General features: G+C 35.7%; 2 protein-coding genes across 2 annotated transcripts in view; both read right to left on the bottom strand.

The window, feature by feature from the left end:
* Positions 1 to 319: 319 nt before the first annotated feature.
* On the bottom strand, positions 320 to 35,400 carry LOC120634087. The gene is made up of 4 exons (XM_039904480.1): positions 35,335 to 35,400; positions 14,230 to 14,390; positions 10,275 to 10,474; positions 320 to 546 (listed from the first exon to the last, which is right to left on the bottom strand). The coding sequence occupies exons 1-4, from the start codon at positions 35,398 to 35,400 to the stop codon at positions 320 to 322; spliced, it is 654 nt and encodes a 217-aa protein (XP_039760414.1).
* Positions 35,401 to 55,196: 19,796 nt separating this feature from the next.
* LOC120634368 overlaps positions 55,197 to 60,948 on the bottom strand; it is a 12,170-nt gene continuing 6,418 nt past the window's right edge. The window contains exons 2-3 of the mRNA XM_039904884.1: positions 57,784 to 57,959; positions 55,197 to 55,626 (exon numbers count right to left, since the gene is read on the bottom strand). Coding sequence (XP_039760818.1) covers positions 55,426 to 55,626; positions 57,784 to 57,959 — 377 coding nt within the window. The 3' untranslated portion in view covers positions 55,197 to 55,425. The remainder of the gene's footprint in view (positions 55,627 to 57,783; positions 57,960 to 60,948) is intronic.

The following is a 60,948-nucleotide window of genomic DNA, read 5'->3' as shown; positions in this document are numbered from 1 at the left end:
TTCGGTTCGACTAACTCATATATAACTCATCATTATGTCTATATGGTCTATACTAATTTGAATGGGACCTATTCGAAATTTAACTTTTTCGAAAAAAAAATAAAGAAGACCTTTACGGTTTTATACCTCTAACATATGGGAAAGAATAAAGAAACACTGAATTGTCAACATCCTCCGGAAATTCGGAAACGAAATGTTACTAAAAAGTTAGTATATAAAACGCTTCGAACAAATTGGCACAAGCTCTTAATCTATACGTACATGCAAAGAGAACTCACACATTAGCATGCGGATCCATGCAATAAAGTCCATGCATGCATTAGTCGGTCACCTGAGGAGAGAACAGTTTCTTCAATCCAATGATAGTTGCCAAGAGCAGTGCGATCTTCGACACCAGGAGGGCCTTTCCAACCATTAGGTAGAGGCCTTTGAAGGTCAATGCACCAAGGAGTCCCATCTTCATGGCAGCGGCTGCGAGGAATGGGCCGAAGTTCTTGTTCCTTGCTCTACCGCTTTCGATGGCTTTATGTGCTTTCATTGATACGCCTGAAATAGAAAATAAAGTCAGAATCAAATATCTAAAGATTTTAAACAAAGATTTTCGTGGTTTATCAACATTTCTTAAATATAGTACAACGGGTACATACCACGATAATATTTTTGGATTTGTCGATATTTCGATCCGGATCGTGGTCACGACTGGACTGTGTAGGTACGAAATGACAAGTCGGATGTCACGGGAAGAATCATGACTATTCGTTTCAATCAGACAGACGTGAACACGAAGGCGGGTAGTCCGATTTTGCCCGAGAAAATATTACCGTGGTATGTACCCGTTGAACTATATTTAACAAAGTCATTTGAATTTGAATTTGAATTTATAAAATCAAGAAAATCTCCAGTACGAATTATAAAAAAAAACTTAAGGATAGGCATTGTAAGCGTTATAAAAAGCCTACCCACAAGTATTAATAACGAATTGGCTTCTTAACCTAACTTATGATGAGACTGAAAACCTTATTCAATAATACATTCAATCACACCCTCACCCTCACCCACACTCACATACACATACACATAAACACACGCGCACGCACACACTCATATTTAGTTTTTTAAGTACAATTAATTATATTAAAAAAAAATATATATAAAAAAAAAGGAAAAAATCTTATGGATGTATTTATGTAAAAGTAGAGAAAAAAAAAATTGAGTTTATCAATGCTTTCAATTGAATTCAAAAAGTTTTTCGGTTTTTATTTTTATTAATCTCACTAGATTTAATTTAAGTGTATGGTTCTCGCTCCAGAGACGGGCGATAATAACTGCGACTCAGTCTTGCACTATAGCAGTATTATCGAATTTGGGTTTCATGATACACATTACCTTATGTTTGCCTTATTTTGTACTATTTTTAATTTGCTGTGTAACCGTTAATTGAAATAAACTTATTATTATTATTATTATTTATAACTCGTACTGGAGTTTTTCGGACGTATTTTCTTCATATTATATTATCTGCATACCCTGTGCATACCCTATATGCACGCCAATGCCCATAGATGGCACTTTTGATGCGTACGTTATATTAAAATGTGTACATGGTAGTGAGATTAAATTCACGCCACGAGGGTTCCGAACACGCCCTGGTATAAGATGGCCACGAAAACTAAACCGGGTGTTCTCTTCATCGTCATTTAAAACTATTTGAAAAGCAACCTGGTTAGAGCAATCATTCATACCCGAGATCTTTTATCATTTAAAAGTTATATTTAAAAATAATTATGTATCATCATATCAACGTTCCACCATGCTGGCTCAGTGCGAATTGGTGGACTCCAAACACCTTTGAGAATATTATGGAGAACTGTCAGACATGTACGTTACCTCACGATGTTTTCCTTCACCGTTAAAACAAGTGATATTTTAGTTGGTTACACCGCACATAACTTAGGAAAATTTGATGTGCGTGCTGGGATTCGAACTCGGCCCCCCGAAAGTGAAGTCGAAGTCCTACTGGGCTATCACCACTTCCGAAAATATGGATGTTACATAGTAATTTAAAATATTTTCTCGATCAGTGTGTCTAGCACAGGAAGGCGCCAAATATTTTATACCCTGTTCATATTCACTCAATGTCCACCTGTCAAAGCACGGCACGGGTAAAGAGGAGGTCAACAACCGTTTGACATCATAAAAATATTATTTGGCTATTGTTTCCATCCGTGCGACCATGGTAAATGGTACATTTTGTTCATTCCCTTTGAAGAAAATCTCTTCTACCCATGCTGGAAATAGAACTTAAGACCTTTTGATTGTAGTAGTGCATAAACTAACCACAAGAGCAACGAGGTAATCGCAATAAAACATCAAGAATAAATTAAAAAGCAGAAAGCTTTATTTATGTAACCAAGCAGTTTTCTTTCTAATCACGTACTCTTTTAATTAGGGCATTTATAACAAGCTATATGCAAAGCAGCCTCAGAATAATGTTTCGGCCATATTTATTTTATTCAAAAAGGGTCTGTAAAAACGATTTTTTTTGTCTTCCTTATGTTTCACTCATATCAGACTCACATTTACGAGCTTGTCAGAATAAACATTTTTTTAATTAGATAATTTGTTTTGTATGTTAGTTTTTTTATTTTGTTCAATCCATAATTGTTGAACGAGTGGCTTATCTTCCGGCATGTTCTTTGTTACTTTATAATATTGTAAAAAAACGCCTTTTTTTTAATACTACAAGTTAACACCGAGTTGGATCACGGGCGCGCTATAAATTTTTCGAGCTATGTGCATTTTAAGAAATTAAACATCACTTGCTTTACGGTAAAACAAAATATCGTGAGAAATCTCGTTTTTTGTTCTGAGAGTTCTTGCTGACGTGTACCAATCCGCACGTGGTGGACAACGGCCTAAACCTTTCTTATTCCAAGAGGAGACCTCATTCTAGGAGGATAATCACTGCTGCCAAACGTCAATTTGGTTTATTTATTGTATGGAAAAGTGACGTTTGACAGCAGTGATTGCAAGATTTACGCATGTCGCATTGCTGTCGCGAGATACGTAATCATCCTGTCGTGTCCGTATATAGGGTTGTTAACTAAGGTAACTTTGAAGAACTTATAAGAGTTATATGTACTGAATGGATAACTGATAAACTCAAGCACTTTCCTATTATTCAATGTTTAATTCCATCACAAGTTAGCTCTTAAATGCTAAATTCCCTATGCTACGTAGAGCCTACTTTTTATCCCGGAAATAATGATTAAAATTTCTCGTCAAGTTTGACGCATTTCTAATTGTAGTCTGGATTAGTATTGATATTTGTTATATGGTTTTTATGTTTATAAAAGCAATCAATTTATAAAATCAGTAAGAAAGGAAAATACTCGTACAGTTCATGTAAACAGTACAAATGCGCGAGTGAAGCTGCGGGCCGAGATTGTTAATAACAGACAGACACCATTTCCCATTTATATGAGTATTGATTTTGCTTACAATAATGTAAGCTAACTCGTCTCAGCTCCGCAGGAAACTGAAATTTGCATTTTTAAGTGGCAACTTGAATAAAATCTGTTCAGCACTTTTTGAAAGAAGAGTTTTCAAATACACAGACGTGGCAAGCCCACTTCTATCAATTTTTATTTAACTTAAAGTTATCTTGTAACTGCAATTTCAACTGGGACGTTGACGTTGAAGCAAGTGATATTTTAATTTCTTAAAACGCAAATTACTTAGAAAAGGTGTGTGCTGGGATTCGAACTTGGTTCCCCGAAAGTGAAGCGAGCTGCTACCCACTGGGCTATCCCCGCTTAAAGTGTAAATTAATGGCGAAATAATAACGAAAAGATGAAGTGAGGAACGAAGGCTGCCTCTTATTTATATTCATATAAATAACTGTCCATTCCAACCGGTTAGAAAAAGAAAAAAGAAAATATTTAATATAGTTATTTATAGTTGATTGGAAAATCTATCCGGCAGTAGTATTGTTGCCTTAATTTGCAAGCTTCTTATTATTATTCTATAGAATTGGAATATTAAGTATTTTGCACGGTAAATAATATAATAATTTAACTAGGACAATCCACACATCGCTATCTAGCCCCAAAGTAAGCGTAGCTTGTGTTATGGGTACTAAGATGACTGATGAATATTTTTATGAATAATATACATAAATACTTATAATATACAAATAAACAGCCAGACACTGAGAAAGCTTCATGTTAATACAAAAACATTTTCCAGTTGTGGGAATCGAACCCACGGCCTTTGAATCAGAAATTCACAATTCACAGTCACTGCCCACTGCGCCAGTCGGCCATCACGTCAGTTCCAGTCCAGTTTATCTTTTGTAGGTATGCGATGTAAAATCTATTTTTTTAGTAAAGGAACTTGTAATTTACGAATGGTGTCAGTTGTTAGACGAAGACAGACTGACTGACTATAGCTTGTACTCTCCAGAGTAGGTACGAAGAAAATATATAAATAAAAAATTAAAACCCCCTGACTTTAAATGTAGTGTACATTATTCTACTCATCCAGCCTTTTCATTTGATACACATATTATGGGAGCTGGAAAAAAAAATTGCTTTACTCTGATGGCGGCCATCTCAGATTTAAATTATCATAGTACATCATAGCATACTCATATTAAGGGAGATGTAGCAAAAATGTAATCCGCCATTTTTGCCAGCGGCAATCTGGGACCGATTGTCGTCAAACATAGCTAAAAACACTTCCCACTTATACACATTCGTACGATAAAACAAAATCAAGATATACTACGAGAATACAATAAATTATTCCAGGAAATATAATGCCCCAGACAGACAGAGACAGAGATACGTCCAACTTATAGAACCCCGTCGTTTCTGCGTCGGGGGTTAAAAAGTTAAAGACAAAATCGAACCTTACTGTATCCTAATGACACTCGTATGATATAGTTGAGTTATATGTAGTTCTAAAGTCAGCCCTCACTAATGGTCAAAGTAAATAGCTAAAGCTTATCTCAGCATTGGCTGAGATAACACCAAGTTTACGACCCCTCATCCCGGACCACTTCGATAGTAAACTTTGGATATACTTCTAAATTACCAAGATTAATGTTAGCGATTTGCATACGCTTTGCTTAACTGATAGATATTAAGGTACGTAACGACCGGTTTAGTATGTACGATTTCGTCCTGCCAAAAAATATTTAAATCACAAATAATTTAGCGCCATCTCTGGAACTACTATGGACAACGAATAAATTAAGTCTTATTTTGTAATAAATTATCTTATTTATGTGATTAAACAGTGTAATTACATATACATTAGAATACCTTCACCTACTCTAGTTGATGGACACAGCCTTACCTTGCATGCCCTGCGAAGTTTTGCTCTGTTTATGGGTTTCCACTTACCATCATGTAGAACATCTTGGTCCGCTAATTGTTACTATAAATAAAGGTTACCAATATATTGTTGACAGGACTTGCAGCAATGAGTAAATAAATAAATATACAACGACAAAAAACACATCGCCATCTAGCCCCAAAGTATGCGTAGCTTGTGTTATGGGTATTCAGATTACTGATGAATAACATACATGAATACTTATAATATACATATAAACACCCAGACACTGAAAAATATTCATGCGGCCTTGGGCTCAGAAAGCAGGTCGCTGCAAACTGCGCTAATCGGCCGTCAATGTAGATAGTGTCAAGAGCGTATACAAAACGTAGGTACGTCTGTTTTATACGATTGGTTTGATCTCGGAATAGAACCCGGAACCTAGCCATTCGTGTTATTCCATGCAAACAGACCAGCGAGGCAGTTAATGAACAGCGAGAGCTCAAACATTAATTATTAATAAATGTTAATTAACACTGACTACAGTGAGTTTTGTTTTATTATAACGAAATTTTCGCAAGCACTGATTGCCTGTTAAATTAAAAACGTGCGCTTGCAGCCATAGCGACTCGTGTAGCCGCTAATTTTAAAGTAATGAAATATTAACATAATTAGTTTGGACTTTTAACATATTTTTGTAACTTTTATAAGTTACTAGCTGTTGCCCTGCCTTGTCTGCGTTTGATGTGGCATTCAATTTAGTTGTAGTTCAAAGATCTACACAAAGTTTGAGGAAAATTAAACACATATTATAACCCCTACAGTGCAAAAATAATTATTTAAATCGGTTATAATATGTCGGAGTTATGGTGTAAAATCGTCAAATACTTTTATCCCCTCTCCCAAAGGAACCGATATGTCGGGATAAAAAGTATCCTATATTATTTCTAACACTTCCAAGAATATGCTGCAGAGTTTTATGAGGATCGGTTAAGTAGTTTTTGCGTGATAGCGTAACAAACAAACTTACATTCACATTTATAATATTAAAGAAGGGATAGGGATGTGCGTTTTAAGTAATTAAAATATAACTTGCTACAACAATTAAGGGAAATCGACATGCCTGAGAGTTCCCCATAATGTTCTGAAAGGTGTGTGGAGTCCACGAATCCGCACTGGGTCAGCGGGGTGGAATACGGCATAAATGGGGCACGGGCCCTGCCCTGTAGTGGGCCGGTAATGTTGATATGATGAATGTCCGTAGCACATTAGATGTTATGTGATACTGGGGCAAACCAAAAAGTTCTATATAGTTTGTAATAAAAAACATAAAAATTCGCTTGTGTCCGCAATTGGCAAAAGCCGGTATAAAGACTTATCATATATCGATAAGTACAATCGGTACCGACTACCACATCACTACTTCCTCGACGACTGAGTGAATGCTTTGTACGTAACTGTTGCATAGTTCCGAGTGCTACCCTCGTTCAATTTAAAAATATGGGATTAATATCTTTAACAGTTAAATGCATTTAATTTTCATATAAACGTACGTCTGTACTAAGTTCTACGTAAAACAAGTTATTATCATCTGTTATGTGGCTCAATAAGTTGTTAAAAATGTTTAGTTTATATGCTGTAAAGTTTTAAAAAGGTGTTGTAACCTGCTAAACTGTAAGTAGTATATTATTGATTTGTTCAACCTAGGCTAGTCACCAGGATATGAACTGTAATACAATTATTTAATTAATAAAGATATTTTAAAAACAAACAAACAAACATTAGATGTCGCCCGCGTCCGTGCATGTCTCTATTTTATTCAATCATTCAATAACGGGGGGACCCGTAATCATTTCCGGGCTGAACAGTATTGTATATCCGTCTCCAGCACACAAGCCATTACAAATGGCTGTTTTTGAATTCCACTGGGATGTCACCTCTGCGTGTATCGAAATAAAAAGTATTCTATTTCCATCTCATGCTAAATATTTCTGTGCGTACAACCTTCTGGTTGGTTGAGAGAAGACGACAAGATAATATACGATATACCTGAACGCGAAATTTCGTCATATGTACAATGGAGATAAATTATAATAAAAAGATAGTTTGTAAAATTTTTAAACTGTGTTAGAAACTGACTTACTTAGACTTTAATAATAGGCATATATATGCATACCTATTTATATATAGATATGTATATTTTTTGTTCTTCGCTAGTATTTATAGTTTTTACATAATATATATATATTAGTTTATTATTTTTATCTTTGTTTCATATTTTTTTAAATTTGTTTAATTTTGGGTTTATGTATTCGGATGTAGTTATTTGAATGTAAGTAGGTTTATAATAATTTTATGTGTTTAAAATAATTTACACCACCAATTTGTTCTCGCTCTTGTTGTCCTAATCCCAAGGTTGCTTGGCAGAGATCGCTTTAAGCGATAAAGCCGTCTTTTGTATTCTACTCCAGTCTTTGTGTTTCTCCCTATTCGCTCTTTATTTTCTTAACTGGGTAGTGGTGTACAAATAAAGAGTTTAAATAAATTAATTAAAATAACTGCTTCTTAGTATTCTGTATAGTCCACCATTCCACAATATCTCAAAGAACAATAAATATATTTGTTATATTTTATAAAAAGATATTTGATTATAAGGTTGAAATAAAATAAAATAATAAAAGAAGATGCTTTACATTTAATAAATTCAATTTCGGTAAAAGGAAAATAAAAAGTTATATACCAAATATAATTTACAAGTCATTTATCTCAGAACTGTTTTTTCTAAATGAATTTCGTTTTTTAGGAAAGAAAAATTCTCAAGAAATATTGTTTACATTATTCATTTGATTAGAGTATTTCATGTATATTAATATTGAAGGACCTTGCAGACGTTTTTCTTCTCTGCAAATTAAAATAAATTCTGAAATCTGATCGCAGCGCCACCTAGTTGGTGCAATAGTCAAACTTAAACCGTCTCGAAAACCTCCCCATCCCATACCTAGTAGGTAATATCTTAGCCGATCCATACGTTTGGGAGGAGTTCAAAGGTAAACATACCTACAGCAGAAATATCGTAGATCAATAGGGAAATATCATTTGACATAATATAAATACAGGAATTATATATAATAAAGTAGAACAATAGGGAAATATCGATTTCATTCGTCGAAATATAGTAATTGCAAAATCGCAAAGACTCGATTTGTCTAATTATCCCACTAAATAATATGAATAAAATATATTAAGAGTTTTTTTATTCCACTTCAAGTTAGCTTTTGACTGCAACCTCACCTGGTGGTGAAGGCTGTAGCTGGAGCATCCTCAGTCAACATCTGTTGACTTAACAATGAGAAATTGCTAAGCTGTTAAAACATTGAAGGAATTATTAATTACACCGTGCCGATTTGCCTGGTCTTAGCGGATTAAAGTAAACTAAGCTATGTTCACATGGTAGGTTTATTATAACGTATGTTTATATTATATATGTATTTTAATATTTATAGGGATAAAATTTTTGTGATTTAAAAAAAATATTGTGTATATTTATTTATTTAGGTTTTTTGATATGTGCATTATCCACTGTCCGTTTTACTGATAGCTTCTTACGTTTAGGTTGCCTGTAAAGGTTCTGTGATAAGGCCGCCTTTGCACCTTTGTCTTTGTTTCTCTTTGTATCGTTTCTTTGTGTTTTGTTGCAATAAAGTAATTCTATCTATCTAGCATGGAATTCTTCAAAGAAACGCCTGTTCCTATACAATATGTCCCTGCATTGTGTAGATATAAAACTAAACCATACAGTAGCATCACACAGATAGCATCTTGTATTTTTGATCATACTGTTGCTGCCGAGATCAATTGATACTAAAATACTAATACTAAAATAATAGGTATTGTCTTTACATTTCATACAAAATGCTTGTAACAAATACAATTTCAGTAGAAGCAACTTAGAATTTATTATAATAACGTAATTTGTAAGCCATTAATTTCGGACCTGTATTTCTAAATGAGTTTCCTTTTCTAAGATAATTTGTCATTGTGAAATATTGGGGCTTGGGAACACTGTTATTAATAATTAGATTTGGTCGGTTTATTATAGTGGCCTTAATATTTCGTTGTCTCTTATTATGGGAAGGATAAATAATTATTATAAATCCCAATTGGTGTATTAATTAATCGGCTATTCTACCGACCGGGAAATGATATTATAAGCTTTAAATATTGGTAATATGGTGGTAACATTAAAAATAAATAAAAATAAACAGATCTCTTCTTGGAACACGATTAAGTCTGGGATAGGTCTGGATAGAATAAAGTAGTCTCGGCCCTATGCACTAGCAGCTGTTGAAGGACTCAAAGAAGAAGAAGACAGCGAATGCATCAAATAAGTGATTTCAAACGCAGCGACAGTCGAATACCCGAAGGTTAAGGACCTCGAAGTTTATGACCATCGTCTGAATAAACAATGAGAAATGACAAAATACATCCAATCTGTCGTTTTCTGTCTTTCAAGAGATGAATCAGCGTTGTCCAACATCTTGCGACCTCTAAATCTATGAACATCGGTTGATATACTACGACAATTCACACATCGCCATCTAACCCCAAAGTAATGAATATTTTTATGAATGACTAGCTGTACCCTGCCACGCTTCATAGAAAAATAGATAAAAACAATCCTTGACGCGTATTATATCATGCTAAAATTTCAGCTCGATCGGTGCAGAACTTTTGAATTTTTGTAGCGTACACAAACCAACATAACATTTTTATATATAGATATACATAAATACTTAGAATACACATTTAAACACGCAGACACTGAAAAACATTCATGCTCATCACACAAACATTTTCCAGTTGTGGGAATCTGCAAACTGCGCCATCGGCCGTCAAATCAACAAAATCGGTTGAATCAAAGAAGAAATACATACCGACACCCAAAGAGCCGTCATTTTCTGTCTTCCCAGCGATGACCACATCAGCGTTGTCCAGTAGTCTGTACCTAAACGACCGGGTGGTCGCGAAGTTCCATAGCTTATCCACGATCAGCTGTTGTGCTTGGTCCTCTAAAGATGTTCCCGCTCTTGCGAGGGATTCTGACTTGATTGGTATTTCAGCTGCGGCACCATTGCTGAAATTGTTATATGGATAAATTAATGTTTGAATGCATTTATGGATTTACTAGGATCTCTTCGTTAGGCTTTCGGGTTGACCGAGTTGGATCCCTGGCACGCACCTCCAACTTTTCAAAGATATGCGTTTTAAGCAGCGTTCGCTTTTATGGTAAAGTAAAACGTAGCAAGGAAACCAGCAATTTAAATACCTGAGAGTTAAATAAATAAATAAATATACTACGACAATGCACACATCGCCATCTAGCCCCAAAGTAAGCATAGCTTGTGATATGGGTAGCTGATGAATATTTTTACGAATATAATACACATAAATACTTATAATATACAAGATAAACACCCAGACACTGAAAAACTTTCATGTTCATCACAGAAACATTTTCCAGTTGTGGGGAACCCACGGCCTTGGACTCAGAAAGCAGGGTCGCTGCCCACTGCTCCAGCTGCCGTGAAATTTTAGTTCTCCATAATGTTCTCAAAAGTATGTGAAGTCTATAATCCCTTTTAATTCTGAGAGGAGACCCAAAGTTGTAAGACGGTAATCAGTTGATAACGATTATTACCCGTTATTACGATTACGCTACCCGTGGATTTTGTCAATCACTTCGGGATGTCCTTTTCTAAAAGTTATTCTCACATTCAGTGCTTTTGGTAATAAAAGACAGCCTATTTCTTTGCCTGTATTCCTTGTGTTCCTGTTGGTGAAAATACATGTGCCACCTGTGGGTCAGAAACAGACTGTACAAACAAAAAAACAAACATACAAACGGACCCACTTTCGCATTTATTTTGATATTTCATACCATTCATAAAAAATAAACATCGTATCTGATAATCAAATTTAACACGAAAACATTGAAGCTTCAGTACTTCGATTAAAACTTTTGTGGCTTTTATTAAAATCCCTTTGAGGTTTGCATCAGATTGATTTAAATTGTACTGACGACGTAAATTTTCAAATTAACTCCCTCTAAATTAAATAATTCAGATCAAACGGCGGAGATTAAAGTATCTGTTCGGTTAGCCAAGAGATAGAAACCGAAAACAGAATATCCATTTTAATGTAGGAATGCAAGAGGAAACCGATTTCATTTATTTGATACTGTTAAGTCAAAGATAAGACAATACTAGAAGCTTTACTTGGTAGAAGTTAAAATAAGCAGTAGTAAGTTTGAATTTACCATAATAGTCCAAGAAGCAGCATTCCGCGATTCAGGGACATTCCCAAAATTATCTAATTGTAGTACAACGAAAAGGCATGTTTAACTGAATGTTAATGTATTCTTTACATTGTAATGTAATTTATATTTTATTTTCTAAAACATTTGAACATTGTCTGTGACAGTGGATTGTGAAGGGTCTGTTTAATGAAATGTTTACTTGTTATGTACCCACAATTTGGCAAATAAAAAAATATTATTATTCTTAAAATAAAGCCTCCAATTCACGACTAAATTCCTACAACGCATAAAAAAATTTAAAAGTCTCACTACAGAACATGATTTGTTTTGAATAATTTAAAAATTACATAAAGATTTTCCAACGATAACAGTCTTAACTTAAAAAAAATAGAAATTTTAATATCAAGATATAAATTTTATTATTTTTGATTTTATTTGCTTTTTTGGTGGATAATTCAGAAGATAATAAAAACTAAAATTAAGATACTTACGGGAGGGGAGCTTATGATTATGAGTAAGGTACCCACGCGGTTTGTATTATGCTCAATAACGTTGCGTACGACCCTTAGTTAATGTGGATGAAACCGCGGGGGGTAATAAAATTAAAACGAATATGGATTTTCAAAGAATCAATATTATAAGTCAAGTCAAGTCTTTACATTTTAGAATTGCTTTGACGTTTATACTAATCTCACGCATTAGGCAAGCGACCAAAAAAGTCGGTCGCTTTATACAGAAATCATGGCAGCAAATTGGGTAATTTAGGTAATTCAGGTGAAATTTGCTAGTTATCTTACAAATGCGCGTGTACTAAAAATGGAACTTAGGTACCCTTCCAAGATTATCTCCCCGGGGCTCATTATACTATACGGAGCCACTAGTACTGTAATAAAACTGAAATTCTACCTTTACTGAGGATGGTAAATTCCGAGTAGTCCATGGAGGTTTGGTAAGTAACGGACATTTTTCTTCTTTTGAACAATGAAGTTGTACAACATTCGTAACCTAGCTAAAACCAACTTTTGCTGTAGCTAAACTTTTTTTCAATTCAATTCTACTATATGATTCTAGAAACTCTACGTTTTAAATTCAAGTCAATCTATCTATAACTTTTAGACATTTAACATTCCCCAACAGCAAGATTCTCTTGATATATAGATTACGAGACGGCGTTAAATAGAAGATTTTGCACGCCTCATAAGCGAAGCGAAGCGAAAAAAGCAGTTTTCTCGAAACTGAAATTGATTTTTTGTTATTTATATTGCACTTACAAGTTAATTTGAGTACACTAAAATCAAGTCAAATAATTTGTCAGGCACATAAAATACATTTCAATAACAATTTTTTTGTTTAACATAGTAAATAATAACATTATTAAACATAATCTTTTCTGGACGTCCGTGTATGGATATGAACATACACTTGGTATGTGGCATCAAAATTGGTCGAAAAAATGATCGATGATGATAATTTTTTTTTAATTATCTAAAGTAACACACGACATAATTTCTTAGTTAATATGAGCGTTCAATTCACTGTCGTTAAATTTCCATGTAATTATTCTAGCTAATATTAATTGTAACTTTCAATGTGCAATCATTATGAGATTCCCGTGTCTTGTTTACAAAAAATGAATAATAATTTAATATTGTGTTATTTGTAATGAGCATTGAAAGTTTCAGTTAAAAAAAATTCAATTTTATTGTGAAAAAAATGAGATTATGAGGCGTGCACTTTTGGATTTTCCAAATTTTTAGATTTTTTTTATATTATTTTTTTTTCAGAAATACATTGTCAAGTACCCAGCGTGGTGATCTTGGGGCCCTCCAGTAGGCAGAGGCCTCAAGTCCGGCAGTGGAATGTTATAATAAATATAAAATATATTACGACAATACACACATCGCCATCTAGCCCCAAAGTAAACGTAGCTTATGTTATGGGTACTATGATAACTGATGAATAATTTATAAATAATATACATGCTGATCATCAATCATCATCAATTCTTCATCGTCTTTTATAGGTTACCTCCAGGAGCCCCCAGCTCGTTGATATATACATCCTCATCATCATCACATCAACCCGTTACCGTCCCACTACAGAGCATTGGTCTCCTCCCTTAAGGGGTTAAGGCCGGCCACCACGCTAGCCTAGTGCGTATAGGTAGACTACACACACCTTTGAGAACATTATGTGTATCTCCCAGGCAGGTTTCCTCACGAATTCTTCCTTCACCGTTGAAGCAAGTGATATTTTAATTACTTAAAACGCACATAACTCGGAAAAGTTAAAGGTCCGTGCCGGGATTCAAACTGCGAAAGTGAAGCTACCCAATGCGTTATCACCGCTTTATATATATGACATATACATAAATACGTATAATATACAGATAAGCACCCAGACACTGATAAAACATTCATTTTCATCACACAAACATTCAAGTTGTGGGAATCGAAACCACGGCGTTCGACATAGAAAGCAGGGTCACTGTCCACTGCGCCAATGGGCCGTCAAACAAGCTGTAATCTGTTGATGATGATGTAGAATTACGTATCATCAGGTAAGTATCTCACCTCTCATCCACAATCATCAGGTCGTCTGAAAGCTGGAAGGCAGCGGTTCTCAGCATTCTGTCTACATATCCGACTAGTTCGATGGCGATACAGGAGGACGTCTCGCGTGACACACATTTGTTTGTGAGGCCACGTTTTAGTGAGTCTTCTGGTGTTGACATCTGGAATAAAGGAAATGTATTGGTTTAAAAAATATATAAATTAAAAAAGCCACGAGGTCGAGCTTAACTCGACTAGTAAGTCGAGCCCTTTCACTTGATACCCATATTAAGGGAGTTGCGAAAAGACAATGCATTTCGCCATTTTGTGGTGGCGGCCATCTTGGATTAGAAATATGTTAATGTCACAGACACAGACACATACACACACTCACACACACGCGCGCACACAGAACATGAGAATACAATTATGACGCTTCGTCCTGTGCGTGGGATACGTGCCGACGTAGCAGCGTCCTCTTTGCTACTCAACAGAAATGTGTCCTCTCCAAATATCACTTTTAATTTGAAAATTACTAAAATGAGGCTATTACTACTTTTTTAAGAGAACGTGTGGTAGCAAATTGTATGTGTTTGATGGCTGATAAAGAAGGTACTACATCCATCTATCTTTACAACTATCTTTAATTCGTAGTGTACAATTATGTTGAAATAAATATTGTTTAAGACGAAAGAAAATTACCTCGTCGACCCGCAACTGCTAAACTATAAACGATAACTCTTTATAAGTTTGATTCGATAGAACAAATTCGGAACTAATTATCTGACCTATCTATCCTAATAAAATTATTATAAAATAATAAAAGAAAATATAAATGAAAAAAAATAATGAAAAATATAATAAAGATTAAAAAATAAATAATAAATATACTACGACAATACACACATCGCCACCTAGCCCCAAAGTAAGCGTAGCTTGTGTTATGGGTACTAAGATGACTGATGAATATTTTTATGAATTATATATACATAAATACTTAGAAAATACATATAAACGCCCAGACACTGAAAAACACTTATGCTCATCACACAAACATTTTCCAGTTGTGGGAATCGAACCCACGGCCTTGGACTCAGAAAGCAGGGTCGCTGCCCACTGCGCCAGTCGGCCGTCAAAATATAAAAGATGCTTAAATTTTGCACGCCATGTATGCAATACACTGTAACCGAAAACCGTTATAAATATGTAACAGCTTTAAAACGTGTATTTTGCAAACAAAAATATTCTATCCTAAACGATTAAGAAAAGTGCATTAAAAGATTATACTACTTTACTAGATAGATACTTGTTTATCAGGGACATGTATTTTTAATTATAATTTAAAGCATAATCTGCCCACTGATAAATATAAAAGTGCTTCAGTATATTGGCTGTACAATGGTAGCATAATCGTTTTTTTAATCGATTACTTGTTTGATACATTAAATCTTATATATTTAAACGAGCAATTATTGTATATATATAATTGGAATCTCGGAATCGGCTCCAACGATTTTCATGAAATTTAGTATACAGGAGGTTTCGGGGGCGATAAATCGATCTAGCTAGGATTCATTTTTAGGAATTGTCATTTTATTCGTGTTTTCCGGTAATAACCGATTTTGTGCAGACGAAATTGCACGGGTCAGCTAGTGAAATATAAAGTGTATAAATTGTTACAACGTTTTTGGGTTCGCTGAGTATAGGAACATTGCTTCACACCTAAAAACCAATAAAAACCATTTTGGTGGAATTACATTACAATAGAGACTTGCATTTTGTGTGTGTTTCAGTTGTGCGCGCGATTTTAAATTAATGATTCTTCTTTTCTTACGCATGACTGGGGTTTGCAACATCCTTCAGAGTTCTGTGTTTCCTAATTCTTACAAGCAAGGGTATCTTTAAATCAAGAGTTAGAAGGCAAATTTTAGGCAAGCGTGTCCCAACTTAGTCACCATCTAAACTTTCCATCAGGTGAGATTGTGGTCAAGCGCTAGTCTATTACAGTAAAAAAAAAGGTGTGTAAGCAGTGGCGTGCACTCCATAGATGCACAAAAGCACTGCATACCCTAAAATTGATATATAACTCGTATAAAAGGAGGATTTTTGCCGTTTTATGCCATTTTCCTGCTGTATGAATACCCTGGTAAGAAACCCTGTGCACGCCACTGTGTGTAAGCTACAATATAAAATAACTGTAGATCTTTGGAATGCTTTAACACGATTTTAAATCCTAAAGAAAGCTTTGAATTTCAACCCTTTGCGACATCGTCTTCAATAGGTACACACTCGAACTAAAAGGTAACTGGAAACTGTTAAGAGGATTTTATATATTGCGAGTGCTTTAGACAGAGTTTCAAACATTTTTGCCGTTAAACTAGTAAATACGAATCGAATAAAAGATTCCGTTTGTATTGCTTATTCAGTTCTATTAACGTATCCATATATTGGAACATAGTTCACGAGGACCCTTGTTCATTAATTTTGAATAAAATATAAATTATTAATCAGTTTCATTAATTCGAAATTCAAAACCAAAATTCATTTAACCAACCAACTTTATATAAACTTTTGAAACGTCAAGTCTGTCAGTTCGTAGTGACTCTACTAACCCTTCGGGAGGTATATTCTACCGAGACGAAGTCCTTTATTAAACTGACTGTTTTTAATATATAATATCTGGCACATATCAAGTAATAGTTATCAAAACTTTATTTATTACGAAATATTATAACAGTAGACAGGAAGATTCGAAATGAGTTTGTTCTAACTTCTACTCTAGCTTACAATGTTTGCTTTTTGTTGTACAGCAACTTAGACAATATGTTCCCCACAAAGAAGACTAATTAAGGTCAATGCACAACGAACGACATCGAAGCCCGCTTGCATGCTTTCCAGGTTTCCCTATGTATAATTGAACGCCACCCTTATTATTTTCGAGATAGAGTTGCAATTGGCACGACACATCAGATGGGTTTTATCTTACGTTTGGTTCTATCACGCAATTAATCTGTATCATACAGATTAAGTTATAGACGGCTGATTGAGGTTATGACCTAAAATAGTCTTGATACTTACGTAAACAAGACTTAAAGTTATCTGCAATTAGAAAAGGATTTGTTCCAACCGATAATTCAACGGTTTGAATTTGATAGGAGGTAAATTTTTGGAATAGAACTTTTCAAAAATTCACCTTCTAGCTGGAAACAAGAAGAAAAAAAATCATGAAAGTCTGACATTATTCAATGTATAAGAGCATGATAGCCTAGTGGGTAAGGCTTTCGGAGTTATGCGCGTTTTTAATGTAACCAATTTAAATATCACTTGCTTTAAACGGTGAAGGAAACCATCGTAAGGAAACCTGCATGCCTGAGAGTTCTCCATAATGTTCTCAACTGCGTGTGAAGTCTACCCACCGCACTTGGCCAGCGTGTTAGCCTACGGCCTAAACCCTTCTGAGAGGAGACTCGTGCCCTGTAGTGGGTCGGTAATGAGGTTATGATGATGATGATGATGATTCAATTCATATCTAAGAAAATGTGTTCAAAGTTTCAAAAATTTTGGAAACAAAACCCCCTAATGCGTGCAATAAATAGGGCAAGAAAGTTCTTTATTTAAAAATATTACATTTCAAGCTATATTTAAGATTGGCGCAGTGGGCAGCGACCCTGCTTTCTGAGTCTAAGGACGTGGTTTCGATTCCCACAACTGGAAAATATTTGTGTGAAAAAACATAAATGTTTTTCTGTGTCTGGGTGTTTATATGTATATTATAAGTATTTATGTATATTATGCATAAAAATATTCTTCAGTTATCTTAGTTCCCATAACACAAGCTACGCTTAATTTGGGACTAGATGGTGTATGTATTGTCGTAGTATATTTTATTTTAATACGTTGGGTAAGTAAGCGTCGGGTGGAATGACACGAGATCACCAAACAAGGGGGATAAAAGTGTTCAGAAAAAAACCACAGTCCACCACACATCACTACAGTAACAGACGGAGAAGCTTTTGAATCCAATAGTAATTACCTGTAATACAATGTAGAATATTATATCGCTATGTTGGGTTAAGATATTGTTGATACCTCAATACATATTATAATTATAACCCAATACTGGAATCCAGAGTGCAGGTTAGATTGTGTAAATTATACCTACACATATTACTTGAGTAACTTCAAAACTCTTTCTCAAAATTCAGAAAGACGATTTTCTATATTCACATCATTTTAATAACTTCCACAATGTGAGGTGTATGAAAGACATTGAAAAAACATTTACTAGTTCCATTCGACTTTGCTCGGCTTATTTCGCTATACAGATTCTCATCCGATGTGATCAGCGAGAGTTTTCCCGTGTGACACTTCGGGAAACAATATAACACTTTCGCATCTTTCCATTTAAACAACAATAGAGCTTGCAAATGTAGGTACTAATTAACTAATCGGTAGCCTGAGCATTGAGTCAAGATTGGAGGTTTTTGCTATCAGTTTTAAACAACGACGTGAAGTGGTGATTACCAAGAGGAGGGCGAACAATTCAGATCCCCGGCACGCACCTGTGACTTTCGGAGTTACGTGCGTTTTTAGTTAAGGCAATTAAAGTATCATACCCTTTAACAGTGAAGAAAAACATTTTGAGAAGTCAGAAAACGTGAATGCCTGTGCCACAATGGCTTGTGAAATATCATGAAAGTTAAGCTTAATTTGCTATAGGTACTCCGCGAAAAGCAGGAATATGTGTATGGTGTAATTTATAATTTATTTAATCCTTATACTCCACACCAAACAGATCTTCGGTAATGTAACCTCTACGCACGTTTCGCTCTGAAACCAGAACATCCCCAGGAGATGTTGGCTTTACAATGAGTAAACACCATACAGAAATTATAAATTACACCATACAGATTCTCCTGCTTTTTGCGGATATTAAGCTTAATTTTCATAATATTTCATAATATATCATGGTTTTCCGCAAAGTAACGCCTGCTTCCATCCAAGGGCTTGTGAAGTCTACTAATCTGTACTTGGCCGTCTAGCGTGGTGGGCTACGGCCTAAACTCTTCGAATTCCGACAGAAGACCCGTGTCTTGCCATGGGCCGATGACGGTTTTGTTAATGTAGATATATACGCAACTACTAAAGCGATACAACTCATCAGCACCTATAATTATAATAGATAGATATTTTTTATCTGAATTCCGAAATAGAATGTCGATCAAAATTTTTAATCAAACTGTCTGAAATAGATATTTTTGAATTAAAAATACCTACTGCTATCGAAATAGTTATACGAATACTTGAATAAATATTATACGAATACTTGAATAAATAAAAGAGAAGAGCCTATTTTGTTTTAATTTATTAGCCAAATTAATTATTATCCAATTTCGCTACTAAAATACTGAACATTATATATTATTACCTGTAATCATAGACATATACGTCTAGATACGGCGTTCCAAACATATCGCTATAGCAATCAATGTAATAGTTGACGGCTAAGTGGCGTAGTGGGTAGCGACCCTACTTTCCGAGTCCAAGGCTGTGAGCTCGATTCCCACAATTGGAAATTGTTTTTAAAATGAACATGACAATTTTTCAGTGTCTTTGTGATTATTTGTATATTATAAGTGTTTATGTATATTATTAATAAAAATATTCGTCAGTCATCTTAGTATACATAACACAAGCTACGCTTACTTCGGGGCTAGATGGCGATGAGTGTATTGTTGTTGTATATTATATATTACATATATTAAAGTACAAACATAACTATTCGAAATATGAAATACCAACGTCTTGTTATAATTTTGCCACGTCTCCTACCTAAACCTATTCTATGCCTCGTTTTTCATATTTACAAATTAGTTAATCACGATCACTTCTATTATCAATCAACATACAAGTACGAGTGTTTTTTTCTCGAACAAGTGTTGAAAACCCTCGTACACTTGAGGTTGTAAAGATAGCACACTTATATCATTATTTACTATAACTTAAATGCTGTCTTAATTTACCTACATCTGCTTCTGTAGGGAGTAACAACATTAATTGATACCGTCAAAGTACGAACGACTTAACTGGAGTGTTGACAACCCAATTTGTTACGGTTGAAATGTAATAACACGCTTTCACTGGCCCGATTCACATTCTACCTGGCGCCTGTAATTAAAACCGTGCCCCAGTGATCGCTACGAAGTCATAGGCCAAGACCTACCGTTAGAAAATTGTTTTGTATTACTAAAACTGTATTTTTCTATCGATTGACATTGAATTGAATACACTTTTATTGTACACCAAAGAAAAAAAGTAGTTGCAGACATATACACATAGAGCAATAGAGCAATAGAGTGCATTTTGGTGGCCTTATCGCTACATGGCGATTTCTTATCATCATCATCATTTATTTCAAATCGATTCAACATCTTCATAATTTTTAATTCCACTACAAGTTAGCTTTGGTCTCCAATCTCACCTGGTGGGAGTGATGATCCCATCTAAGATGGTAATGGGCTAACTAGTTAGGGGGTATCGCAGTTATGTTAAGCCCATACGCTTAAACGGTTTCTACGCGATAAAGTAACGGTAGATCGATTTGCGGCACGTCTTTGTCGGTAGGGTGGTAACTAGCCACGGCCGAAGCTCCCACCAGACCCAAAACTATAAATTTCCGTATTGCCCAAGCCAGGAATCGAGCTTGGGATCTCCCACTTAAAATCCCAGCGTTCACCGTTGCACCAGGGAGGTCGTCAAAACTCGGACCGCATCAACTATAAACCGTATTTAGTGTCTATATTTAATTATTAAAACTTGCTTCAATAATTCACCAATGTTCCAGGTATACCGATATAAGTTTATCATCTCGTTTTAAATGTTTAGTGATTTATGTTTCCCGAATAAAAAGATTTTCTAATAAATAAGGCATTAAGAAACAAGGTATCAGGTAGGCCGAGTAAGCTACAGATAGTAGATACAAGTAAAAATCGTACTTATCATGAAAGTAATAAGCCTCACATGCCACGGTCAAAGTAAATTTGCTAAATTACTCTCAAGTGCACTACATCCTACTGCTGGAAAAATTACTGACTATAATTATAAAGTGTAAGTTAAGAAAACCGGGACTTTCTGTCTGTATGCTGACAGGTAGATACATTAAACAAGGATTGATGTAGGCTACTTTGATTCGTCTTTGCTAAGCTCTGAGATTATTTTTTATTATTTAACGTTTTATTTGTACACCAATATAAACAAATTAGTCCGTAAGCATCATTATAGTGTACTTATATAAGTAATGTGGAGAAATAAATAAATCATTCATTCATTCAATATGAAGCTAGGGATATAAAAAATAATAGATAAACAAAGACGGAAGTTGAATACAAAAGGCGCTCTTATCGCTTCGTAACCATCTCTGCCAGGCAACCATTAAAAAAAATCATTGATCTAATAATGACATAATATTTTGATCCCATTAAAATTTTTCGTTTAAACCTTGGGTTTAAAAAATATATAGCAAAAACAGACTCGCAAAAAAGATACAGACAAACAGATACACAGACTATGACAGATAGAAAATGTATAAACTTGTAACTTATTTACACGGCTTTAAAAAGAAAAGAATCCACCTCATAAAGAACCTAGAATTATAATTTTTTTCCTTTATCTGGTTAATGGCTTTGAGTACCTACACTTTTATTAAAACACAAAGTTTTTTGACGCGATTTTAGGCCTATAGTATTAAGTAGTAGTATAAGATACCTAGGAAGCGGTTCAATTTCGAATCCCAGCACGCACCTCTAATTTTTAAGTTAAGTTGTAAGTAATTAAATTATCACTTCTTTCTAATGTGAAGGAAACCTGCATGCCTGAGAGTTCTATATAATGTTCTCAAAGGTATGTGGAGTCCACAAATCCGCACTGGGCCAGCGTGGTGGACTCCGGCCTTAACCCCTTCTCATTGTCGGACACGTGTCCTGTAGTGGGCCGGTAATGGGTTGAAGATACCCCTCAAGTAGGCACTTGAAATGATGCGCTTTCTGGAATTTTCTAATACCGACACGTACGTCGATCATCATAACATTACGCCTTTGCTGACATTCGCATTATACCCGGCGGTTTGTAATTAAAATTCTGCCCTAGTGAGTTCAGTTACGGTACATATTAAGACACAAGCGATAGCGATATTTTAAATAAATAAAACTTTTTATTTGTGGTAATATTGTATGGAACTAAGCTTATTTAACAACACCATCATCATTATCAACCCAGTTAACAGCCTACAGGGCACGCTCGTCCACACAGAATGTACGAGATACCCTCGTATATCTCGGGCTCTCGAGGGCTGATTTCTCAGTCTCTCGCCCTACCCTATATGTGGTGTTACGCTGCATTACTTAATCAATATCCATAATAAAATAATTATATACAATTATAACTGTACAATATTGCCTTAACAAAAGTATTTTCTTTCTTTCTTTCGAAAACTTTGGCATAAATTCACATGGCATGGCGAATAAATTTTCTGAGAATGGCCTTGCCACAGCTAAATTTTTTAATAACGCCTTTAACGCAGAAGCTAGAATTAAGTTTCTAAAGCGGCTATTGTTAGACAATTTAAGGAGAGGCTCTATGGATGATACGCCACAATCTAATAACAGCATGAACCAATTCATAAGAATACTACAGAGCGTGTCAATTAATATAGTTAATAGAAGTTATTTTCCTCGCTGCGGTGTTATTTTAGGTTTTATTTATACTTAAAAAATTGCCCATGAATTATAATAAAATTTAAATGAAATTATAATAAAATAAAAATAAAATGAAATTAAAGTTAAAATAAAATTTTCTAAAAATTAACTTTAATTTTATTTTAAATAAGAAACACGGGAATGAAGACTGTGACTTCAAAATACGTGTACAAACACAATAATTAATAGGGTAGCTGGAAGAGATCTCTTATAGAGATAAGCTTTCCTTCGTACACTTCATGTATCTTATGCCCAAAATCACAATTTACGGTGCATAAATAATAAATAAATAAATAATTTGTTACCGTACTTCAGTGGATAGTGACATATTAAGTCAATGCTTTACTTTGTAGCGGAATAAGCGGCTAAGTTTGTTGTGGACTCTTCTTAGACCAGGGCGCGTTTGGAAACCTCGTTAGGTTTAAGTTGGAGAACGAAGCTATCACCATCCCCTTACAATTATGTAAACATATATATATATGAACGCTTCATAATTGCTGTGATAGGCCTACATGAATAAAAAAAATTTGAAATTTAAATTTGAATTTGAATTTAAATAAAAATTTTTTTTTTTGAAATTTTAGATACACAATTCAAGTTGAGCTGAGTATAGGTATCAAACTAAGATATAAATGAACAGAAACAATTTCAAATTCATAATATTAGTTTGGATTTTATGTTTCCGCTTGAGCTTATAGTCTAAGCTAGTCTCCTCGTGTCGTCGTACCAATTATGAGTTCGAAATGTGGGAATGTGGTGTAAATCGATGAATCTTGGTGCGATTCAGATATCACGTGCTTCAAACTGCATTTCGCTTCGAAACACTCAACAAATGTAAGTAAAGCTAATTGGATTTCATGCACAAGTCGTATTAATTACTACAATTAACTATAATTTCGAAAAACAATTTAAATTTATAACTATTATTTAAAAGTAAGGCTTCGTTCCGGTTATATTCCATCAAATATCTCTCCCTAGCGCTGTGAGAGCTGTGCTTTTAAGTCAGAGTTCCCGGGTATGATTCCCAGCTGAAGAAAAGAATACTTAGAAATTTATATATTTTTCATATTTATATATTTGGTGGGAGGTCGTAGCTAGTTAGACCGCATCGTTACTTGCCAACAGGCGAGATTGCAGCCTAGGGCTTACTTGCAGTAGTATAAAAAAAAACAAAATAAGTTTACATTCAGGATGAAAAGATCAAAATCACAAAATTACACAGATTTTGGTGACACACACAAATAATTAAACGATGAATTTAACATATAATTCAACGATTAAATATATTTCAATTTATTAAACGAAAAGCGGTGAACTCTTAGTGGTTATAATTTTTGGCTTTCCTTTCGACAGACCGAGTTTCGCCTCAGGAACGCAGATCTTATTTCTTTTCCGAGGTATACCTACGTATTTAAAGAAATTCAATAACTTGTTTGCTTAAATGGTGGAGGAAAACATCGTGAGGAAACCTGCAAGTCTGTAAGTTCTCCATAATATTCTCAAAGGCATGTGTAGTCTACCAATCCCCTGGATGACTTAGTCGGTGTAGGTTTATCAATCTGACGGCTAAAGCCCGTCGCATTCTAAGAGGAGAGTCGAGCTCTGTCGTTTACCGGTAAGGAGTTGATATGATGGTGACGATGACGATGGATGAAATTAATTTATCTGTTTGGCCCAGGGTGAATACGTATCTCGCGACAGGCTTGCGACAGGCGTAAATCTTACAATCACTGATGTCGAACGTCACTTTCCCATGCAATAAATAAACAAAAGTGACGTTTGACATTCCGAGCATGTCGTCAGATACGTAATATACCTGCGGATCTTTAGAACTGCTGAACTAATTTGGGCGGGGAATCGACAAACTTAGGATTATAAGCAGCTTTATAGGCTTTTTTATTTCGTAAAGAACCCCTAAGAGAGAGTATTGAAAGTGAAGGATAGTATAAGAGCCCATAGTTAAAAGTAGCCTAGAGTAATAACTCACATAAGCTACTTTTTATCACAGTAACTATCTATCCAAACTATCAAACACCCACGATTTTAGTGTAACTTTCTAATACCAGCACCATAAAATGACCTACTAAGCTTTATTTCTCTAACTGAGAAAAACTTTGGACTCTCATTCCATTCCTTTTTCTTTTAACTAAGGAACACATAATTCCAAAATTAAGTGAATTAGTTAGTTAGGGCGTAACGGAAGTAAAAACAAACAAACTCACTTCCACATTTTTAATAATAGTAAGGATGAATTAGCCAGCAACCGCTAGTTAGCAAACAACTTAAACTAGCTTGGTCAATTAATAGTTTTTCGTTGTTATTCGGTTGAGTTCCTAACTGTGTTTAACAACTGAAAATCTGAACTCATGGGATGTAAGCTGGCCTGGAAAGTTGTTGAATAATTTCAAAGTCAAAGTCAAAATATCTTTATTCAAGTAGGCCTATAGGTGGAGGTTTTGATTCGTACATTACATGAGAAGTACACGGTAGTGAGATGATGGCGATAAAAATATTCGTAAACTTAAAACTAAAGCTACGAGGGATCCAAACGCGTCCTGGTCTAAAAAGAAGCCCACAACAAACTTAGGCGGGTGTTTTCTTTTGTTATCACCATATCACATTGCCATTTAAAATTATTAGAAGAGGAACCTGGTTAGAACACTCATTCACATCCAAGTTTTATTATTATATTTAGAAGCGTCGTCTAATTAGTTTTGCACTAAAAATTTAGTAATGAAAATTTGTTTCAATTTTACTAAAACTGTATCCAAATAAAGGTCCTTTCCCTTAAACATTTACATACCCTCTCGTCCCTTGATATCCCCTCTCATCTCTGAACTCTGTAGAAAAAACGTAATAAAGACGGCAAATGAAAAATGATTCAACAATCATTATTCATGCATGCATTCAAATAAAAGACGGCACTTCGTGATAATGGTGGCCATACATGAGGTATGTCATTACGAGCAATATACGTAAGTTGTGATCCAGTGTTAACTGTGTGATGTTCATTCATTAGAAATTATTATTATTTTTTAAAACAGGTGGTGACGTGGATTTTGAACGGAATGAGTGAAACATAGGTGACAAACAAACAAGCAAACGATACATATACAAAATACACATAATCGCATTCATAGTATTATGAATATGGAGCAATTTGTCTTCACTGATTTTTCTAAACGTTACAATTGTTCATTTTTATTTGTATCTATAACATTAGTACACCCAACAATCTATAAAGAAGCCGGCCTAATAAAATCAAGAACGCCCCTAGACGCTTGCTATAATCATTTATAGCAGTACCAAAATCATTTATAGAAGTACTACTAGTGATGGTAGTAGAAGGATATGAAAAGCTTAACTAGGATTGCTAGCTCATAATATTACCTACGATGACCAACAGTGCGAAAACGCAAAACTACAAACCGTGGAAGTTTTGCGTTATAAATTCGATCGCTGTGACTGTATTTGCTTGAACATTGTGAACAGTTTAGAACAACCTTTACAATAATTCACTCTCATCAAACGTAAATTATTTAACATAAATTTATGAGCTGTATATTATTTAAATTAATAACACAGGCTACTTACATTTCAAACTTTTGTACATTTGCGAAATCTTTGTTGAAGCAGACCCGTCGTTTAAGTTGAATTTTAATAAGGGTGTGTTGATCGCAGACTCCTACAAAGCCGCAAGAGCAAAAGTGCGAGAAGCAACTCTGTAGGAATATAATATAAAATAATGAAATACTCCTGACTTTCAATATACTATCATCATCATCATCATCTCAACCAATTGACGTCCACTGCTGGACATAGGTCTTTTGTAGGGAGTTCCACAATGCACGGTCCTGGGCCGCTTGCCTCCAACGGCTCCCAGCTACTCGCCTGATGTCATCTGTCCACCTCGTTTGGGGCCGACCTACGCTGCGTTTACCGGTGCGGGGTCGCCATTCCAGCACCTTAAGACCCCAACGTCCATCGGTTCTCCGAGCTATGTGCCCCGCCCATTGCCACTTCAGCTTCGCAACTCGCTGAGCTATGTCGGTAACTCTAGTTCTTCTACGGATCTCCTCATTTCTGATTTGATCACGTAGAGATACTCCTAACATAGCTCTCTCCATCGCCCGCTGAGTGACTCTGAGCCTTCTTATGAGGCCCATAGTTAGCGACCATGTCTCTGATCCGTAAGTCATCACTGGCAACACGCACTGTTCGAAGACTTTAGTCTTCAGGCACTGGGGGATTTTGGACGAGAAGATGTCACGAAGTTTCCCGAACGCTGCCCATCCGAGTTGGATTCGGCGGTTTACCTCTTTCTCGAAATTGGACCTACCTAACTGGATCGTGTGTCCTAGGTATATATACTCGTCTACAATTTCGAGTGCAGAGTTCCCAACAATTATTGGGTGGAGCGCAACATGAGCGTTAGACATAATTTTCGTCTTGCTCATGTTCATACGAAGGCCCACCTGTTGAGAAACTCTGCTGAGGTCATTGAGCATCGCATTAAGGTCTTCCAGAGTCTCTGCCATTATGACTACATCGTCGGCAAACCGAAGTTGAGTGATGTACTCGCCGTTAATGTTGATGCCAAGCCCGTTCCAATCCAGAAGCTTAAAAACGTCCTCCAACGCAGCGGTAAACAGCTTCGGGGAGATAACATCTCCCTGTCGCACTCCTCGCTGCAGTTGGATCGGTTTCGTAGTCTGGTCCTGTATACGGACTGACATAGTGGCGTTTTTGTACAAACACTTCAAAACTTCGATGTACCGGTAGTCAATTCGGCATCTCTGCAGTGACCTTAACACAGCCCAGGTTTCCACCGAATCAAAGGCTTTCTCATAGTCCACAAACGCTAAGCAAAGTGGCCGGTTATACTCTTGAGTCTTCTGTATAACCTGCCGCAGCGTATGTATGTGGTCTATGGTACTGAAGCCCTTTCGGAAACCGGCTTGTTCAGGAGGCTGGAAGTCGTCGAACCTATTCGCGAGACGATTCGTAATGACTCTTGAGAACAACTTGTAGACATGGCTCAACAGCGAGATAGGTCTGTAGTTCTTCAGCAAGGTATTATCACCTTTTTTGAAGAACAGAACAACCACGCTCCTGTGCCATGCCTCTGGCGTTGTGCCTTGATGAATGACGGAATTGAACAACCGCTGAAGGACTTTAAGTATCGGTTTTCCACCCGCTTTCAGGAGTTCTGCTGTGATTCCGTCATCACCCGGTGCCTTGTTGTTCTTAAGTTGTTTGAGAGCCATACTAATCTCGTAATGGCTGACGTCCGGGATATCTTCAGTGAAGTGTCGGGTCAATTTGGCTCTAGGGTCTTTAGCCAAACTTTCAACAGGCTTTTGTGTTGAGGTGTATAACTGTCCATAGAATTTCTCAACCTCACTCAGGATCTCTGGTTTAGAAGATATGAGACTACCATTGTCAGTCTTCAGGCGAGTCAACAGGCTCTGTCCGATAGACAGATCTCTTGCGAACACTTTCGAGCCTTTGTTGCGCTCAATGGCGACTTTAATTTTCTCAGTGTTAAAGTGTCGCAAGTCTTTCGTCTGCAACTTCGAGATCTGTCTATTAATACGCCGATATTCAGACGCATCTTTTGAAGACTGTAGTCTCATTTCTTGTCTCTTCTCCATAAGCCCGAGTGTATGGGCTGAGAACTTTTTGGTTCTATGTTTACGGTGGGTCTTAAAGAACTTGGACCCAACCGTATGGACAGTTTCCACAAGCCTGTTGTTAAGATCGTCCACAGAATCGCAGTCCAGGCAATCAAACCGGTTTTGCAGCTCCAGTTGAAAGCTCTCGGGGTTTTGGATATGAGCACGAGTAGGCCGGAGCGTAGACTTTACCAGTCTGACCCTTTCCAGCTTTACATTTATATTCAATGTGCCTCTTACCATACGGTGATCGCTCCCGGTTTTCACCCTGTTGATCACAGAGACATCATTGAATATATGCCGTTTGGTCGACATGATAAAGTCGATCTCATTTCTCGTCGAACCATCGGGGCTCAGCCAGGTCCATTTCCTGTGCGGCCGCTTTTCGAAAAAGGAGTTCATCATAAAGAGGCCCTCCTTCTCCATAAAGTCGGCCAGCATTTGGCCCCGTTCGTTCCGTTGCCCATATCCAAATTGCCCCACTCTCAGCTCTGCACCGCTTCGCTTGCCCAGCCTCGCGTTGAAATCCCCCATCACAACACTGTAGTAGGTTTTCGAGGCATGTATGGCTTTCGAAATATCCTCATACAATGCCTCTACTTCCTCGTCGGAGTGCGCAGTTGTGGGTGCGTAGACCTGTATAACCTTCAGGGAATACCGTTTGGTTATTCTGAGTACAAGGTACGCTACCCTGCTCGACACGCTTTCGACTCGAACAATGTTGTTGACAAGGGATTTGTGGACGATGAATCCGACACCACCTTGTGACTGTTGTTCGCCCTCCCGGTAGTAGAACAAGTTGCCGGATTTTAGGATTATCGTATCCTCCCCCTCTCTACGGATTTCAGATAAACCCATGATACTCCAGCGCAACTTGCTCACTGCTTCTTCCAGCTCGACTAACTTCTCATCGGTCCTCAACGTGCGTGCGTTATACGTTGCCAGGTCCAGTCGTCGAGTTTGGCAGCGGAATCTCTTCCGGAGATTCTTGACACCCCTTGCCCCGCCGTTACCATAACCGCTGCCAGAGCCAGGAATAGCGGGGCTGCCGGGGACTAGGGGCTGTGGCTTTCTTTTCTCCATTCATACAAAGATTTGCCCGGTAATGACCACGCTGGGCAGGCGGGTTGGTCATCGCAGGGCTAGACTGATCGCACCGGCGTCGCTGCTGCCCGACACCGGTCTGTGCCATTTATTCAGTCTAGCCAATTTGAAGTAGTTATACCGCCACTTGTCGGTCGCCAGAGCCTCGTCGGTTAGACGGCAGGGTGCACCACGTGCAGGTGAGGTTGGCATTTTGGGAGGCTGACTGGTACTAGCCTCCCCCTTACACCCCAATACACCCCAATATACTATACAGTATTCTAATATTGAGGGAGTTGTGAAAAACAATGTAAATAACCATTTTGTGGTGGCGGCCATCTTGGACCTTTTCTCATCAAACATAGCTAAGAATAGTCCCGACTAATTCACCTCTCAAACAAAAAAACTAAATTAAAATCAGTTCATCTGTTCGGGAAATACGATGTAACAGAAACACATACACACACACACACACACACACACACACACACACACACACACACACACACACACACACACACACACACACGTCGAACTTATAACACCCCGTTGTTTATTCGTCGGGGTTAGTAACAGGAGCGCACTTAAAAAAGCATTGCTTTCTCACTTCTACAGCGAAGCGCAGAGAAAAAGTTTTACAGTATATGATGTATAATATTTTCTTTTGATTTAAAGTTCACTTCAACACTGTATTGTTTTAGACGAATGACTGGTATATTCGATATGGTGGTCCAGGAGCTCATACTCTTACATAAGCACAACTGCTGCACTTGCATCTTTGCGGTTTTTGAGGCAGTGTGCAAGCAACTAAATAAATAAACTTGCTCGTCTGCTGCTTCGAGTTTGTGTGACCTTTAACCATTGTTGCGAGAACATCTTAAGTATTTTAATAATTATAGTACTTTATGAGATTCTTTGAGACCTCATGGAATAGTCTGCATAGTTGTATAACTGTTTTCTTAGAGTATTCTTAGGTGCGTATCTAAGGCACTCAAGGATAAAAGCTGTTATTTTTAAGTAAGTTTTTAAGACGTAGTATTTTTTAAGTTATTAAAATATCACTTACAAACTCGAAAACATCGTGAGAGAACCTGCATGCCTGAGAGTTCTCCATAATGTTCTCAAAGGTGTGAGGAGTCCACCAATCCACACTGGGCCAGCATGGTGGACTACGGCCCTAACGCCTTCTCATTGTGGAAGGCACGTGCCCTGTAGTGGGCCGGTAATAGGTTGGGATAGTAATATAGGATAAAAAAACGTGTGTTTACTTATGTACACTCGATAGAAGTTATACTTCTTTAGCCTAACAAGATAAAGATCTTTTCAAAAATTCTATATTTCGCCTTATTCTACGTTTGTAGAAAAAACGACAGTAACAACAGAAAAAAGGTATTTAATATATAGAAAGTTTTATTATTACTTATCGGACAACCAAGTTTCACTCAACATTAGAATTTTAGATTTTTGTACAATTGAAACAATTAAATCACCGCAATGAGCCCGCAGACTTTGACAATTGAAAGTGGACACTGTCAAACCTTTTTTTGAAAAACTAAAATTTTTGACTATAGCTTACTTTAGGGTGTCGATATTTCGCGCATCGTAAAACTGTACTCTCTTCACTCATTTTTCCCTAACGCGCCAAAAGAAGTATAACTTCAAAAATTTCATTATATGGATACATCGATGTTTTTCCTGTCAGTCTACCTTATTTGTCCACATTTACCATTCTAGGTTACATTTATCATTCTAGGTTCCATATTGCATGGTTAGTCGCGTCAAACTCAAAACATATATATGGCTCGATATGAAAATCAGTGCTCAGGTTCACATACTATGTTTTTTTACTATCGTAACGTACTTACGTTACGTGGACTAATATATTATTTCTAATGCCTATTTCTTGCCACAGGTATTATAAGGATAAAGACATGGTGGTGGACCTATATCTACAAAGCTGTTGTATATACAATTTTTGAGCTGAGGTATTGACCTGCAATTATTTCGTATTGGTCGCTGTAGACACAAGCCTTTGCGAACACTATCAAAACTTTCAGGTATGCAGGTTTCTTCACGCTGGTTTTTTACACCGTAAAAGCCATTGCTGTTTAGTTCATCAAAACGCACATAACTTTGGAATGTTAGAGGTGAGTGCCGGGTATTGATTATTACACTACAAGTTAGCCTTTGACTGCAATCTCACCAACTGGTAAGAGAAGATGCAGTCTTATTATTTATTTATTTATTTAGGAAACCAACAGCAAATACATTTTTACATGTTCCAGTTTCTACGTTGTGAGCTAAGTGAATGTTAAGCTTATTACTGGTTTTCACAAAGTTAACAAATAATTTCAACATTAATTACATTTTAAATATTGTAACTGCATTACAAAATAAATATCTAAAAATACTACTAATTAATAAGGTTATAATATTAAAAAATTTAATAGAATTAAAACAAAATGAAATTAAAATAAAACTAATTATGAAACTCCGCTAAAGCAGGAGAATCTGTATAGTGTAATTTATAATTTCTTCAATCCTTGTACTCCACACCAAACAGATCTTCGGCAATGTACCCTCTCGTTTCGCTCCGAAACCGGAGCATCCTCAGGAGATGTTGACTTTACAATGAATAATTGTTAGGTCAACATCTCCGGAGTGTTTGCTCAATTTTCATAATATATCATGGACTTCCACAAAGTTAGGCCTGCTTCTATCCGATGCAGTTTAATATGATACCTGTCAGGGGTATTGCAGTTATATTAGACACATACCCCTTGTAAAAAATGCATTTCTTTATCACTTTGACAGCGAAAAGCAGAATAATAACTTATCTATATAAATAAAAGAGATAGTGTGTGGGTATGTTCCGCATAGGCTCCGAATCGGCTGGACCGATTTCAATGAAACTTTCAGGGAATCTCCGGATTGACCTGGCGAGTAATCCTGTAATGTTTGGTGTCGATCGGAGCACTCCTATTTTTGAACTGTCAAACTGTCAAATACAGCTTTTATTTACTATGATGATATTCTATTGTTTGGTGTACATGGGTGTAGATGATCTTCACCCACTCGAGAAGAGAATGAATACGGAGAGAAATAAATGATTTAATATATTATGAGACTTAAATTAAAAATATAATTATGTATGTTTATTGTTTAAATAAAATAAAGCAAATCTAGCCCGGCGATGCGGGCTGAGTACGCTAGTACAATATACAAGATTTTTACTATTATAAATAAAATAACCTTGGTCGTGTATACTATTGAATCGCGTTGAAATATTTTTTTTTGCATTGAATAGAAAAGAGATCCAAGAAATTGTAATTGTGCTCAGGCATGCGTTGTTAATGAATTATTGTTTTCTTTTCGTCGCCATTTTCACATTGGAAATGGATCTGTGCAATACGGTTAATAACGTTGACAATTTATATCCTATTGTATTTTTAACTTCCTATTGTTTGTACGGCATATTTTTTTAATTTGTTTTGTTTTGTTTTGTTTTCATAAAACAAACGCTTGTGTTATAACCAAGTTAAGGTTATAACACAAGGGCTATATTTATTAACTGGGGTCATTATTTAGAGTAACCTGTCTTTGTAACCTACCTAACTACGTAAACATAAAATAACTACATAAATAAAAGACGCTCGAACTTTAAGCAATCTAACCTAGAAGTAATAAATAAGTGTCATACTTAAAAAGAAAAGCATTTTTTTATACTTGTTGTTGTTTACTTTTTTAGTCAGTTGTTAGCAGATACCTTTGTTATGGGTTTAGCTGATAAGTAACTCCCCCATGCCTTAATACCGTAACCGCATTGGTATAGTGGTTAGCATGACAACTACGGATCATTAGGTCCTGGGTTTTTTCCAGTATCAGCTCATCATCATCATTATCAAATCAACCCATTACCGGCCCACCACAGAGCACGGGTCCCCTCCCACAATGAAAAGGGGTTAAAGCCATAGTCCACCACGCTCGCCCAGTGCGGATTGATGGACTCCACACACCTTTGAGAACATTATGTAGAACTCTCAGGCATGCAGGTTTCCTAACGATGTTTTCTTCATCGTTGAAGCAAATGATATCTTAATCACCTAAAACGCACATAACTTAGAAAAGTTAGAGTTGCAAGTTGGGATTCGAATTCGGCCACCCGAATCGAGCTCCTAACCAATGCGCTATCACCGCTAATATCACGATGTCACGATCACCAAACCATCGATTCTGGTTATCATCACTAACATGTGAAAATAATCTTAAGGGCCCACCAGCTCGCATCAAAGCAACGTGGTGCTTCTTTGCTCTAGAGCTCTCTCTCTTATGAGAGAGGAACTGTGCTATGGAAGTTGACGCCAATAGGTGATACTTGTGGTATTAAGGTCTCAGAGATCAAAAGGAAAAAAATAATTTAAATATGTTATTATTACAAAAAGAATACAAAATTACAAAAAAGTTATTTTAATAACAAAAATTTATTTTGAATTTATAGAATGATCTTAAGATGTGATCAGAAATTAAAAGATACTTCAAAGAACTGAGTTATCTATTTATAGAGCCCAATACGAAACTAAAGTGACGATGGGTGCGGAAAAATCTCCAGAAGTCCAGAAGAATCATTGCGTGTAAATAAAATCACAACTACAAGAAAGTTACGTTAAGTTGCTGGAATTGCGACCCCGCACCGGTAAACGCAGCGTAGGTCGACCCCAAACGAGGTGGACAGATGACATCAGGCGAGTAGCTGGGAGCCGCTGGAGGCAAGCGGCCCAGGACCGTGCATTGTGGAACTCCCTACAAAAGACCTATGACCAGCAGTGGACGTCAATTGGTTTAGATGATGATGATGATTAGTTATTTGCTCCTCCTTTGTCAACATATATGGACAGGTTTCTAGAAATCTAGAAATAGACCTAATACAGCGAACTCGAAATATTTGAGTCCGTTGACTTTTGTACCATTGTTGAACGAGAAAGGTTTTTAATAAATTCAACAATAAATAATATACTTTTATTAAATCTGTAATTTTTTTATCTTTGTTGTAAGAAAATTTTGATGGCTAGAAACATTAAAATTAAGTGAACTGTTTTTTTCATACACATTGAAATATTTATAAGTTTTAAAGCTTCAAACCCACTATCAGTTATTAGTCACAATAATAACTGTTTAGTATATACGAGTAGTTTAATGAGAACATATTGTTACAAACAAATTTTAGTTTGGAAACTCTACATAAGAATTTAGTAAATCTTAGTAATATAACCTTATTTACTTATAAAAGATTGTTGCAATATTTTTTACGATAGATTCAGTTTTTAATTTTATATTATTACTTTACGTTGTTCGTCGTAACCTGTTATAATACTCTATAATTTCATATTTGCTTCAATCTATTTATATTTTAGTCAATTACCTGTATTTTTAAATAGACATTATAAAAGAGACTAAACTAAAATCCAATTTTTATAACTAAGATAGAATAGATTTAAAATTTTAAATTATTGTTTTATGTTTACGTTTGTCATCTTATAACACTCTATCATATATTATTATATAGTCGATTACCTATATTTTTGAGTATACATAACAAACTAATATCAAAAACTTACCTCATTATCAATTTCATTCGCCGCCACTATCCCTAAGACTAAAAACGCCAAAACGTAACCCCTCATCTTGATAAAAATATAGTCCGTCACTTCACTAGCACAAAATGCTTCACTAATAATAATATGTCTGTACACAGTTGGCGACCGCTGCACTCAAGGCAAATGCACTAACGTCTCTAGGAATACAGTTTTATATGGGCATGCATGAATGCACATACAGTGGGGACCTAATATATGATAGTTTCTCGCCTGTATCTGATAAGACGTACAAATATCTGCGAATGTATCATCATCATCGTAACCGCAACTGAATGACGTCCACTGACATTGGTCTTTTTTGAGAGTTCCAAAATCGCGTTCCAAAACCAGCCGCTGGGAGCAGCGACCAGTTTGATCCACCTCATTGGGGGCAACCAACGCTACCTTTACCGCAGGGTTACGTTCCAGCACGTGACTCTACATAGGACCCTTCGGATTCTTATACAGCACCAATTGTTAACGGAAATAGTTTTAAGTGAAAGTATGAGATTGTGATGATAAGAAGGGTTGTTGTGGACTTTTAAGACCAGGTTGCTCTTGGAAATTTCAACCTCACCTCATTACAGTAAACCAATTTTATATACAATATAGTATACGCAGCAAAAAGTGCGCCTTTTTGAAAAAAGAAAACTATGACTTAAGCCAGCTTATTCCTAACACGACGATGACATAAGAAATGTTTTTTCTAAAGTTATAATTGACGCACCAGGTAGATAATAAAATAAATAAATATACTACGACAATGCACACGTCGGCATCTAGCCCCAAAGTAAGCGTAGCTTGTGTTATAGGAACTAAGATTGTTGAATATTTTTTATAATTTTATGAATGATATACATAAATACATATAATATACAGAACACCCAGACACTCAAAAACATTCATGTTCATCACACAAACATTTTCCTGTTGTGGGAATCGAACCCACGGCCTTGGGCTCAGAAAGCAGTGCGCCACTCGGCCATCAAAAGATGACACAGATGAAGTGGATCCATCGCCTATAAACACAGCAATACGTCGTAGGGCATGCAAGGAACACATCTTAAAAAGTGCGGCCCTGTGTCATCAACCTAAGGCGTAAATGTTAAGCCTCATGCGACTGTGATTACACCGGACACCACGTCCTTTAGACCGGAACACAGCATTGCTTAGCAGTAGAGATAAGCAAGGCGGTAGTTGTTCTACGGTTTCCCCGGACGTCCAATAAAGCCAACGAGAGGGACATGCCGTGGTGGTTTTTAGTTTGGGTAAACGAGTCCCACATAACCTCTGTCTTGCCCAAAAGGACAGAGGTAGCCATAAAGCTTTTCCACCATGACAAAAAAAATGGCGTTAGTTGTTTTCCAGACGAACTCTGCTTTTTTCTTCCACTACAAGTTAGCCGTTGATTGCAATCTTAACTGACGGTAAACAGTGGCGTCCATAGAGGGTATGCACATGGTATGCAAATGATATAAAATGTAGAAAATCTCCAATACAAGTTATAAAAAACTTAAGGATAGACATAGTAGGAATTATAAAAAGCCTACCCTTTAGTATTTATGACTTGCACTGGAGCATTTTTAATTTTATATCTTCTGTATACCATGTTCATACACTCTATGCACGTGACTGATGGTAAGTTATATTGTAGTCTACGGTGGTAGCGGGCTAACCCGGTAAGGGTATAACAGTTATAAGTCATACCACTTATTGTATTTTATATCACTTGGCAGCACGTATTTGTCGGTAGAGTGGTAATTACCCATTGCGTTAGAGCAGTCTATTCCACAAGAACAGCCCAGTGTGGGTCTAGAAATTATTAATTCCCGAACTGCCCCTGCCACCCCTGCCACTTATAAAATCAAGGCGCCCACCATAGCGCCAGGGCGGAAAAAAAGCTTTACTACTTCTAAAAATGTCTTTCATCACTGATGTTCAGAAATCAGATCGCTAAGCAGATTTCGTGTTGTTACTTAGAAACTGTTCATTGTAAATCTCCTGAGGATTCTGCGGAAGATCTATATTGGGTGGAGTGTCGTGAGTGAAGAAATTATAAATTTGCATCGTACAGATTATTTTGACAGAGATGAACAAGGAATTAGAATCCCACTAACTTTTCTAGGTTATGAGCGCTTATTAAAGAATTCAAATATCACTTGCTCCAACGGTGAAGGAAAAGGAATCCTGCATGTCTGAGAATAATGTTCATAGTGTACTCAAAGTTGTGTAGTCCACCAATCCGCACTGTACCAGCGTAGTGGACGCTTTAACCCCTTTTTATTGTGGGAGGAGAATGATTACGTAGCCTGTAGTGTGACGGTAATGAGTTGATTTGGTGTTGACATGGAAAATTGATGTTTATGAGGTCCCTATAAGGACTTATCGAGCTGTATATAATCTAATGCAAAGTTTTGATACGTAAATAAAAGGAAAATCAGTGAAACTCAATCAGGCCCTCTTCACGCCTTCTAATGTTACGACGCCACGATGGAAATCTATTGTATGTAGGACAGGCGGATTTACGGTCGTCTCAGTAAGTTGACCCAAATTTACGAGACGACCACAGATAAGGTATAAAAAAGTTTACATATCGACGGACTCCCGACTTACGCCTTACTTATAAAAAGTTTAATTACATAATGTGTGTTATTTTGCTGTGTGTTTTTTTGTTGTTGCTGTTATAATAATAACTACTGAAAACGTTGGTCAACTATTAGAAGTATATTTATTATTTATTTAAAAAAAATATATACATTTTTATGTTAACATAATAATAACACCTATTACCTACGGCGTAACAAAAACCATTTCGGGTTTATCCGTACACCGGTATTCATCTTTCAGCGCTCGGAATTATGAGTACGTAAGTATTTTTAAAGCTACATAAAAAATATGAGGGGTAGTTCTAAAAACGGCGATATACTTATAACCTAGCTTATATATATATATATATAAGCTAGGTTATAAGTATATCGCCGTATATAAGTATATTATATATATATATATATATATATATATATATGAAGCGGTGATAGCGCATTGGGCAGGAGGTCGACTTCACTTTCGGGGGGCCGAGTTTGAATCCCAGCGCGCACCTCTAACTAATCTAAGTTTATAATTTTACTAATATGCGATTTAGGTAATTAAAATATAATTTGATTCAACGGTGAAAGAAAACATTGAGGAAACCTGTATGCCTGAGAGCTCTACATAATGTTCTCAAAGGTGAGTGGAGTCCACCAATCCGCACTAAGCCAGCATGGTGGACTACGGCCTTAACCCCTTCTCATTGTGGAAGGAGACCCGTGCTCTGTATTGGGCCTGTAATGGGTTGTGATAATGATGATGTTGATTTATTATATAAATATATACTTCCAATATAAGTGACAATGGCGAACAGTTTCTAAGTAACAACACGAAATCTGCTTAGCGATCTGATTTCTGAACATCAGTGATGAAAGACATTTTTAGAAGTAGTAAAGCTTTTTTTCCGCCCTGGCGCTATGGTGGGCGCCTTGATTTTATAAGTGGCAGGGGTGGCAGGGGCAGTTCGGGAATTAATAATTTCTAGACCCACACTGGGCTGTTCTTGTGGAATAGACTGCTCTAACGCAATGGGTAATTACCACTCTACCGACAAATACGTGCTGCCAAGTGATATAAAATACAATAAGTGGTATGACTTATAACTGTTATACCCTTACCGGGTTAGCCCGCTACCACCGTAGACTACAATATAACTTACCATCAGTCACGTGCATAGAGTGTATGAACATGGTATACAGAAGATATAAAATTAAAAATGCTCCAGTGCAAGTCATAAATACTAAAGGGTAGGCTTTTTATAATTCCTACTATGTCTATCCTTAAGTTTTTTATAACTTGTATTGGAGATTTTCTACATTTTATATCATTTGCATACCCTGTGCATACCCTCTATGGACGCCACTGTTTACCGTCAGTTAAGATTTCAATCAACGGCTAACTTGTAGTGGAAGAAAAAAGCAGAGTTCGTCTGGAAAACAACTAACGCCATTTTTTTTGTCATGGTGGAAAAGCTTTATGGCTACCTCTGTCCTTTTGGGCAAGACAGAGGTTATGTGGGACTCGTTTACCCAAACTAAAAACCACCACGGCATGTCCCTCTCGTTGGCTTTATTGGACGTCCGGGGAAACCGTAGAACAACTACCGCCTTGCTTATCTCTACTGCTAAGCAATGCTGTGTTCCGGTCTAAAGGACGTGGTGTCCGGTGTAATCACAGTCGCATGAGGCTTAACATTTACGCCTTAGGTTGATGACACAGGGCCGCACTTTTTAAGATGTGTTCCTTGCATGCCCTACGACGTATTGCTGTGTTTATAGGCGATGGATCCACTTCATCTGTGTCATCTTTTGATGGCCGAGTGGCGCACTGCTTTCTGAGCCCAAGGCCGTGGGTTCGATTCCCACAACAGGAAAATGTTTGTGTGATGAACATGAATGTTTTTGAGTGTCTGGGTGTTCTGTATATTATCTTTGCAGAGATATAATACAAAAATAATGAAAACGCACTGGCCACTTATTTAAAAAGTACCTACTTCATTTGAAAATGGAACTCTTTGAATATAGATTGTTTACAAAAAAGAAGTAATGCAATGTAAAGCAATAAAACATACAATTTTATTACGAACAGCAAGGCCTTTTCATTATTTAATCAAGTTAGGAAAGTGGACTAATTTGTTTGCACCATCATTTTCTCTTTTGTACCAACAATATTTCTTTTACCTTGTTTATCGACTATACGTTGTTTACGAGTCTTAAATGTTTACTATCAGTTCTAGCGTTGTTTTGTTCACTAACAGAAAAAATATGATTCTACCTACTTGAGCCTGTGACAACAGCAGTTTTGTTTTCTCATTTTTAATCCCTCGGGAATCGTTTGTTTTCCCGGGATAACTGGACTCTATTTATGCGGTGATAGCCTAGTGGTGAGAGCTTCGCCTTCCCTGTCGGAAGGACCAAGTTTCATTGAAGTCGACCGAATGCGAAGTTCGACGTACGTGCAATGTTCTCTCTGTGTTTTGAGTGGAGTATAAAGATTGAAGAAATTATAAATTACACAATACAGGTCACCTGCTTCTATCCAATATTTAAAACAAGCATCCAAAATATCCTTTTTTATGGTTTTATCATAATAATTGATAGTGGTAAGTTGAAAACAAAGAGAAACACTTCGTAGGGCATGCAAGGAATACGTCCTATAAAGTTTGTCTGTCTGTGCCTGTCCTGTGTCCATTAACCTGAGGAGTATATGTTAAGACTCATGTGCCTGTGATAACACCGGCAACCACGCCCTTCAAACCGAAACTCAGCAAACTTCCCCGGACGAGCAGTCACAAAAAGCTCTACCTACTATGGTTGTATAATGGTTGTATAAAAGTTATCAAATGTGGACGAATAGCAATTCGAAACTAAAAATAGAAGCGCAAAAATCATACATAATTCAAGGCATAACAGCGGGGAAAATCTGTGAAAAAAAATTACTTTCAAGAACGTCGATCTTATAGTGGAAAGTAACACGGCAGATGGTCACGCGAAATGCAGTAATTACCTGGATTATGTATGTGTATTGTAAATGAGGTGTGGGTAGAACGAAAAAATTGAAGACGATGTAAGGACGTGATTACATACTTTTCTCAATTGTTCTATTTTGCAAAAACTATCTATCTCTTCTTACTATTTTTTGTAATAAAAACAATTTATGTATATCAAATATACATTAATATTGTTTTTTATATATTATATGTATATATTTAAGTAATGCAATATGTATTTTATGGGTATATATGCACCACCTAACACCGCCTGGAAGAAATCGCTATGTAGCGATAAGGCCGCCAAATTGTATGCGTTGTGTATTAAAATATAAAAATATTTGCAATAAAAGTATATTCATTCATTCATTCATTCATACATTCAATATCAGTTTTCAGGACTCCCGGCAGATGTATAACATTTAAGGGTGACTATTTGGAGACAACTTGCATTTAAAAAACTAATCTAAAAACAGGCAAATATTGTTCACAGAATAAAGAACATACAGAAACCGTGTACACGACTTATATTAAAGCATAGGATGGAGTGGTTTTTGCGCTGAAAATGACAGTGTATAATGTTTAGAAAAGCGGATTAAAGTTTCTATGGAAAACTTATCATAGAAGCATATCATATAATGACGGCCGACTGGCGCAGTGGGCAGTGACCCTGCTTTCTGAGTCCAAGGCCGTGGGTTCGATTCCCACAACTGGAAAATGTTTGTGTGATGAGCATAAGTGTTTTTCAGTGTCTGGGTGTTTATATGTATTTTCTAAGTATTTATTTATATATAATTCCTAAAAATATTCATCAGTCATCTTAGTACCCATAACACAAGCTACGCTTACTTTGGGGCTAGGTGGCGATGTGTGTATTGTCGTAGTATATTTATTGTATATTTTATTGTATTATTGTATATCATCGTTATCATCAGGGCATGGGTCTCCTCCCACAATTAAGAAGGTTTAGGCCGTAGCCCAGCCCGCCGAGGCTTATACATTAACTCGTATCTAAGAATAGGGTTCAATGACTTATCTGACATGTTCTTAGTATAAGAGACACTAGTAGTACCTCTTCTCAGTTCGCTCTTGTCAGAGCGTTCGTGGTTGTCACTTAAGTCTTTTGGCACGCTTGACTATTTGTCGCCACTCCTCTCTGGCAGCTGCCTTTCTAGCACACTCATGTAAAGGGACAGTAGTACCTAGTAGACAATATTTATTTTTTTGAACACAAACTCGCAGAGAAAACGGTAATCAACAACATGTTCGCGCCTTTACTTTTTAATTATCGCGTGTCATCAAACGTAAAATTGACGAAATAAACAATCGGTCCGAATGAAGAACAATTTGTGAGATTTTTTTTAAAAATTGAAAATTATTTTTCATTGATTAAAGTAGAGTGACAACATTGATTTTGTAACACTATTTTGCGTTTTAATATGATTTTTCATGCATTTATTTAACTATGTAGCTAATAGATTTAAAACGTGAAAAAACAATGTATTATTTCTATTATTAGGTATTACTTTACACTCGCAGTTTTGAGCAAAGTAATTTACAGTTGAGATATTTAAAAAGATATATGAAGTATTTTATTAATAAAATAAGATGAAATACTTTGCTTTGCTTTAAGCTCTAAAATCATCTCTCCTATAAGAGAAGAGATTTGTGCCCAGCAGCGGGACATTAGTTGTATGAGGGTGTGTACACACACACCCTCTTTTTCAAGGCTCACACGTACACACACACACACACACTGTGTGTACGTGTGAATCTTGAAAAGACAGTGAAATGATATTTCTATGTCTATTTTGTAAGTGCTGTTATGAAAAACCCTATTCAATTTCAATTACAAAATAAACAAAGACCCGGTGAAGGGTGAAATGCTTTAAAATAATTTTAAACGCGGAATTGACACTTGAAAACACTTTAAAAACCATCGAAACTACAAATTCCTTCATTTAAAGTAGGCCTACCATAACTTTATAATCCTTTTTGCAACGTCTTCAAATATATATATTGACAAATTTGACAGTAGGTAGAACTTATATAACAGAAATATTGAGTAAAAAAAACCCCGACTTTCAATATAGCGTAGGTACCTATTAGTGATATCTAAAATGAGGAAGTAGTGAAAAAAAAAATGTTGAAGGATTACATAATATATTTTTTTTGTGGTGGCGGTCATTTTGGACTTGAATTTTCATCAAATATAGCTAAGAACTCCTGGATAATTCACCTTTAAACCAAGAAAACAAATCAAAATCGGTTCATCCGTTTGAGTAAACTTTAGGCATGCAGGTTTCCATACCATGTTTTTCTTTCACTTTTAAAGCAAGTAATATTTTATTAAATAATGGGATTCGAACTCAAACCTCCGAAATAAATCAAACTACTATTTTATTACATAAATGACATAATGATATACCTAATGATGTAATGACATAATGGCATAAATGATATTTTTTGGCAAAATGGTTATAATATTTTTCTCCCACACACAACATCTAAAGTTATAAAGATATAAAAATGAAACCTAATAATAAACTCACTTAGAATAAGATTATCTATAATAAATGAAGGAGCAAGAAACTCGTTGATGGGAAAAATGTTTTCATCTTTTCTCAATAAAAAAGCCTGGGAGAAGTAAAAATCATTTTCTGTTTTAATTATTTTCATGAAAAAAACAAGTTCCATTTTAAAAATAATTTTCATTTAGGTATCCATATTAAAGTGACGCACCACTGATATTTCAAAGTTGTGTGTTTTTAATTAAAGCAATTTAAACATCACCTGCTTAACGGGTGACGGAAAACATCGTGAGGAAACCTGCAAGCCTGAGAGGTCTCCATAATGTGTGTGTGTGTTGTGCTGAACAGCGTGTGAAGTCTACCCATCCGCACTTGGCCAGTGTGGTAGATTACGGTCTAAACCCTTCTCAATCTGAGAGGAGACCCTTGGGGTAGTACCGGTAATAGGTTGATGACGATCATATGAATAAGTAAAGTAAGCGGAGATAGTAAAGTGGTTTACACTTCAGCGAGACCGAGTCTGATCCCCGGCATGCACATCTCAAGTCTGTACTAAACTCTACTTGTGTATATATTTATATATATTATGAATATTTATTTAATTTATGAATATATTTGTATTTATACTTTTTGGTATAAATAATTATATAAGTATTATATTAGAACACTTAGGGGGAAACGGGATAAAGTTTACACGGGATAGTGCAAACACTATCCCTTTCTCTTGCTGTATCTCCTGTCTACAAAGGTTGCCTGTAAGAGATTGCTTGCATCACTAAAGCTGCCTTAGCATGTCTACAATATGTTTTACTGTAAACTTCTGATTCATTTCCCTTATGTTATTTATCCAGTGCGTTAGGAAATAGTGAATTAGAGCAGTTTATTTAAATAAACATTATGTATTAAGTTAAAATATCTTCAACGAACCATAGTTTGTATATTCATAGTCCTTGACAGATAAAATTATAGATCCAATTTTCGAAAAAGGGACATGATCTGTGTTAGGACGCGGGTTGACAGGTTATTTTGGCAGGTGAGGGAGAATATAAGGGGAAAGGACAAAAAGAGGAAGCAAAAAAGTGAATGGTGAACAAGAAATTCTAATTTTGAGAAAGGAATTAAACTGATCTAATTTAGAGAGACTTTTATATATCACCCGTGTTTAAGATAAATATACATACACTTTTTCTCTTCATACTGTACGATGTAGGGATCTTCTAACATTATTCTATAAGTGGTTGTAAAGATACTTGTAGGGAGTGTGGTTGTGTGTGGTAAAAACAGTGTTGTACCACTACACAAGGTTCCCACCTTCCAGGAAGGATATCATGAGTAATATCTAATAACGGTGGCTAAAGTTATTTCACCTCTCTCCCCTTTTACAGCTTGTTGTCTCGAATAAGTATATCTTTATATTCCTTGAGGATATTTAGGTGTCGTACAGGGAGCCTTCTGGCTACATATAGTATATAGTATCAGCTTGTTCCAAAAACCCTGGTATGGTATGATAAAAATGTAATTAGGTTTGACCTAGTTTATGTGTATTGTATCAAAAGATCTAGCGCTATAATGTAAGAATATGTTTTAATTGTGTTTAGAAGACTGATATTAATGGTTTATAAAAGAGCAACGGTAGAGTTCCTGGCCAGGTCTTCCTCTTTGCCCAAGACAGCATTACAAACTGGTGGTAGAGTTATCTTGAAGTAATAAATATTAATTAGTAACTATATAAAGAAAATTTGAAATTTACAGAATATACAATATTAGAGTCGTTCCAGTTGTTTTATTTTACCTCTGGGTGAGAAAGTGAAAGATTATAGACCCACAAGGCTGTAATATTGAGGGTGCAGGAGCTATGATGCCACCACTTATAAAAAAAAATACTTTTAAAAAGGGTTACAAGTAAGACAATAGTAATATACATCAGAGAGAATTGTTATTGTTAAGAACCTAGGAATTTAGCTTCAATAATACATTGAACTGATGCAATGATCTAAGTTCCATCTTGTAAATTACTAGTCTTGAAGTGAATACCGGGTTCCCATCAGAAAAAACACTTTATTGCACGTGTTAAAAAAACACGTGCAATAAAGTGTTTCTTCTTCTTCTTCTTTTTCTCACTTTCCGGAGTTATCTGAGTGTTTAATTATTAAATGCTACTTGTGTGGGAGAAGCCTGGGGGCTTCCGATTATCGCTTTAAGCATAATTATTTTGTGTAAAGTAAACTAACTTGATAAATATTACTTCTAAATATTTAAAACAGACTTATTATTAGGGTCGCAGTAGGTTGCAGAATAAAAAGATGCTAAGACTAATATAACTTTTATTTTAGTTTTATGATATACTACTTCAAACGCCTGCATTTTTTTAATAGCATCATAATAGATAAACATTTTTGCTCTTAAAAATATAAGAGAGAATTTTTAGATTTACATTACATTAAATAAAAATAAACATACTACCTACATCTTATCTGTATAGGTAAGGTATATAGTTTAACAAGTTTAAGATAAAATAATATAGGTTCTATATATAAGTAATTTGTTTGGCAGCTTAAGAAAATAGAGAAAGGACAATATTCTTATAAATAAACTTGTATATAGACTTATGGAGTAGATTTTTTTCGAATAATTTCTGTTTTTTTTATAGCGTGTATCCATTTTTTTCACACCTTATTATTAAATGAAAGACTTCCGTGTCATTGTTTGAAATAATACAGTTACAACTGGAATAAAAGTTAAAAAGCTCTCATATAAAATAACATCCAGCATCATCAAGAGGTAGTAAACTTTATTGAGGTAATAAACCATTCCTTTGAATAGCAATTTGTTACTTGAATGCTCGAGTCATGTAGATCAGTTTTACTGTGGAAGTAAAATGTAAATTACATCACGTATCCTAAAAATAACTACCCATAAAATATTTTTATTTCAAACTCGAAAAATACTTCTTCATCTTAATAAATAAATATTTTGTTAAACTATTTTTAGGCAATGCTGGTAACTGCACTCATTACTAAAACTTTGATGATATCCATACCATTTACATAGCATGATATAATTGTATCTGTCGCTGACTTAAAAGAAACAAGGATTTTCATACAAACTTCTAAGCCAAAGAGGCAAGTTGAGAGTATTACAGAGAGCGATCCCTGTAAAATTCTCAACCTGCCACTGAAAGTCCCGTCAAGATCTATACAACCTTTTCTAAGATTATTATTTGTATGAAAGATTATATTAATTGTATGAAGAAAACGTGAATTTGAGTAATGCTATCATTCTATACGATAATGATAATAATAATAGACTCCGTATTAACTCCTTAGAATCTCACTTAACACCTTAAAAATCTTTACTAACATTTTGGTAGTTGCCAACAAATTTCCGTAAATATTCATGAATACCAGTGGCGTGCTTAGAGGGTATGCACAGGGTATGAAGATGATCAGGCAGGATGATCACAGGGTAAGCAGGGTATGAAAATCTCTAGTCCGAGTTATAAAAAACTTAAGGATAGGCATTGTAAGAGTTATAAAAAGCCTATCCTTAAGTTTATATAACTCGTATTGGAGATTTTCTATATTTTTTATCATCTGAATACCCTGTGCATTTCACGAGGAAATATTCAAGAACACCACCTGCGGGGAAATGAAGATATGTCGGCTCTACCGACTAAAACCTTACGGTATTCCAACTCGCCGCCTGATGGCAGGGTCACGGGAACGCTCTTGCATACAACCGCAACATTCTTAATCACCACACCTAAGGATTAAATAATTGTCGTTTTCTGGGTTGACATTATCAACATTCCTAATATCGTTTGCTATTACAAGCCCACTACAGGGCACGGGTCTTTTCTCAGAATAAGAAGGGTTTAGGTACGTGGTGGACCCACGTTGGCCGAGTGCATATTGACTCGCCTTTGAGAAAGAATTTACTCGCCTTTGAGAAAATTGTAAAGAATTCTGAAGCGATCATTAAATTAATGATTGCTTATAACATGCATAGCTTCGAGAATTTAAAGAGGCTGAGGATCTTACTCAATCCCCCCCCCCCCCCCCAAAGTAAAGAAAACGTCTTAACCACTAGGCTATAACCACTTCGACAGTATGTGTGTCATTAATTACGCAACGCACAAGTCACCAAACTTGTGCGTCTACATAAATACCGAAGTAAGAACAACCAAAGCCAATTTGACGAGCTAATGGCTTGCTCTATACATATTACAGGGTTCATCAATAATTGTCTCTACCCACACTAATAGCTGACATTCATCGCCTTCCCATATACGCGAGGGCTCATAAAACCTCGTTTAGATGAGGCATTTTTGTTGCTGTGAGTTACTAAGTTTAACATCATTATCAGCTAGAAGCACAGGTTTGGGCCTACTGCAGAGGATACCCAATACCCAATACGCTGCTACAATTGGTGATTGGAAGGCTCTAAGGATTGTTATTATAACGGTACCCACGGCTTAACGCGCTCTCCGAGACACAGCGGTGAATAAAGCCAATCTTTATCCAATAAATATTTTAATTATGTAAAACGTAAAGCATTTATAATTTAGTTAACCCAAATAGGTGAATAACCAAAGTCAATTTGAAGATCAAACGGCGTGCTCTAAACAAATTACGGGGTTTTTTAAAATCTTGTTTGAGTGAGGTTTTTTACGCGCGAGTCAAATATCGCAAATCTTGTCTTATTTAATTGACTCTCTGCTCTAATGATGATGGAGGGCTTTTACATAACCCCAACACGCTGAATCTGCTGTTTTTTTTTTAAATTAGTTTGGCTTTAATGATTATTATCAGATTATGTTAGTGATTATTTATTATGTTATTATGTAACTAGGAACGATGGCGCAAAGTGCTCTCCGAGAATCGGTGGATAATGCCAATATCCTAACACCGAGCTGTCGCCGGACTGTAACATATTCACCCACAAACTTTATTTTAGCTGCACCGACTGAAACAATTTTAGAAACTCGCTCACAAAACGCCGCGTCTGAACTAGCTTCAAATGTGGTAAAATGTCTAATCTATCAATGTTTACACAGGCGCAGTCAGTGGTAACTACTAGTAGTCACTTATATAACGGATTTTGCCTGTTTAAACATTAAAATTTATAAGCGAATTAGCTTTTAACTTCGCTGGCGTGGTAATTTGTAAAACTTTTCCAGGAGGAATAAGACACCGACCTTGAATATAGAATAGTGCACTATTTAAGGATGCTTGTTTATTCAATCCTGGGTGTCTTTTCATTAATCGCATGTGACCCTTGGGGTTTGTCCAGGATTAAAAATAGCTTAGGTTAGTCTACGTCCTTTCAATAGTGAAAGGACGCGGAATAACATAACTTGACTTGACTCTTTGACGAATATCAATGTTATCGTTAGTGTTGTTGATGAAGAACATATTTTCGTATATGAATACGAATGGCAAGCCAAAGCCAATAAGTGGGTTTGAACATTGCAGCAGTAAATAAACTTTACTTCAACTAGCGTTAATAGAAATTATATCCCTATGCCTACTAATATTATAAATGTCAATGTAAATTTGTTTGTTACGCTTTCACGCAATAACTACTCAACCGATCCTCATGAAACTTTGTACACATATTCTTGGAAGTGTTTTTATTTCATATTATTTATTTTATTTTCTTACAATCATAAGTAGATAGGTATACATGGTGACTTGATGTCCTGAAACTCCATTGAGTTTGTATGGACATTGCACAATTCTCTAATGTTATAAAAAATTTTAAAATTTAAGCGGGTAGATGAACAAATACGCCGCCAACAGGTCGAGATACCGCATCGTATAATGCAATCCCACCGCCAGCTGACAAGCGGCACATAGGCATATACAGGTTGCTCCCAGAACACGATTTCAATATTCTTCCAATTTCTGGAAATACTTTTTGACAACATTTTTTATATTTTTTTCGGTGATTGAATCCCTAAGTGGTTAAATCAGGCAATTAATTAGTCTTGGTACGAGATAGTTAGTCGTTCGTTATCCGTAGTAGTTATTTGCTCTTTTGACAATAACTTTTTTAGACGTTACTCTTCTTTTGATTTTTAGTTGGATTGGGAGAATTTTAGAAGTAATATAGGATACTTTTTGTCCCGACATTAAGCTCGGTTCCTTTGGGAGAGGGGATGAAAGTGTTTGACGATTTTACACCATAACTCCGACTAATTATAGCCGATTTAAATGATTAATTTTGTACTATAGAGGTACAAAATAATATGTGTTTAATTTTGCCCAAACTGTGTAGATCTGTTGAATGTGGTTGGACATACAGGACAGAACTCCTACGGACAGCAGCAGACCCCTCATTTAAGGCTTTGAGATACTGAATACTTTAATTTTTTTTAGAAATACAACTAAATTGAATGCCACATAAAAAAAAACAAAATCAAACGCAGACGAAGTCGCGGGCAACAGCTTGTATATAATATATATAATATTAAATATAGCTAGTAGTTTGTAGTAGTAGAAGTTGTTTTAAGTTTATTCCTTGTGAGAAGACTCAAAAGGACTAAACCGTTTAAGCTAATGAATTGTAGTGAAAGTAGCGCTCGTGCAATTTTAAGATTATAAGAACAGAAGTGTGTCAGATATTATGAATTAACTAGCTAGCGGTCTCTCGCCACTTCGTCCACTTATAAGTTAATCTTAAAAGATAGACATGTGCTGTCGCGAACTTTTTTTCAGAACTTTGTCATTTGCATGATTTTGTCGAAAATTTAACTGTTTTCACAGCATAAGCAGCAGAAGCTCCCAAAAGGAAAAAGAAACCAGCTCTTAAATGCTCCTATTGGTCTACACGTGATGATACACAGCCTAAAGCGTTCCTCGATAACAACAACACTGAAATATTTATTCTTATCAGACCAGTAGTTTCTGAGATAATCGCGTTAAAGTAAACAAACAAACAAACTCTTGAGCTTTGTATATTAGTATCAAATATTTAAAAGATTGTATAGTCAAACATTATTATGTTTGACTATACATCGAAACTTTATTAATATTAAAGTTTGTCGTGTTAAGTGGTGCATAAAAGAGACGGGAACTTTTGTACGTAACAAATTGTTTATGTTTTCCTGAGAATTGTTTATGTTTCTAAGATATACCTACACCGAATAATTACTAAGATATTCATTACTGTCACAATTTACGCGTTACTGAGGCTGACATCAAAAAGATGGGATACCTTTCTGAATTCATAATCTTGTATTTTAAGATACATTATTAATAACGCTCGTCAGTACTCCTTCATCTGAGCGTCAGTAGGTATCACTATGTCAGATCGATATGGAATTCATAACGTTGTAATTATATGTCAGATTGTGAGAAATTCTTTATCTGAAAACATCTGATGGCGGCAGAGTGGCGCAGTGGGCATCGACCCTGCTTTCTGAGTTCAAGGTCGTGGGTGCGATTCCAACAACTGGAAAATGTTTGTGTGGTGAACATGAATGTTTTTCAGTGTCTGGGTGTTTATCTGTATATTATAAGTATGTATGTGTATTATATTAATAAAAAGAAATAATCATGAGCTATCTTAGTACCCATAACACAAGCTACGCTTACTTTGGGGCTAGGTGGCGATGTGTGTAATGTCGTAGTATATTTATTTATTTATATCTCTAAATGTACACACATTTAGAGATATACATAAATGTAACTTAAATTGGATATATGTTTGAGCTTGAATTCATCAATTATCATCAATAGCCCATTACAGTCAACTGCTGAACTAAAGGACCTTCCCAGAGGCTAGGCAGATGGGTTGGTGGCGCACGGTTTGGTCATCTCAGTTGATGTAATAGATATTTTATAACAAATTACCAAATGAAATCCTTGAGATGTCTCTTAATAAGTTCAAAGTTTCAAATCAAATCAAATCAAAAAAAAATTTAATGCACACAAGAAATAAAATAAAAGAGAACAAATGTATAAATCATTTATATTTGTGTCACAAAGGCGGCCTTATCACTTATAGTGATTTCTTCCAGGCAAACATTATGGGGAATTGGCTCACATATGAATCCTTATAGCGGTGCGCAAAACTCTAAGAATACATACATACTTACTAATAATAACAAAACCATACATACATACATACTAATAATAACAAAACCAGAATATATATAAAATAAACTATATGGTAAAATAAATGATACTAAAACTATATATAATAATGTTAACGGTACAGAAAGTAAATGTGTAAAGTTTATATAAAACGTAAGCTTATAGAAATATCCTATTATTATATTAAGGATTACATGTATGATGAAAAAGCTTGGGTGTGAATTGCTTTAACTTCATAGCTCAAAATTAACTAGACTGTGGCTGAAAAAAAACCTGGCTAAGTTTGTTGTGGGCTCTTCTTAGCTTTAGTTTTTAACGAATGCAGTTATCACCATCACTAACATTAGTGTAACGTGTTAAATGTATGAACGCTCCATAAGTGCATGTAATAAGGTCTACATGAATAAAACATTTTTGAATTTGAATTTTGAATTGGATTTTGATGTTAGTAGTAGCACAGAGGATGATGCTGCCAGTTCTCTGTTATTTTGCCTTAGTCGCCTAGTAGAGGGAAGAGAAGGGGTAGTGACAAATGTACTCTGATCTGTCGTCACGGTGTTAAGGGCTCAATTGTATGGAAAAAAAGGATAGTGATATAGAAGAAATAAAGAATATAAATAAAAGTTCTGGTAAATAATTTATTTTTCATTCATTGCCTTAAACACTAAAATAAATAGATTCAATAAATTAATTACATAACAATAAAATAGTATAGCCAAACTCAACCATCATATTATATTATATCAACAAGAACTCTTTAAGTTCTTATATTAACTTAATATTATGATTAATAAAAGATGGCGACGCCACTATATGGATTCTTCTTACAATGAGAAAAGAAGAGAGATTTAAAATGCGAAGCGAGGTGCTAAATAAATAAATATCTTAGCTGGCATATTATACTGCATAGTATATAAGGAAAATGTTTGAAATCGCCTTTCATTATTTGGCGTAGATATAATAAGGCAAGTAGGTACAAGCTTGTAACGGTATCAAATTAAATTTTCCAGGAATAGACATTATTATATTATAATAACGGAACATATAAATTTATTAAAAATATGTTCTATTATTATCAGATCATATAAAAAATTTATGAAATCTCTGCGACATTAAAGGCATAAGAACCCACCAAATTAATAACCCAATAATTAATAATGCTTGAAGTCAACGAAACACACACACACACGTGCCTATAAACGAATACATACACCTTTTATAGCAAATAAAAGGGCAGAAAAAACATAGCGTATACATTTACCCACCTACATACATAGGTACTTTACATAAAATTATAAGACAATATATAAACAAAAACATTAAAAAATATAGGTATGAAATGAATATTTACACATACCCAAATATTACAAATATTTATAGCAGGACATTTAGCAAACAGAATACAAATACTTGTTTCGATTGAACAAAATTATATTTTAAGTGGCCTTTATTCCAAAATAATATCTGATGTTTTATTATAGGCCATTTTGTAAGCGCCCCGACTAAGCCATCTAAAGCACATTGAATTGTAAACTTGCTCCTAAGAAATTCTAAAACAAATGGCTGTCGACTTTTTGAATAATTTCGTAGATAGTAGCGTTATTTAAATTGAAATCGTGAAATAAGCTTCTAGCGAAAGTAATAAAGTAAAGTTAAGCTGAGGGCAGACAAGCCGGTAAGCCGCAGCAGGACGCCACACTGACGCACCTGTCACAGCTGTCACATACTATCATAATGCCAGGAACATTTTCCTACTTATTAACAGACTTTTTTGATACATGCCTGACATTACCAAGAGACTTATTGACATAACGCTCGTCATAATTGTATGTCAGATTGTAGAACTTAATGATAAAAAAAAAATCAGAATGTTCCTGGATAAAACTTAGATTCCAAAAGCTCGAATGGTTTTGGAATTCATCAATTATCATTAATAGCTTATTACAGTCCACTGCTGAACTAAACGACTTTCCCAGAAGGCTGTTGTAGGCTGAAGGACATTGCCAAGATACAATATCTTGGCAATGTCCTTCAGCCTAAAATCTAAGAACCAAAGATCCGTGAATTTTTTTCCACTCATCTAGATACACGAAAATGTAATGCACCTGTGAACTGTATTCTACTGTACACACTTCTCTCTGGTCATTAACTGTAGTTCGTTAATCAACAAATTTGAGCAACTCTACATGATTAAATCAGAAATTAAAAGATACTTTTAAAAAACAGCTCTTTCCACTTTGATGGGACTTTGGAGTCCCAAGGCTTTAGAGTGGTGGCCAAAGCATTGGCAAAAAGCCCTAGAGGTGCTAATTACATCTGAAAATGTATAGTTCCCGTGAAATTAGCTAAGTTTTTTTTACCTCATGGGATTGACATGTTTATTTTTATTAGTTCAAAGAACAGTGGATAACGTAGCCATACACATTAAAATTTCACGCGAACGAAGTCTGGCTACAATTACTAATAGAATCGCTGCGATCACACATCCAGTATGGTGCTGGCTGGTGTAATAAATCGTTGCGGAAAAACGTAAAGTCTGTTTATAGCTTTAGTTCTTACCTACTTCTTGGGAACTATTATGATATTAAATACCTTTTAAATTTAAAAGGCCAATCGCAAAATTGTTTAATATTCAAGCCCTTTAAGAACCTAAAACAAAAGACAAGACGAATGGAAGTCGTAGGATAAAATTTTAATTTGCTTTGGTACATGGGACGTTAGTAGACTTCTAGAAGATATAAAACGTCACATTTTTAATGAACGAAATTAAAATCTATAATTTAATTAAAACAAGAATCAAAAATGAATAAAAAAATTAAAAACATAAAAGGCTAAGATCTAATTTTTGCAACACTAAATATAAATAAGCAAATATATAGATGATAATTAATTAACACAGGTGTAAATTACAAAAGTCTCACAATCAAACATTTTAAATAGTAATAATTGACAGACCAAGCAGATGGGTCATCTGGTGGTAAGTGGAAACCATCGACTATAAACAGAGTAGCACTTCGCAGGGCATGCAAGGAAAACGTCCTAAAAAGTGACGCCCTGTGTCCATCAACCTAACGCGTAGGTGCCTATACTTGTCTACTAACGGCAACCAAGTTAATATGTCCTTTTCCCATTCATTCATTAGCAAATAATAGTAAATAATAAAGAACATTTCAATACATCATAATATATAAAAAAAACAATTGTTCATTATGTGCATGAATGAACACTATATAGCGAATGATGACGAGGCCCAGCGGTAGTATCTGTTACTGTTTCTGTAATTTATTAACTCAAGCAAACATTAAATTTTCAAAACTACTTTTATTTTTACTATTACTAGTTGAAAGCATTATGCGGTAATATAAGTTGAAATTCAATTTTTTTTACTTTAACCGCGCGTGAAAAATGCGTTTTTTCCACTGGGAGCTTTCGTAAATAGCAAAAACCCTAAAGTTTTAAACACTGCTCGTCCAAAAGTATTCTACACGAAACGTTTCCAAAAGTATTTCCAAAAACCTATCGATTTATTCAATTGAAGTGGCCCACAGATTACTACCAACGAACTGATATAATATAAGGTACCTGAATAGTTAAAAGAGTCATATAAATATATTTTTGATAGAGGTCTTGATATATTTATCTCCCATAGGTACGAACAAGCACTTCCTCTTTTCTATAGCATTTGTCTTCTTGCTTTTAGTCTCGCCTAATATTGTGGTTATCTATTTTTAAATAAACATTTTCTAGGCAGACATGCCAATCTCTCTTGACAGTTGAGTCGTATAATGATAAAAGAACTATCGAAAGAGTTCAAAGTCAATATTTACGTACTATCATTAGACATTTTAGCAGAACCATACAGAATTTAGGCTACAGCACCAGGTGCGGTTATGTATACCGGTGCAGATGTAGGTCGGTGCTTTGATAAGGTGTACGCTCGGTTCGTAGGCCAGTCCTTTCCGTAACCACCACCTGAAGAATAGGAGTAGCTGTTGGCGTAGTCAGAGTTGAAGTCTGTGGTGTCACTCCCCAGGTATGAGTAATGGGTCATCGGATGGTGGTGTTGCTAGAAGTAGAAAAAAAAATTTGCTAACACAACGAATATGCGTATTTAAAAAACCATAAATAAATAATAGTTTGTTAGTGCATAAGGAGGCTCAGAGTCACTCAGCGGGCGATAGAAAGAGCTATGTTCAGAGCTGTATCAGATATGGGGAGATCCGTAGAAGAACTAGAGTTACCGACATAGCTCAACGAGTCGCGAAGCTGAAGTTGCAATGGGCGGGGCACATAGCTCGGAGAACCGATGGACGTTGGGGTTCCAAGGTGTTATAGTGCAACTTGTTAGTGCATAAGAAGGCTCAGAGTCACTCAGCGGGCGATGGAAAGAGCTATGTTAGGAGTATCTCTACGTGATCAAATCAGAAATGGGGAGATCCGTAGAAGAACTAGAGTTACCGACATAGCTCAACGAGTCGCGAAGCTGAAGTTGCAATGGGCGGGGCACATAGCTCGGAGAACCGATGGACGTTGGGGTTCCAAGTTGTTATAGTGCAATCCCGCATCAGTAAGCGCAGCGTTGGTCGACCCCCAACCAGGTGGACAGACGATATCAAACGAGTCGCGGGGAGCCGTAAGCGGCCCAGAATCATTCAAGAGGCGGATAAACAAATTCATTAAAAGCCGTCCACGCATCAGTGGCTCCTCTGGTGTTGCAGATGTTTATGGGCGGAGCTGATCACATATCATCAGGTGACCGCTATTAATATAAAAAAAAAAAAGTTTGGACCGCCCTACAAAAGACCTATCCTATGTCCAGCAGTGGACTTCAATCGGTTGAAGTGATGATGATAATATTGATAATTTTTGATCGTCTAAAGAATTATTATTTAACACTGTAAGTTTGATTATTATATTCCACATTTACTTTCTGTCCCGATAACATTATTATATATAGTTTTAATATAAGTTATTTTACCATATAGTATTTTATTTTATTTTATATATGTACTGTTTTTGTAATTTTTGTAATTATTAATATGTATGTATATTCTTAGAGTTTTGCACACCGCTATAAGGATTCATATGTGAGCCAATTCCTCATAATGGTTGCCTGGAAGAAATCACTATAAGTGATAAGGCCGCCTTTGTTACACAAATTTAATTGTACCTTTGTTGTTTTTGTCTCTTTTACTTTTTTTTTCTTGTGTGCAATAAAGTATTTTTGATTCATTGATTCATAATTTATTTTACTGTTGCGTTGAAGTCAGTTTTATTGATTTTAATTATTTTACTGTGGCATACTTGAAGTTCATTATCAATGTCAGTTTTATGTACTATTTTAATGTTAGAAATGCTACTCGGTGTTCTTTATCAGTAAAAGCCTATATCGAGTGCTTATGATAAAAGTTGTAGGGATTATGTCTATTGATTTACGTATAAAGTGATAATACACCTACCTAATACGTAGTAGGTACATCAACTTTTTACTATAGATATTTTTACCGTCTTTTTTAAACAAACTGCAATAATTCATTAAAAGTCCAACACACTGGCCATGTGCGGATATTTCGCATTTGAGAACGTTATGGACTAAAATTCCGACATTCAGGCTTTCTTACAATATTTTCCTTCACTGTTGAGCAAGTGATATTTTTATTGCATAGATTAAAAACGCACAGAGCTCCGAAAAGTAACGGGTTGCATTTGCCCCTAAGAGGGATGCCGAAGCCACTAGAGTTTCTTCGCTTTACTTTTTACTGACACAGTACACGTGACTTTCTCAGGTCATTTGACCAATAATAGAAAGAAAGAAAACCGCCGTAGCGCAAATAATAATGTTAATTACATTACGCCAACATATTAGGGTGGTAATGGAAACGAGGACAGAAAAGGGTTTAAAGGGATTACGTGTCCCTACAATATAAGTAACAAAAACCTAATTCGTTTTGGGACCATCGCAATAAACGGTAAATAGCTCTATTCTTACCCCAAACTGTGTTAGTTAAAAAGTTATTTAACAATTTAATTAAAGTTTAAATTGGTTTTACAATTACGAGCCTGCTTTAGTAAAAAACCATTAACTATGAAATATTGGATAGAAGCAGGAATTACTTTTCTGAATTCTATGATATAGTATGAAAATCAAGCTCAATTTGCTTTATTAATATGTGTAATTTATAATTTGGACGAAGTCGCGAGGGTCCGCTAGTCCTATACTAACCTTACAAGCCTTCAAAGTACTGAGCAAGCTGGGCAGCAATAATGCTGCGACTAGCAACAATTTCTTGATCAGCATTACAGCGAGAAGTATTGGGATGAGCAGCATTTTGGTCTTCAGTGTTGCCAGCAGGTTTAGAAGTGGGATCATAACTGCCAGCTTCTTTCTCTTACCACGGCCTGAAATGTTACGGAAAAAATTATATGCAATACCAGTTTAATTCAATTTCAATATACTCAAATCTCTGGTTGACAGCCGATTGGCGCAGTTTGCAGCGACCCTGCTTATTGAGCCCAAGGCCGTGGGTTCGATTCCCACTACTGGAAAATGTTTGTGTGATGAGCATGAATGTTTTCAGTGCCTGGGTGTTTATATGTATATTATTCATAAAAATATGCATCAGGCATCTAAGCTCTTAATCATAAGTTACTCTTACTTTGGGGCTAGATGGCGATGTGTGTCTTGTCGTAGTATATTTATTTATTTATTTGTGTTATTCATAGAAGAAACCAAAATTAAGAATTTGGTTTTTTATCATTTACTGATTTCAGTGAAAGTTATCTTTACTGAGAAGACTACAGTATCATACGTTTTGCGTATTTTAACACGCGGTTTCCCTTTGTTCTGAATACTAGGTTCAGCAATATGAAACCAAGCTAAGGCTACGAGGTTCCCAAACCGACACCTTCATACAATAGAATTGGTTTATTTACTAGAACAAAACAAACAGACTTACATACGGAGTAACTTCAAATTTTGTACTTAATTATTAATAGCTTCTATCTATGATGTGTCGTGCCAATAAAAAGGTTCTGACTTAGCTTAATGTTCCGGATACTAATGTACCCACAACGCTGGTATTCTGTCAGTACCTATAGAGTTGAGGACACAATTCTCCTCATTATGGAGAAGGGTTTAGGTCGTAGTCCACCACGCTTGAATAGTGGCGTGTTGATAGACTAGCAAAATAGTATATTGACTATCTTAGTCAAAAATAATTTTATTTTAAGAACCTAGTTTTCTATAAAAGATTTAGGCACAATGCAATACAACTTATTTATTATAGTTTTGGACACAATCAGACCCAAAAATCAACACAGAAAAATTCTAAAGATCGTTAAAAAACTTAAACTATAAAATGATGTTGGAAAAGAGCAATCTGCTGAGTTTCTTGCCGGCTCTTCTCAGTGGAATCTGCCTTCCGAACCGGTGGTAGAGTCACTACAAACAGACTGACTTGACGTTTCAAAAGTGCTTATAAATTAGGCCTACTTGAAATAAATGAATTTTGAATCAACTGTCTAGAGCAACGTGCATTGACATTAAAGAAACCCACATAAACGAAAAATAAGGTTATTTCGGTAACTTAAAGTAAACTTAGTATCGCACAGTCGATTGGTAGAATACTTACAAAGTAACATACAAAGGTTTCACCTGACCCCAATAAAACTAATAATTAATTGGTAATCCAAAGTTACTCAGTTACAAAGATTAGTTCCGAATTCGCTGCGCTCTTATTCCCACGTTACGACCCAATTACTTTCGACACAGTATTTAACAATTTCACTCATTATATTTAACTGTGTTTGCTTAATCGAAATTCTCTTCCACTCCTTAACAACTCGACCGACCATCATGAAATTACGAATTCACGTTGTCAGGGGTACAGAAAAGGACACACACACAAGGAAAGGCGGCTACACATGCCTGTAAAACGGAGCAAAAGCGTGCATACAATTATTTTTTAAACATTGGCAAAAATTGCACCAGATTCCAAATTAGAAATAATATAAAATGGTTGAATTTTAATTGTAACTTAATTTATTCCAATTTAAATTTTTTATCTTTGATTTTAATTAATTATTGTTTTTTGTATTTATTTATTTCATAAATCATTTGTATTCATGGTTTTTTTTTTAACGGCATTTGAAAGTAACTGGCACAGTGTGTACGCATTTGCAAACTAAACTTGCATGCATTTTACGTCTTTGCATGCCTGTTACGCATTAAAAAATCAAATGTTGTGTCATCTACTCACTTATCAGATGCTAGCATGCCAGTTAGCGTCTTTTTTTTTTATACCACTAAAAGTTAGGTCTGGTCACTAAAAGTTACGACTGCAATTTATGAATTTTCTCTGGTCTGGTCTAGTGGGAGGCTTTGGCCGTGACTAGTGACCACCCTACCGACAAGGACGTGCCGCTAAGTAATTTTGCACCTGCCCCCCAATTTTTCACAACAGACACAGACGATCTGACCAAGAAAAATCACACTTGCCCTCCCTTGAAGTGTTATAAAAAAAAAGGTTGTCCTAGGATCTGCTTTAAGGCATTATCATCATCATCCGCAGTCTATTAATGTCACACTGCAGGGCCTCGATTCTCACCACGCTGCTTCAATGCGGGTTGGTGGGCTTTACTCAACTTTGAAAAATTATACTTACCATTATTATCCGAATTAGTTATAATTAACTTAAAACACTGAGCGTTTACGATGTTAGAGATTTAGCATAATGCTTTAAACTCAAAGTGGTGCTTTTGACAAAAGTTTATTCAACTATACAACGCAAAAGCAATTGAATATTCTATGAATAACAGACTGAGCTTTCACAGGCACTCGCAACTGAGAGGATTTTCTTGTCTGTGAATGAAGACAAGCACTCCTTGTACGCTTTTAACGTGTTTACGAAATGTCTAACACTCTGAGGTATTAGGCGTTACGCTTTTGATTTAATACTATATTATATTTCACTAGCTTATTCCTTTGGGATTATTTCCTTCGGGAAGCGGTGATAAGCCCACTAGGTAGTTCTTTTGGGGAGCCAAGTTTGAATGACAGCTTCTTCAATTTGATCTGAGACCGATCTGACCGAAGAGATTCTAAATACAATATTTTTTTTTAGCACCTTACATTTGTCGGAGAGTAAAATACTTCATAACTATTACGACTTTATGCCACTGTTTTTTTTATTAAGGACCTGTATGAATCAAAAGTAACTGATAATCAAAAACAGATACCTACAATTTATTAATGAGAACTGGATATATATGAGAACTGTATAATAGGTTGGGGAAAAAGTCTTAAAGTATGTATGACCTTATAATCAAATCTCTTTGGCTATACTATTTGTATCTGGCTGGTTTTGGTATCATTAAGTTTTATTTTTAA

This window comes from Pararge aegeria, chromosome 23, assembly GCF_905163445.1.
Source record: "Pararge aegeria chromosome 23, ilParAegt1.1, whole genome shotgun sequence".
Taxonomy (NCBI): Eukaryota; Metazoa; Arthropoda; class Insecta; order Lepidoptera; family Nymphalidae; genus Pararge; species Pararge aegeria.
Note: the sequence above shows the minus strand (reverse complement) of the source record. Positions and strands in the feature narration are given on the sequence as shown.

What these genes read in the sequence shown, in the direction of transcription:
- LOC120634087 (XM_039904480.1), bottom strand. Translation starts at nt 35,400, where the DNA reads ATGAGGGGTTACGTTTTGGCGTTTTTAGTCTTAGGGATAGTGGCGGCG. An exon ending in CGAATGAAATTGATAATGAG is followed by an intron (nt 14,391 to 35,334) that starts GTAAGTTTTTGA and finishes CCTTTATTCCAG; the next exon opens with ATGTCAACACCAGAAGACTC. An exon ending in TGACGGCTCTTTGGGTGTCG is followed by an intron (nt 547 to 10,274) that starts GTATGTATTTCT and finishes TTTCTATTTCAG; the next exon opens with GCGTATCAATGAAAGCACAT.